This window comes from Salvia miltiorrhiza, chromosome 1 (assembly GCF_028751815.1).
Source record: "Salvia miltiorrhiza cultivar Shanhuang (shh) chromosome 1, IMPLAD_Smil_shh, whole genome shotgun sequence".
NCBI classification, from domain to species: Eukaryota; Viridiplantae; Streptophyta; class Magnoliopsida; order Lamiales; family Lamiaceae; genus Salvia; species Salvia miltiorrhiza.
Genome location: NC_080387.1, coordinates 52,187,999 through 52,251,166, shown reverse-complemented (window position 1 = coordinate 52,251,166; position 63,168 = coordinate 52,187,999). Strand labels below are relative to the sequence as shown.

The window sequence follows — 63,168 nt, the reverse complement described above, 5'->3', positions numbered from 1 at the left end:
TGTTAGCCCGAATGGCATAACTACGAACTCGTAGTGGCCATACCTTGTTCGAAAAGCTGTTTTGGGTATATCTTCTTGTCTGACCTTCAGTTGATGATAGCCAGATCTCAAGTCGATTTTTGAAAATACACTCGCACCCCTAAGTTGGTCAAACAAATCCTCTATCCTTGGCAAAGGATATTTGTTCTTGAGTGTTAGCTTGTTCAGCTCTCTATAGTCAATGCACATTCTCAAGGTGCCATCTTTCTTTTGACAAACAAAACTGGTGCTCCCCATGGGGATACACTAGGTCTGATGAAACCTAGGTCCAGTAGTTCCTGCAATTGAATTTTTAGTTCCTTCAATTCTTTTGGAGCCATTCTATACGGTGCCTTTGATACTGGCGCCGCTCCCGGTTCTAAGTCTATGGTAAATTCCACTTGCCTATTAGGTGGCAATCCTGGCAAGTCTTCTGGAAACACATCACGGAATTCTCGTACGATATCCACATCTTCAATTGCTCTTTTTGTCTCAGCTTTCCCGTTTAGGTACACGAGGAATGCCTGAGAGTCTTTCTTATTCATCATCTTTCTTGCTTGTAGGGTGGATATAATTGGTATTCTCCTACCCATTCTTGTCCCGTGAAATTCCCAAGCATTTTTTTCTGGAAATTTGAAAGAGATCTTCCGCTCCTTGCATAAGATTGTAGCGTAGTTTTCAGCTAGCCAATCCATTCCTAGGATTATATCAACGTCCGACATCGGTATAACATATACGTTGTTTGCTATGACCTCTAGTGATCCTATGTTCAATTCTAAGTTCGAGCAAACATGCGTTACTGTCATTGTTCCTCCTATTGGTGAAGAGATACTCATGTCCTGATTAGATCTTTCTATTTTGAGTCCTAGGGTGTCCACACATGCACTTGCAATGAAAGAATGTGAAGCACCCGTATCAAACAGAAGTACAACAGGTGTGTTGAGTAGCATGCCCATACCTGCCAGGTTTCCCTGGTTTTTCTCGGGCTGGTTCTGTTTGATAGCATAGGCTCTTGCGTGATACGGTTGCATCTTTTGTTGCTGCTGACGTGGCTGTGGTTGTGGCAGCTGTGGTTGATGTGATTGTTGAGGCTGCGGCAATTGCAGATGACGTGGCTGGGGTAGCGCTTGGATAGCTCTCAGATGTGGGGCTTGGAATGGTGGGTTTGGCCTTAAGCTCATCCCGTGTTGCTTATTTGGGCAACGATTTGCATAATGCCCCTTCTGGTTACAGATGTAACAACTATCACTGCCAGCCTTGCAGATTCCACCATGGTTTTTGTTGCACTTTGGGCAGGGTAAATTTTTCTGTTGGTTGTTCCCCGCCTGATTAGGAGCAACTTGCCTTCCAAAGCCCTGTTGCTGGGGTGGTTGTCCCTGCCATGGTTTCTTCTCAGTTTGGCCATTGTAATTGCCTTCCCATTTTCGTTTCCCTTTGTAGTTCTGGGATTGGGCTTGTGGGGGTGGTGGCATAGGTGTTGCCACTGGTCTTTCCCATGGCATTGCTGCCTCAATGTCTAGAGCTCTACTGAGGGATTCAGTATACGACAACCCTCCATGACTAGCCAAAGCCATCCTGATTTCATGCCTCAGACCGGCACAAAATTTTTCAGCCATTTTCTCGTCTGTATCAACTAGTTCTGGGGCATATCTGGACATGTCGCAAAACATCCTATCATACTGTGTAATCGTCATCCTCCCCTGTTTCAGGTTATAGAATTCCATCTCTTTCTTCTTTCGGTAACTTTTGGGTATATATTTATCATATATCCCAATCTTGAACTGCTCCCAGGTGAGGTTTTCTAGTTGATCAGCTGTCATTGTCTTCATTCTGGCTTTCCACCAGAAGTCAGCCGATCCCGTCAGTTGGAAAGATACACAGGTTAAACGTTCCTGGTCGGTGCAGCGTAGAAAGTTGAAGATGCGTTCGATTGCACGCACCCAAGTTTCAGCCTCAGCTGGATCTCCTGTACCGCTGAATACAGGTGGGTTTTGACGTAAAAACAATTCCTCTATTCTACGTTCTGGCCGTATTGGTTGTGGAGCTATTTCTGGTTCTGGCCCTGGTTCTGGACCTCTTTCATCATTTTGTGGGATTCTTCTCCCACCTCTTGGACGTCCTCTCTTTGGTGGCATTCTGATAAGTCAATATAATATGTTTATTAGTACATGGTAGATGTATTCTAACACTCGTTCATTGCTTCTTCAATTCCTTGTACTAGCTATATCGTATGCAAAACTTTTAAATCAACGAAATATAATAAGTACTTAACACACGAATTTACTGAAGGCGTGAATTTATATATAAGTACTTAAAGATTCTGCCTCCTAGAGGCCTCTTCGAATAATATGGAGTTATAGAACGGTCCATAGGTAGTTACCGTTCCTGTAGTAACAACTTCCTAGATAGATGAATATTACAACCCACGAGTTCGAGATACATCATACAAGCAAATACAACTGCCCTAGACTATCGATCCATGGGAGCTAGCAGACTTGCTCTTCTCCGGATCCTCTTCTGGGTCTTCCTCCGGATCCTCTTTTGGGTCTTCCTCCGGATCCTCTTCGGAGTCGATATCCAGGTAGTAGTCCTCTGTTTCCTCACCCTCTGCCCCGAGCTGAACACGACCACCGAGAAGTCGGATTTTCACCACATCCTTGCAGGGCGTTCCTGCATCGGAGGTCGTAGTACCCTTCTTAAGGGAAAGAGGCTGAGCAGGTAGTGGCTTCCAACTCGTCTTGCCTGGAGTTTTCTTCCTACTTCCCCCAGTGTCATCATGGGCTGGAGTTTTCCCTTTTTCAGCAGTCTTGAGTGCCTGGCGCAAGATCTCACCGTCATCGTTGTCAGTGCCTGCCAGGGCTTTGCCCTTATCAATAAGTTCGCGTGCTTGACGCAAGACTTCTTCTAATTGTTTCATAGCCGCACTGTAAATGGGGTCCTCTTCCCCTGGTGGAGGTGGCTGTATCGGGGGTGTACCGACTGGTGATTGGGGTGGTGGCGTCTCTTTCCTTTGGGTTTTTGGACGTGATGTCCCGGCCTCGAAGTCGTTTCGGCATCGACGACCGAGAACAGACAGTTGTGGGGAAACACTCTGCACTGGGATGGGTGGATCTGCTGTTATAGGAGCCTGAGTAGGCATAAGTGGGGTCCTTTCTTCCGGACGAACTCCAACAGGAGCAAGGTCTCCTGGCCTCATATATGGTCCCCTGAATGCTCTGCCAAAGGCATCATAGGTGTAGTGAATTGCTGCGATGAACCGTGGAAAATCGCCTTCTGGATCAAACGACTCTTCTGCAGTGTGTACGTAGTCACCTGCGAGCTCTGTAGCCCATCCCTGCCAGTCTGGTGGAAGTAATAAGATCAAGCGCATGATCCCGTCATAACCAGTGGCTCCATGGGGATGTGCAGCTTTCCACAGTCGATAATAATGGGCGAGGGAACTCTCCTAGGTCATCTCTCCAACAACGTGTGTAGGTTCGGTATTCCCTGAGGATACTTTCAGGACTTGGTCGCCTCGTCATTTGCTTTCTAGCGGTGCGTCGTGTTCTTGCCATCTTTGAAAGAATGACGTTCTATAATTAAACTCATAATAAGTTATTATAGCAGTAGGTTTCTAATTACTCTCATGTATTAACAACACAAGTCGTGATCATATCATAAGTAATATTGGTCTTAATCTCTGACTTATGCATAATTAATAATTCACAAGTCCTAGATCGTGCAGTCATAATCCCAATACTTACATATGTATTGAAATTTTAAGGGTTGAAAGAGATTCAACTCATTGCACAAATAGTAAATCATTCAATGCACTTTTGTCACTACGAGCTATATAATAAATAATTTTATTGGGTAAGGCAATAGTTGATATGTTTGAACAATTCGAACTATGCCCGTATCATCATGAGTGACACGCTCCGTCATGTCTCTATCTTTATACATCCTCGAGTGACGCCTGATTTTCTTTCTTCTATTGTGTTTTTCATTTCAACTGTAATGAATGATAACTAAACTCATGTATATGTTTTGCTTCTATGTTCTTTGTAAGAGTGATCAAACATTTCTAACGCATCTAAGTTCATCAAGGAATCTACTCAATCATATAGCATGAGATTTAAGCACTTGTACAAACATTTGAAAATACAACTTTCTCAACATTTAATAAATATTTACCTCTGTTTCTCTGTTGAGCAGGATGTTGTGATGAGGTGCTGAGCTTTTGTCAACTGACCTTTCTAACACTAGTATTCAGTAAAGAATAAATTTTGGGATAACTCTTGGGTTCAGAGCAACCGAACTGCTCTGATACCATTCTGTCACGACCGGACTTAACTAAGGATAGGTAAGCCGGGAAACCGTGACTAGGGAAGGGAAATTATGAGAGGGGACAGAAAAGGGGTGATAAATAATAAAGGAATTGAACTAAGATTGAGACATCATATGAGAAAAAAAACACACATAAATAGATAAGAGCGAGTAATCGGTCAAGAGTATCCGATTTAAGTGTTTATACAATAACTTGATTTGACAATCCAACATAATAGGATAATATGCATCATAACTGAGTGTTCGCAGCGGAAATAGAACGTGATACATGTATGAAGACATGTATCGCCAAGAGTTTATTTAGTAAATATGACAAAGCTCCGCACGACACCCCATCATCACTCATCACTGCTCAACCTGCACATTTAGAAATACATGCAGGGCTGAGTACAAAGTACTCAGTAGACATATGCCGAAAATCATATACATACATAATAAATGTAAATTGTCATGCCATTTCAATAGTATAACCAAGGGTTTTTACTTAAAAAGGCCCTAAGCATACTAAATTCATTTGTGATTCTAAAGTTCGTCTGATCAGACTAAGTTCTTTTGTAATCTATCATATCTGAATCTGTATGCCGGAGAGGTGGCCACCTCTCACGGTCACTTGACCGGCCAACCCGCTAGATGACTCACGGTCACTGGTGTACACTAGCCAAGGCAGGATAGCTATCAACTGCTCAAGACCCGAATTCGATTACATGATAACTGGCAAAGCCATATCAGATAGATATCATACTGAAATTAAAACATTTTATGGCAAGACAATACTTGAAATAACTTAAACTCAAAGATTTTGTCATGAAATAACTTGCTTGAATGTAACATTTTAAGCTCATTTGATATATACGAAAGTAATGCCTACCTGATTGCAGTGTTTTGCTACTTAAGACAATGATTCTCTTTCCTTAGCGCGATAGGTTACTCAGGCGCTTTTGTTTATTTGAACCTTTGATAACACGAAACATGTGTTCGAGTGAATAATAGAAAAGATAACAACAAATGCAGTGAATCACTATTCACTCATTTCTCTAACTACCCATATTTCCTTAAACGACTGTATCTAACTCATATACAATCGTTCTTCTTTTATCGAAATACTTCATGTACCTTTGAGGATGTAGGAAAGCCCATTTTATATTATTCCTTTATTTATCCATTATAAATAAAGAATAATTTATAAAATATTTTCCTTTTCCCCATTTAATAATGCCAATCAATATATATATATTGCTACTATTAAAAGAACTAATAAGTCATTAATAAATTCTAAACATTAATTCCTGATGAAAATTTCATTGTGAGATTTTAGGAACATTTGTAAAAATATTTTAAAATAATAAAAGGAGTTAACTATAAAAAGAAATTTTCGAGAGGATCTAATAATTTTAATATTTTAACCATTTAATTAATAAATCTTTAATATTTCATTTATCAACTATTCCATCTAATATAATTTTACCAACAAGTTCTCATGAAATCTTTCTCCAAAATATTTATATATCTCAATAGCTCATTTATAAACTAAAAGTGATATTTTATCAACAATAAAACTTTAAAATCCTTAATAGGAATTATTTAGAATCATTTCAATCTCAACAAAACTGTATAGATTCAACTTCAACTAATAAACTGCTTTTACTCCGAACTCGTATGGAGTCGAATTTTATATCAATAGAAACCTCTTTGAGTCTAGTTTAATTGAAAAAAAAGTATGTTGAAAAACTCCAAGTAGTTTAAGAGATATAGCGATTTTCCCATCGCCTACCAGATTCGGCAGTTTCTGCCAACTGAAAGTCCAGATTTTTGAAAAATATCAAAAGTTACTGGAATGACCTCAAATTTTATATGCAGATAGCTAACACATATATCTTCATACAATAAAACTTTGAGAGCTAAATATCAACATATGGTTACTGAAATAATTAACCTAATCATCTGCCTCATGACAGTTTCAGCAGATACTGGCAGTAGACTTCTTGAATTTTAAAAGGGTAGTAAACGAAGTTCAAATGATATGAAACTTTGTACGAATATTTATCACACTCCCATCTATACCCCAGAAATTTCTCATAATATAATAGAAACGGGAAGGCATCGAAATAAGGGCGTCAACTTACCCTTGTCCAAGTGAGCACTAATGGAAGTTGTTCGCCGGGGTTTTTTTTCTGGTCGTCGTTCCGCGATGGGGTTTAGCCGCGAAGGTCTACGACTTAGTTTTCCTCGTGCGAGATAGATCAGGCTACACAACGGTGGTTTCTCGATCCTTTTCCGTCGTAAGGATAGTGAGAAACGAAGGCCGTAAGTTGGCCGGTGGCTAAGTCGGGAATTCGACGTTGGCCTCCGAAGGATATTGTGGCCTTTGGTCGGGAAAATATAGAGAAGGTTTCGGCCTTTCGATTGTTGGGTTTGGTAGCCTAAAGATGGAGGAACGAGTACACGTTCTCGGTTCAGAGCCTAGTGGCCGGTTGACGAAGAAATGGTCCGGCGAATGGAGCTCACTTGAGCTCTTGCAAGTAAAAAAAACAAATCTCCTAAACTCTCTCTTGCCTCACACCTCTCGCTGCATTCTTCCTTCTGCAGAACTCTCCTCAATTTATAGAGGAGTTTCTGCAGACAACAGAATCAAAATGGTGGAAATTTTGGTACCTGGAGTTGCAACTTTTGAAGATTTGATCGTTGAAATTTACATCCTTTGACAATTGTGATCTTACCGTGAAATTTCTTTCTCGGCGTGCTGAAGCTTTTGAAAATTGTGGATATTGGCATGATTTTCTTCTCCTACAGGAGACTTTGGGGTGTGATGGAGTTCAGATATGCTACAGAAAGAAATCTGCAATCTTTACAATCTCCTTCTGCAGTAATGGTGTATTGGAGGGGAAGGTGAATAGTATAGGGAATAGTGTAGGGAATAGTGTAGGAAATAGTGTAGGAATTGATGTGTTGGATGAAAAATCGAGACATACGTGTAGTGCCGTGATCTAGTTTCTCCTAGTTCCTGTAATAATTCTCCAATTCTCGTTTAATAAATACTCGTCGTATTTATATAAATTAAATCCTCAATCTTGAGATTTAATACGTGAAAGTCGGAATTAATTCGCGACTTAATACCTTAACTCATATAATGCGAAATAATAAAATTATTATGCATATGATCTCAAGTTATAATTCTAGCAATTTGATTTAAATAACACGATTTATAAAATCGGTTATAAATCTAAATTTTCTAATAATATTGATTAAATCAATAAACTGGTAAAACAAAGTCTCAAACGTATAGTTAAACCAATAAATTTAATTATTGGTTTCATTAATGACTGAATATTAAATCGCAGCTCTGTATCTCTTATACAGACTTTTGCTGAAATAATATTATCTGAACAAAATAATCACCATAAATAATTAAAAGAATTTTATAACTAATGCACATATTTAATCTAATATGTATTTAAAAGAGCGGGGCATCACACTGCTCAACCTCTCACTAGGTTGCTTCATCAAGATGTGTCTTTTGTATTCGATGACAAGTGCAAGGAGGCCTTTGATTTGTTGAAGAGTAGACTCACTTCTGCCCCCATCATTCAGCCACCAATTTGGGGAGAGCCTTTTGAAATCATGTGCGATGCAAGTGACTTTGCCGTTGGAGCAGTGCTAGGGCAGAAAGTTGGGAAAGAGAGCCATGTGATTTACTATGCTTCCAAAACTCTCAACCCGGCTCAATGCAATTACACAACCACGGAGAAGGAGCTTTTAGCCATAGTTTTTGCTTGTGAAAAATTTAGATCTTATTTGATTGACTCTAAAGTTGTTGTTTATTCTGACCATGCAGCTCTTAAGTATTTGCTCTCTAAAAAAGAATCTAAGCCTCGCTTGATCCGTTGGATTATGCTTTTGCAGGAATTTGACTTGGAGATTAAAGATAAAAAGGGAGCCGAGAACTTGGTAGCTGACCATTTGAGCAGACTGCAGACTGTGTCGGACGGTATGCCCATACCAGACGACTTTCCAGACGAACAGCTGCTGCACATCGACGGTAACATTCCTTGGTATGCTGATTTGGTTAATTTTCTAACTGCTGGAGTTTTTCCTAAGGGAATGGAGACAGCCCGTAAGAATAAGTTGAGGAGCCAAGCAAAATACTTCATATGGGATGATCCTTATTTGTGGAAGACTTGTGCGGATCAAGTGATACGACGTTGCATCCCTGATGAGGAGATTCATTCCATTTTGAATTTTTGCCATGCTCATGCTTGTGGAGGTCACTTTGGTCCCAAAAGAACGGCACGTAAGATTCTTGATTGTGGTTTTTATTGGGAAACTATTTTTAAGGATTCTTACAATTTCTGCAAAAATTGTGACAAATGCCAAAGAACAGGTAATATCTCTTCTCGCAATGAAATGCCTCAAGTCCCTATTTTGGTTTGTGAAATCTTTGACGTTTGGGGAATGGATTTTATGGGGCCGTTTCCTAGTTCTTTTGGAAATTCTTACATTCTTTTGGCTGTTGATTATGTTTCGAAGTGGGTGGAAGTGAAGGCCACCCGCACTAATGACTCTAAAGTTGTTGCAGGATTCCTTAAAGCTAATATTTTTAACAGATTTGGAGTGCCCCGTGCCATCATTAGCGATCAAGGAACTCATTTTTGCAACCGCACTTTGGAAGCACTTTTCAAGAAATATGGAGTCCATCATCGAGTTGCCACGGCATATCATCCATAATCCAACGGTCAGGCTGAAGTTTCTAACCGAGAAATCAAGAGCATCCTTGAGAAAACAGTCAACCCGAGACGAAAGGATTGGAGTTTGAGACTGGACGATGCGGTATGGGCATACCGCACTGCATTCAAGTCACCGATTGGTATGTCTCCGTACAGGCTGATTTTTGGGAAGCAATGTCATCTACCTGTTGAGATGGAGCATAAAGCTTTTTGGGCCGTGAAGGAATTCTGTTTAGATGAGAAAGTTGTTGGCAAAGAGCGGAAATTTCAACTGCAAGAATTAGAGGAGACTCGATTGGAGGCGTATGATCATGCAAGTCGTTACAAGGAACGAACTAAATTTCTACATGACAAATACATTCGAAGGAAATCCTTTGAAGTTGGGCAGAAGGTTCTCTTGTTTAACGCACGCTTAAGGATTATGCCAGGAAAATTGAAATCTCGTTGGTTGGGCCCGTTTGAAGTTATTAGTGTGAGTCCTCATGGAGCTGTGGAAATCCAAAGCCTCGAAACACGAAAGTGTTTTAAGGTTAATGGACAATTACTCAAGCCATACTATGCTGGAGTCGAGATGGAGTCGTTCAATGCGCTCAGCCTGACGTCTCCAACCATTGTCTAAGGATTTTGAACTTCTTTTCTGTCCAGCCAAGGACGTTAAATAAAGGCGCTCATCGGGAGGCAACCCGATTTTTCTTGCCCTTGTTTTGTTTATTTTTTTTTTCTCTTAAAAAAAAAATTTTAAAAATAATAATAATAAAAAAAAATAAAAAAAAGAAGAAAAATGTTGTTTTGTTTATTTTCATTTTTTTTTTCTCTCTCTTAAAAAAAAAAAAATATTCCCCCAAAATTCCCTCAATTTGGTTTCCCCCAACGCCACCCCCTCCATTCCGCCGCTGCTCCGTCCGTCCACCCCTGCCCCGACCACCAGCGAACCGCCCAACCACCATTCCTCATCGCCGGAAGCTTCAGCCCCTCATCCACCTACATGATTCCAGTTCAGGGAAGTTTCTTTCTTTTTGCTTTTCGTTTTTGAAGCTTTTGATTTCTTTTAGTTGACTGCTGTTGTTTCTGTTTTGGTCTGTCATACTCTCACACAATGAGGACATTGTGTTGTCCAAGTGTGAGGGGGTGTCTTTGTTCTTTGTTTTGTTTGTTTTTGCCTTTTTGCTCTGTTGGTCTGTTGGTTTGGTCTTCGAGTCAGTTTCGAGTCCTTTGGCAATGTTATGATGGATGATGTGAAGAGTTGAGATTAGGATATTGGATTTGGTATGATAGGCTGTTGCTCTTGTGATGGAATTATTCATATGTTTGTAGGTGTTCTTGTATGAGAAAAACGTGCAAAATTTGATCAAAATTACTTGAAGCCTACTAAATTGTGAGGATTGAGCCTTAATGAGCACACATGACTAGCTCTTATTGTTTCTTTGATGAGTGATTGATTCGAATTTCTATGCTGAATTTCTGGTTTGCCCTGTTGCCATAGTCAAGACTGAGTTTGAGAATTTAATGCATGAAAATGATTAAGGCATTTAGGAATAACCATTATTTTGGCCTGAACATATTATCCGAACCTTCACTATTCCCTTAGTGAGCCGTTTGTGCCTAATTTGCTCCTGTTTTGTTTGATTAAAAGTCACATATATTGAGCCTTAGCCTATTTTAGCCTGCTTTTGTCCCTTGAAAATATGTGAATGCACTAGGTTATGACGAGATGAGAAATGAGTATTCCTATCATTTTAGTGTGTTGAGTGATGATTCATTAAGTTATTGGGGATATATATGTTGTTGAAAAAAAAAAAAAGTGCAAAGAAAACAAAAGGGCTTATTGTGTATACATTCATTCATGCTTATGCTCTATATGTATATGTTAGAGTTGATGCATACTTTTTGAGGATTGTGGATATTTTGAGGAGCTACTCTAGAGTTTTATTGATGGAAGGTCTGGTGTGTTGCATGTTTTCAGTCATATATTGAGCCTTTTTTTTTATCCCTTTTCCTTGTTTATCCCACCTATACGTACCCAAGCCCCATTACAACCAAAATGCAAGACCTTTTGATTTGTGCATTGGTTCCATATTTTGGTGGAGATAGTGACATAAGGGCAAGCTGTGTTTGAAGGCATGAAGTTGTGAATTGTGTGAATTCTTTCTGTCCATAATTGTCTTTTGAGAGAAATTGAGTGAACTTGGTGAGGCAGGATTGAATTTGCACAATTTTGACTTGAATGAGGAACATGGTATAATTTTCTGAGCAAGAGCATAGTTAGTGGTTTGTGGATGACTGTATCTTGATCAAGACTTTGAGTATTATTTATCATATTGTTGCCAAAGCTTTGTTTTTGCTGTTTTGAGTCTTCTTTTGTTCCTTCCCTGTCGTTTTGTTCTTTTTGGTGCTCGAGGGCGAGCTTTGTTTAAGTGTGGGAGGATTTGATTGGGCGTATTTATACGCATTTATTTGGGGGATTTTTCTATGTTTTCTGTGTTTAATTTGTATTAAATATCATCTTTAGGATATGATTATGATCTTATATGTATTTTGATGGTATTTGATAGGTTTTGGAGAAAAATATTTGATTTTGAGAAGAATTTTGAAGCTTGAGGCTGTGGAGAATAGAACCTGAATTGCTGTTTGAATTGCAACTATTGAAGACAAAATTTGTCGAGAAGAGGGGATGAATTGCAACTGTTTGAATTGCAACTATTGAGGCTGTGGGCCTGTGCGCCACTTTAATTTGACTAGATTAGTTTTATTGTTAGCTAGGGCCTTATTCACGCCACTTTAATTTGACTAGAATTAGGTTTAGACTTTTTTTAACTTATATATATATATTAGTATTAGTTGGAACATCAACAAGTGAGATATCATAATTCACATCATAATTCACGCCACTTTGGGAGAGCAGCTACTGGACACGATTTTGGAGTTCTTCCAATCAAGTTTTATTTCTTTCATCATTATTTGCAATTTATTCTTTTTATTTATTTGTTTTGCTTAATGATTATGTTTTCTAGCTAAATTAGTTTATTCCGGCATTGATTAGGGAAGCACTAGCGAAATTATTCTGTGAGATCTAATTGTTCTTATACTTTATTTTTATGCTTGCATCTGCGATTCTCCATGTTTAATGATATTAATTATTTTGATCCATTAGATAGTTGCAAATATTTATCGGGTTAGAATTAATTATATAGCCAATTGAACCGGCCATCCGTAATTGTGGTTTAGGTTTGATTAGTGGTAAATTGACACATCAGGGTCAAGGGAAAAACAGTCTTAATTTAATAATCCTGTGTCAGAGTTTATTGGTTTTGAATCGGGTTTTTCTAGATATTAATGCTATCGGCTCATTAAACCTATAGAGCGTCTCTTACGGTTGTCAGTCGATTAGGGTAGTAATTAGTGAAGCGTCTTCCTGGTTACCGAATAATTAAGGAGAAATAAGATCACGTCAGAAGCGTCTTCGGTGGTTATAACTGGTTTGTTTGCATGATTTAAAGTTATTTTTGCATCGATGATCGAAATAATTGAGCTAGGGTGGACTTAATTGATTGCTGGAATTCTTTTATTAATTGTTGGAATTTTTATTCATCTTTTAGTTAATTGGAAAAATTGGTTTATTCGGATTTTATTTATTTAATTTTAAGTTTAGTATTTTCTATATTTTCTTCTCAAAATTTCGTGATTACTTTGCAGACTTTAATTGGAGAAATTCTCGCCAGTCCCTTGGGAGACGATTTTGCTTACTGCTGTCTGCGCAGTGTGGGCATACCGGCTGACTGCCGGATATTTTTGGTGTAAAACGACGCACCACTCTACTTCAAAAATAATATTCTAAATTAAAGAACTTTGAAATGAGCTAATATAATATAAAATTATTTTTAAAAAAGAATAATAAAACAACCGAAAAAAAGAAGAAGAAGAATGGACATAGGAGATAGGAGAGAGGAGAGAGGAGAGAGAAGAAAGGAAAGAGAAAAAAAATAATTCTATGATTTCAAACTACAATAACTTTTTCGAGTTAATTTTATTTTATGTAATTTTTACATCAAATTAAAGATCTTGTCATGATCTTTAATTTAACATCCATATTAAATATTTTTCATGAAGAGAATTTGATGATTTTTAAAAAGAATAAAAAAAGAAAGTGAGAAAAAATTGGTGGATATCAAAAAATATTATAGATTGTGATTTGTGAGAAGTGAGATAAGTGATAGACGTGTGGTGTGAGTTGGTTAGGTAGGAGAGAGAAAGTGTGATAAAATAAGTGATATAAGGAGAGAGAAAAATTGGCGGGTAAAATTATCCATTGAAAACTGGTGTTTCATATATATATAGATAGTGCAAATTCTTATCCAAAAGTAGGGATGTCAATCTAGCCCGAAACCCGTGGGCTGGCCCGATTAACCCGCCACCCGAGAGGGTTAGGGTTAAATATTTTCAACCCGATAAAAATTACAACCCTATTAGCCCGTAACTGAATAGCCCAGCACCCGATAGGGCCGGGCCGACTAACCCGATGGGCTAGCCCGAAATCCGAATACTTAATATTAAATATTTAGATATAAAAATAAAAAAATGATAAAATATTATAAAGTCTCATCATTTCACTTTTTTGTATTTTTGAGATGCTTTGCTTCTATGAATTCAAACTATTGTTGGATATTTTATTATTTTTTCGTTAACAAAGTTGAACATTTTATTGTTACCAACTTATTTTATATGTTATGCAATCTTGATGTTTTTTTCAATATCTTATATTTTTGCATTTCATGCTTGCTGTATAATTTATATATTTGATTTCTATGTATATTTTATACATTAGATCATTAAAAATAACAAAATACAAATGATTATTTTATTTTACGCATTTAAGCCGACTAGCCCGATGGGCTAGCCCGAAACCCGAACGTTTAGGATTAGGGTTGAAAATTTATAACCCGACAAAATCCTCAGCCTGATTAGTCCGCACCCGATTAACCTGAAACTCGATAGAGCTGGCCTAAAATCCGATGGGCTGGCCCGATTGACATCTCTATCCAAAAGGGTCGAAAGGGCAAAAACACTCTTCAAGGTTCAACGAAGATCAAATAAATATATTTGGTACAATTTTAATGCATACAAATAAATTTTCACACAGAAAACGGTGATTAGAGATACGTATGCAAAGTCTTTCGCCTTATAAAATGAATAAGTAACTACGTCAAAATGCATAAAAACTAATACACATCCGAGCAATATTTTTTGAAAGGATATATTCAACATATTTAATAAGTTAGATGGTCCGATCTTTGATTATTTTATAATTATTTATTATAAAAATAAAATATTAATATAATAAAAATCTTAGAAAATTAAAATCTTAAAAAATTAACCTTTTTCGAAACTTTGAAATAATTGGGAAATTAGTATAAAGAAATAGTTATCATAAGATTAAAGAAAAGAATTATTTAAAACTTTAAAAAATTGAAAGTGATCATTAATATGCTTACTAGTACGACCATCCGTGTGATGCACGGCGAAATCGAAATTATATATATATATATATATATATATATATATATATATAAAACAAACTATAAATATTAAGCATAAAAAATATAATAAATGCAAAATATGATTTAAAAATAAAATACTAATTACTCAATAAAATTCTGAATTTAAAAACGTAATTTTTAATTATGTATAAAGTGTAATGATAATTATAGGTATTAAATTATTTTAAAGTATTCGATAATGAAAATTAATATTACACATAATAATAATAATAATAATAATAATAATAATAATAATAATAATAATAATAAATAAATAAATAAATAAATAAATAAATAAATATTTTCATACACAAACATAAATAATTTTTCTAAAAATTTTAATAAAGAGAAAGAAAATAAAATATTTTAAAATTTTAATTACATATTCATTTTAAAGATCTTCTGACGAACTTAAACTTAAGATGCACATTGATTTTTATTTATAAATTAAAATTTGATAATGTTTAGAAAAGAATTAAAATTATAAAAAGAAAAAAAAATAGTAAAAAAATTAATGGGAGAAGAGAAAAAAATGGAGAGAGAAGACTCCTATATATAATATATAGATTTTAGTTTATTAAGTGATTTTTTAGAGTGACAAAACGAAAATAACTCGAGTAATTTAACTAGAGAAAAAAAAAATAAGAAATGAAAAAAAATGGTTGTCCAATTGGGCCGACATATCTGGCTTTAATGGGCTTGGAACGCACCGACCCGTTATCCTTCCACTGCCGAGAGCGGGAGGTTGTCGCTGCTCTGTGAAACCAGCCTGACGCGGTGCCCTCCACTCTACGGGTCAAGAAGCCTCCGCACAGGACCCGTGGCCCAACTCCCAGCTTGGAACGGGCGGGCCAGAGATTGCGCCACAAAGCCCAGTCAGTTAGTTCGGGCCAACATCCAACCATTTTAAGGCCCCCACTTGGGTTACAAGCTCACGTTACAAAGCTCGGCGATGCTTAGTATTGGATGTTATGTTTATATACATGATTATTAAGAGTCCAAAATCGATGTGGGATGATAGGTGTTGAAATTTGAAGCCACACCTCAACAATATTACACTCATTCTGCTATCTATTTTATGAATGAAACTCGCATTGAAAACAAGATAGCACTCAGTGGTTACGTGTTGCAATCTAGTACACTCATTTAGGACATATGTTGATGTAAAAAATATCTTTATATTCATGTAAGAAAAGCACAGAAACAACTGTGTGAATAAAGGTGTGTATGAGAAGCATTAGCACCTGGCACCTGCAATGAATGATATCAAGTACTTCCTCTTCGGTTTTGACATCCATCTCTTACGTCGAAGTTGTTGGTGTCTCCGTGTCTGTTAAAACACTCACAACACATTTGAATAACAAAAATCCAACGATGAAATCGCAACATTCATCCTCAATCTGCTATACATGCTGCAGAACTAAATAGCATATATACATACTTCGTTATATAGCATAGCATGGCAGCATGAACTATGAAGAAGAGTTTGATCATGGCATCCTGGCTGCTTTTCCATCTGATGCAGCTCGAGCTACTAAGAAGACCAGTAACCTTCTTACAAAAACCCTATTTACATTTGTCTATACTTTTGTTAAATTCATCGACTAATTAATTCGTGTCTGTTGTGTGTAAATTTTCATTTTGAGGAAGGCTCGTACGTATTGTTAGACATTGAACTAATCAAGGAAGAATAAGTTATTGGCAGAGCTGTGGGTCTTTAATGGATTTATTATCTATCCCACATCGAAAAGAAATGAACAAAGTAACGCATATTTAAAGGCAAAGTTCAGTTGTCATGGATACGACCTTACTTGAACAGGATCTGTTCTATAGGCTCGTACCTCTGTATCCTTGATTTCTAAGGAGACAGGAAACCAAGTCTGGTGGATGAGCCATGGCTGCTCGACCAGAGCGTGATTAACTGCACCCAGTGGTTCGGTTTCTGGGCCGCTGGTGTAGTAGAGGATCGTTCTTGGCTCACTTCGTTGGGCTGGGGTGGTCTTGCAGCTGTCTGACAGACTCCTAACTTTTTTTTGTTTTATTCAAATTTCTTTAAGCCATTAATATACGACGAAGTAGAAGCCTGCCTCCCTGCAGGATTTCATGATTCGTAAGTAATTCTAGGAGTATTACTACGAGATGTAAGAGCTACATGTTAGTTTACATCTATTATTTCGCGTGTTATTTTTGTTCTAAATTAAATGATATTGACTTGGAATTTTAGGGCATTTTTGCAAACTAATTAATGGAATATATATGACAACTTGCAATGTATTCCAAAATTAATTTCCAGGCATCTACCAACTTATAATCAATATAGGAATGCAATTTATCTTCTTGTACAGAACGAGGGGCAGTGTTGAAGTTAATAGCATGTCCTCGATCTTTTCTTCGTTGAATCACCTTTGGAATTTGCAGACATTGATTGTTTCTGGTCCGCATAAGTGTAGTGCGCCTACTGAGATTTGGAAAATGCATGCCTCAGCTGAGGCATATTGAGATGGCTGAGCAAGTTTGCGTCTCCCTGCAAATAATTTCAAGTGTGATGAAGAGAATTCCCAAGATCGAGAAGCTGAGAATAAAGTATTCTGGGAGATCCAGAGGGAATCAACCATGCATGATGATTATTATTGTTTAAGCAATAGTATATATAAAATGTATATATGTGTACATTGGAATCTCTGTACGTCTCCTATGTGTATGATTTTAGAGGGAATGATTCTCTGCATAAACTAGAGTCGGACTCTTATGATGAAAGGTGGCTTTGAATGGGAAGGAAGATCATATATAGGTGTATTGCCCCTTCTCGAGAAGTTTAAATTGTGGTGTGCATTGGAAGGCTTTGGAACACCCAATGTGAAGGCCAATATATTCCCTTGCCTCAAATACTTGGCATTGTAGTCTGGAGCATTGGACTGCAAGAGAAGCTTTATCTTTTTCATTTAGAAGAGCTGAAGGAGATCCCATCTCAAACTGCAAGAAATATATATTGTTGTTCAACTGCAGCAAATGATCAGCGACGATGTGTGTGAAAGAGATTGAGGAATCACAAGGGGAAGATCTTCCATTTCATGTTCAAGTTTGTCTCTTGGATAAGAACGAAGCAGTGGAGAGCTTGTCAGCTCCCAACTTTGAAGTTATATACTTTTAATAGCTACTCCACCACCATCTCTAGCTCTTGTTTGTCTTTAATTAAGTTCAATAAAATTAATTATAGCCTAGTTAATTGCTACCTTCACTGATTCTCTTATATCATGAATGAACAAGAAATGACTATTTACGGAACATAAATTTATTCATCAAACAACAAACCAAATCAAGTTTATTACATCCTCATACTAATCATAATTAATGAAGCAGAAAAATCTGGTCTCAAACTATAGCTTTTCACGGCGGCACGGGGCAGGCGCAGAGGCAGCACAGCGGATTATTCGGTTGGCAACAGAAACACGGGCCACATTTTTCTAACTTAGCGCCAAATTCTGCATAGTTTTGGAGATAAGAAAGAATAAAATTGATGAAATGAAACATAAAGATTAGTTGTATGATATACGTAATTAATGAGATTACTAATATTAATATTGTACCTTGATAACTCAGTCGAGATGCATCGCACATCGAAGCAAGAGACAATACGAAGATGATGGCCAAAAGAGTTGCTATGATCAGATTCTTGTTAGCCATTTTATCAATTAAAACTGATTTTTGGGATCACATATTTATTTAGGTGGGGTGACGAGTTATTCTTGAGCAAAATGAACTAATTACGAGTTGCAAGAAAATTATAATAATGAAAAAAGTTTGAATTCTTCTACTAGTTTGAATCTGTGATTATGTTGATTTTGCAAAGTATGACGTTGAATATGATCATCTCCAAGTTTAAATTTAATTATGGGATTTGGATGAGGATAATCTCATAAAAAAACATTAGAAGATGAAAGTAAACTTACACAAATTCAAGTCAAAGTAACAACGTGGGTGTAATTTTTTTCCAAGATGCTTACGTATTGGTGGGCCCCAATGCTTCACTTACTACTATTATTATTATTATTATTGTCGTCGTCGTCATCCAAGCGGATTGGTTTTAGAAAAATAAAAATAAAAAAGTTAACGATTTTAATTTACTAGTAATATAATGACAGAGAATATCAAAAAATAAATTATCTTTTGTGTGAGTTATATAGTGCCAAGGATCAAACACCTTGAATACAAATTCATCCTAATTCGCGTATGACATCCTCTGTCTCACAATTTAGTGTATTTTATATAATTAATTGTTATAAAATAAAAAATATTATTATATAATAAACTCTAATTAATATTTATCACTAAAACTAGAAAATTTTAAAAGTTAGGAGTATATCCTAACATTAAATTAATTAACCTAAATAATTCATTATTAATTCAAATAAATATAAAAAATAATTATAAATCCTGATTGGATGAGTGAATCTTGTTAATTGTCTTTTTATTATATTAAAACATAACAAATTAAAATTAAAAAAATAATTAAAAATTGTAATAAATTAATAATAGAACACAACGAGAGACACTAAATTATGAGACATTAAGATCCCATCTTTCCTAATATGGCCTTAAATTTTTGTTATCCGATAAAAAAAAGTCATCTTTTCCACCCTAGTTTTTCAAGAAGTTATAATTAATGGACGTGGAATGTTGAATAAGAATATAAGATTTTTTACTTCTTTTTTTTTTTTTTTCTTTTTTTTATTTATAAATTTGTGCTTTATTTTTCGTAATTACCTAAAAAAGAAATAGATAAAATTAAAGGTGGTCATGGGTACAATCAGGTGTATCATACAATCAGATTGATCCACACCCAAACCTTGACCTGCATCTTGATTCGAACCCACATTCCGACCTAAATCGTATAAATGACACTATTCGGTTATATAAATGACATTGTCTTTAATTGACACTATTCTGTTATATAAATGACACTATAACATTGTAAATGACATTATGTATAATTGCCACTATACGATTATAAATGACACTATAATATTTCAAATAATAGTATAAGATTGAAAATGACACTATAATATTTTAAAATGTTACAATGTCATTTATATAACCGAATAATGTCAATTATAGACAATGTCATTTGTATAACCGAATAGTATTTTACACGATTTGGGCTAGCATGTGAGTTCAGATTAGGATGCAGGTCAAGGTCTGGATACAGGTCAATCCAATTTTACGGTACACTCGATTGTACCCAAATTTTTGTGAAAGAATTAAATAGAACAACCCAAAAAGAATATAGACCAAGTCAAATGGGAGAAATAAAGTTTTTTTTTCTTCTATAAATAATAATAATTATTTTTGTAAGAGTAATATATATATTCATGAACGTAAAAATTACCAAACTTCATAAACTAATATTTACATTTCCATAGTTTCAAAAAGAAAAAGATATTTAAATTTCCATTAAAAGTAGAATTCATGATCTGAACCACAAGTGAGATTCTACAACTCATATTCTCAACGATATCTGCTACAACTCTTATTTCAAAACCAACACAAATGCCCCCAAAATTAAAATTGATTGCTAATGAGGGGCAACACACGAACTTGAAGAGCATCATTTCCCAAATCGAGTTGTTCCTCAAGAATCTCCCTCGCCGAATCTGCTGCGGAGGGCGTGCAGTGATCCACCTCCATCATTTGAAGCGTCGCTATTTCTCCGATACCACAAGGCACGCTCTCGAGCCTCGAGCAATGCCTGATCACGAGGCGCTCGAGCCTCGGGAAGTGCGTGGCCTCGGCCACCCAACGCCGCAGATCAAGCCTCTCCATGAGCAAGAATCTCAGCACGGGGAAGCCTCCCTCCACTGCCTCCCACTCTTCACCCACACCACTCAAACACTTGAGCTTCAACACTTCCAGATTCGGCAAACACCCAATCCCAGCCGTCACGTCTTCCCAAGGAATCTCGCAGCCTCTAAGAGTCAGTTTCTTAACCCCGAGCGGCACTCCGAACCTGACCGCAGCCGTTGGCACGAAGCAGAGATTCAACGTCTCGAGTTTGTGCAGATAAATGAGATTGCCAAGTTGATATAACGATGATCTACCCGTGTACATACCTTTGAGTCTCTTCAAATTCGGAATCCTCTCAATGGCCTCTCTAGTGAAGCTGAAGTTTCTCACCCTCGAAAGCGTTTGCAAGTTTTCTAGGACCGGAGAGAGGAACGAAGCAGGGGACAAGGTTATGTTGAGAAACACAAGATGCCGAAGCTGTGGCATCTCCCAAATTGGTAAGGGTACAACTAACCTATACTCATGTGAACTAAACTTAACCGATGAACCCACAATCAAGCTCTGCAGATTCTCGAGTTTAGGCAGTGAGGGAGGGAGCGTGGAGTAGCGAATGAAGCCACTCGCAAAGGCCAGGAACTTGAGATGGAGGAATTGCAATATGTGAATAGGGAAGTACTCAAAGTTCACTTCAAGAATGTGCAGTATCTTGAGGTGGCTGAAGCCGATGAGCACCTCGTCGTTGTAAGAGCAGCAGAAGACAGAGCGAGCAGGGGAGGAGCACGCGTTCCTGAAGTGGAACCACTCCACGCATTTGGAGAACCAGAGGCGGCGCTTCTGCTTCATGCTCTCCTGAATCCCATTCATGGGGTGGAGGAATCTTTCGAATCGACCTCTCTTAATGCACAGATCCCTCAACAGATCATGTATGCTGCAGAATCTAGGCTTCCCGTTAGACCTATTCATCGTGACCAAAACTAGACTTCTCTTGACAAGATCCTCCAAATACGCCTCAGCCACTAGTTCCAAGCTTTTCGACCTAATTGGTCTGAGAAATCCTTCTGCAACCCACATGGCTATGAGCTCGAACACGGGGATTTGGTAGTCTTCTGGGAAGCCGCCCATGGAGAGGAAGCACGGCTTCAGATGATGAGGCAAGTGGTTATAACTCAACGACAATATCTCCGTTGGGAGGTGCTCTTCCTCGTCGCGTGATGCAGTCACAGCTAAACTCACATCCCTACCAATATTCTCCCATTGATGCTTCCTCCTATCTACCTTGAGCAGCCCTGCAACCACAATGATCGAGAGTGGAAGCCCACGACAGTTTCTCGCAATCCATCTTCCAGTTTCCTCCAGTTCACGAGGGCAACGACGTTCCTCCCCAAACACCTTGCCCCGGAGAAGCTCCCAGCTCTGCTCCTCGTTCAAGAATCGCATCTGATGGAAAGGGGCAGAGGAGTTGGCGTAGACAGCCACGTCTACTAATCTGGTGGTTACTAGGATCCGACTGCCATTATGATCGTCGGGGAAGATCATCTTTACGTCATCCCACGCCTCCGTGCTCCACATATCATCCAACACGACGAGGTACCTTCTCCCCTTCAAACTCTTGTACACAAGCTCATCCACTTGTTCTGATCCCGGGCTCGAATTCTCAGCCATTGAATGGAGGAGGCCTCGGAGAATATTTGACCTTCTGTGATCTTGTGTCACGGCTGTCCAAGCACGGACATGGAAGTGATACTCAACACACGGATCGCAGAAAACATTAGTGGCTAAAGTCGTCTTACCAATCCCCGCCATCCCAACCAAGGAAACGACCTTAACATTAGTTGATCCTCCACACAACTGATTCTTGATTTCCATCAGTTCGTCGTCAAATCCAACCATAGCCGTTTTCCCAATAGGTGCATCACCATAGGTATGATCACTCAACTGCAAAGCTTTGATCTCTTTTCGACTTTCCTTGATCACCACCACTTGTTGCACAATGGAAACAACTTCATCCACAACATTTTGAAAGTCTTGATATATAGACCTTCTGACAGTAACAGGGACAAGCGGATTTTGGACATGGAAGTCTACGATGTCTTCAGCTTGATACGCAGCTTCTCTGATGCGTCCTTCCAGAGAATCAGTAGCTATTCCGCCTGCCGGCGGATCATTTTCGAGGAAATCTTGCAAGAAACACAACTTTTCATCAAGAATTGTGATTTGATGTTTGATTGTGGACAAATTGTACAAGTGATCTTGCTGCGTTGCCTTCCTCAGCGCTTGCAAAGCCGAGAGAAGCGCAGCATACGCCATATCTACCCTTCCTAAACACAGAAACAGAGGAAAACAGTATACTTTATGAATGAATCCAACACTTGCAACATAAACAAATACTCTGCACTTTCTAAGAAAAAATAAGTAGCAAAAGAGAGAGAATTTGGACTTAGTAAATTCTCTATCTCTCATTGACTTGTGTTAGTTTTATTTTTTCAAGAGAAAGAGACATACAACAAAGTCACACACATATTAACTGCTCTAGTGATTTGAACCCCAAACTTATTAATTAGAAGGGAAGCATCCTAGCAATTAACCTTTGTTTCGTAGTAGACTTTAATTAGAGGAGAAAAATAAATCATATCCTACATGCCGTCAAATAATCACTCTATTTCAATTTTCTTCAATTCTCGTTCATTCTTTTATTTTTCCATATCTCTAATCAATCCCCACCTCTATTTAAACTTCACCCATTAAAAAATCTATAAAAATCAATAACATACAAATGTATAAAAATCAATAACATGCATTAATATGCTATCAAACTCCACGTATACAAGCTATATAAATAGTTATAATTTCGTACGTGATTCTCCACGCAGAAGATTTCACGAGTCAACATATATATACAATTTAATTTTTTAATTGTTATTTAATTGTTTCATTTTATCATGAGTATAAATATATTTTATTAATAATAACCAACATTTTGACTCAAATATAGATAAATCTCGTCGAAAGAATAATTCTTTGTGAAATCAACTATTCTTATATTTCATTTATAAAAAAGGTGTAAGATTAATTTTATTTCTTTCACATATTTCCTGATCTTCTTCGTTTTTTTATTTAGATTATACGTTCGTGGAACAATCTTCGGCTACAAAAAGTATCAACAAGTTAAAACTATACAATGTGTATAGTATAACATACTGATTTGCCATAATTTTCTAATCTCATACTATACGGCTCAGTTTCTCTATGCATTTATTTTGTGACCTTCTCCTATAACAAAATAAAAATAATTTTGCCTAATTCGCTGAGATGTGTTGATTTTGACAAGCAAAGCATTTTTTTTTTTTTTTTGCATTTGTACGAATATATTGAAGTGTCCCACATTGGATTGGAGATAATGACATAAGCCACTTTATATGGTGAGGCAACCCTCTGCCTTATAAGGCTTTTTAAAGGAGGAATGAGCTCAATATATATTTCTAACATGGTATCAGAGCCAACCCAATCCAATGATGCCCCCGCGTGCGGGGGTGTATGGCATGAGCCACTTTATATAGAGGGTTTCGTTGTCAACAGATGACGTTTGGAATAGTCCACGCTGCGCGCGGGGGTTGTATGGCATGAGCCACTTTATATGGTGAGACAACCCTCTCCCTTATAAGGCTGGTGAGACAACCCTCTCCCTTATAAGGCTTTTTAAGGGAGGAATGCGCCCAATATCTATTTCTAACAAAATAAGTTAAAACTATACAATATGTATAGTATAACATTTATTACGTTGATTTACCATAATTTTCTAGATCTCATATTGTACGACTCAGTTTCTCTACAAATTTATTTTAGTGTTCTAAATTTTTTAACCTTTCCTTATAACAAAACAGAAATAATTTTGCCTAATTCACTGAGACGTGCTGATTTTAACAAGCAAAGTAATTTCTTTTGCATATGTATTTTAGAGCAATTTTACTTTCTTTATGACAACAATCCTCACAAGAAACTTTTTAGTTTTGTGGCTACTGTTAGTCTATATGGGCTAATAACAAACTTTAATCGTCTCAAAAATTGAGTAGTTGAATATAGTTGAATTAATTGAATTATCTCATATTTTTTTAATATTCTTAATTCATGTTACCAGAATTGTAGTCCAAACTTTTTCTTTTGTAGAAGAATTGGGTGTGACTGAAATAATTGGGAATGGTTATAACAAACTCATTGTTTAATGATCAAACATTAAGTTAGTTTTATTTTGGTTGCCTTAGTGTTCTTTATGATTGATCAAAATAGATGTAAAGCAGATTGAGGAATTGATTTTTTTTTTTTGAAACGAGCTAGATTGAGGAATTGACTTTAAAATGTTGGTTATATATACTTATTCTAAATATTAGAAATATCGACGAATAATGAAGCTATCCGTTTGAATGCCATTAACCCATAAATAAAGAATAAAAATATGGTTGTCAGAATTTTGCGATTATGAGTTCAAAGAGATAAGTTAGACAATGAAGCATTGGAAATAATTGTGATTGATGGATAGGTAAGTCTTAGCACAATTTTATCAAATAAATAGTTAATTTTTCCAATTATACAACCCATAAATATGAAAACTTTTTATAAAATTTCATATGAAAACTAATGGGTATTTTTATGATCTCAATAAAATTAATAATTTAATTGCTAAAAGTTGTTGAGATTAATATAATTTAAAATGTATTACTAATTTATTTTAATTAATTATATAAATAATTTACATAAAAAATTATTTTATATAATTATCATAAGAATAACATAAAATATATAAATTACATAAAATATGTACCCGTCGAATTTCGACGGGTAATACACTAGTATTTTTTTTATACAGGTCAACAAAATTCGAGCATCTGTTTAAATAGGGTTCAAGAAAAAGTTTAATAAATTTCTTAAAGAGGGACAACTAATAGTTATTAAAAACTTCCAAGTACTGGAAAACAAGCCTAACTTTTCAGCATAAAAAAATTAATCATGAGTGGAAGATCAGTTTTAGCCTTAAAACCACTCTCTTTATTTCCTTAAAAAAACTGCTGCCCAAGTCATGGAAGAAATGAAAAATAGGCTTTTTTTTAATTCGAAAAATAGGCTATCGATTTTATATCTAATTTTATTTTAACGTCTTAAATGAAAATATTACATTAACTTTATCTAAATACTACTCCCTCCGTCCACGAAAAAGAGTCTCGTTTGAGGGTGGACACCAATTTTAATAAAATTGTTAAAGTTGTTGTAAGTAGAATAAAATTATACTAATTTGTAGGGTAGTGTTAGTACAAAAAAGTAGAATAAAGATACACAATTAATTAGTTAAAAAGTGGAATAAAAGTACAATTTATAGTTAAATGTAGGAGAAAAAGTATGATGTGATGATTTAAAAAGTGAAACAAGACTCTTTTCCGTATAAAAAAATAGTAAGTAAGATATTTTTCGTGGACGGAAGGAGTAATATTTACAATTTTTTGTAATTGGACTAATGGTAGGAATGTCACGCCTGAATTACTGGTGGACGTCGTATCCCACCAAAATAATTCCTGCAGAATTATCAAAACAAATTAGTATGATGATAAGCATGGTCGATCCCACAGAGAGCAGGTAAATTCATTCAATTCTCTAAAACCTATAATTTTGGTGTAGCCACCACGCCTTAATTTTGAGAAAATATTAATTAACTAAGAAAGAAAATTAAATCAAATAAAATAACTCTTTGAAATAAATCAATAAAAAGGTAACTCGGCTCGAATAAATTCACACTAATTCAAAGCTCTGATCATCGACGCAAAGATTAATTAATCTCTATCAACCAACCAGTTATAGGATACCGTGAAACGCAACGGACGTACCCCAATTCCTACTTACTGTGTCGATAAACAGCTGGAGACGCCAGATCTGCTTATTTCTCTTATTAAAATATAACCTAGCTGGAGACGCCAGACCTAGATTTAATATTCTAATAGCATTAAGATGAAGGAACCCAATTTATATCAATTATCCTAGAGACGCTAGTAATAATTAATATACCAATTAATTCCTACTACGAACATGGTAGTTGTATCACTAATCAGCCCTATTCCAACAATTACGGATTTGCAGGAACTAATTGACTATAATCCAATTAAACTTAAGTTGGCCAGACTTAAATAAAATCAGAATTATCATTGAACCTAGGAATTAATCGGAATCAATAGGAATCAATTTTAAACCAATTAAATCTCATAGATCATTAAATTAGAGTTTCATTATTCTCGCCGAATTAAAGGTTTTAGCTACTCATGCTTAAATTAAGAACAATCAAATAAAATAAAAATAAACATAAATAAAATAAACGAAACAAGCTATGAAATAAATTGCAACAATTAAATCAACCACTTGAATCAACCCAAATACTCGTCTGCCTTCGATCCTATTCCAGCCGCAATTCCAAAAACAAATGCAAGAATTAATTGTAAAAGTAAAAGTAAACAAGGAGATTAAAGAGCATCCGCATTGGGACCTCCTTGATAGCCTCCTTGATAGTGTTTGTGTTATTGAGTAGGTAGTGCTGCATTGGGGTTCCTTGATAGCCTCCTTGATAATATTAGTTTTGATTTTTATGTTTTTTATTTAAATTTAATTGCTCAAATTTAAATAACACAATTTATTTCAAATTTAAATTGCATTAATTATAAAATCCTAAATATTACATAAAACTTTAATAAAAAAAAAAAACAAAAGAAAACATTAGTTTGGAAATTAAAATATATATATATATATTTTTTTTATTTGAGGCTCGAGTACTACTCAAACATTCGAGTAGTACTCGAGGAAATAGGTGCTGCAACGCCATCCTCGAGGAGCTGTGCATGATCGAGTAATGCTTCGAGTACCCGCGTTGCGGGTGCTCTAAGGAACGTGTGTATCAATTAAATTGCATGAAAACAAAGAAGTCAACTCCTATATCTAATCAACAATTGCGGCTGTAGTAGTAAAAGTGTGTACCAAAAGAAAATTAAAACCTAACTAATACTCCATGCATGCGGACCTAGGCCGCCTAAACCAAAAATCATGGGCTTCGGCCCTTTCACCAAATTAATTCCAAAACTAAAAATAAAACAAGAGTTTTGAGCTTTATAAAAAATTAACAAGTGTTTAAAAGTCCAATCTCTAACTATCTCCAACTTCACGTCAATTCTCTATGGAAAGCTCGTCTTTCACCAATTCTTTCCATCAACAGCTCCATCTCCAATTCTTCTCATTCCTGCGCCAAAACATTGCAAACTATGCAAAATCACATGAAATCACGGCGAAACGCACACTAAACTAGGTAACTAAAATACACACATCAATTACTTAGCACCATGTTGGAAAGAAAATGTATCTTTAAAGTTGAGGTAGCTATGAAGTTTGTGAGTGTCACTATACATTTAAAGATGTTATGTACGACATTGATATTGTGACCAAGTTTTCTTCGATCTACAATGTTGCTATAAGTTTAATTTACTCATGTGTTAATATATTATTTAAAAGAATTATGAATAATAAATCATTAAAAATCCTTACTGATGCATCTCCTTAGATAATATTTTGAATTTCAAATGGTTGCTGATCAATTTCATGTGATAGCTCCATCGATGTAAAAATTTCAGCTAATAGGAAATAGATCAAAGGATGACAGAAAATACAACATGCCAACCGCATCAAAGGTCGTCACTTTTATTGTTGGAGATTTTGAGTCGATGCCCTATAAGAGAGGCATAGTTGTTCAGAAGAGTACTGGTGAACTTATACGATTGAATGAATTTAATCCTTTCTACCTTTCGATGCACTATCCACTAATATTATTTTTGGAGATGATAGATACTATCTAGATATTATGCATGCTGCATCTCACATGAGCAAAAGAAATAAGTTAACACTGAAAGAGTTCTTAGCATTCATGATATAAATAAAAAAAAGGACAATTACTACTTCTTGCTAAACGATTGCTTCAAAAATTTATGGTGTACGGATACACCATGATGGAAACATAAAGGCTACGAATCTGTTACAATCAGGCAATCTTTAGGTCAGAAAAATATGATAATCTAAATGATTTGAAAAGCAAGGGAAAGGTACTGACACAACATATGCAAACCGTATTTGATAAATTCAAATAAATGTTATAGTTTCCCTAAAAAAAATGTTATAGTTTCCCTTTTAAAATTTTATTGGTCGATACTCTGTTTAAATATATAGTTCATAATACATCTAATTTAGACCAATTTCAAATAAATGTTATAATGTTTATTTTAAAATTACTTCATTCAGTATTCTATTTTAGTGAAATGGAATTTATGAATCAAAAATAGCATTAGAAAAATCCACAAATTTTTATAATAATAATGTCGAATTTCAATGGACTCCTTACAAGTGAAACCCGAATCAAGAAGCGTTGTGAAATATAATTATTAACAGTCCTTGTTCACTCCATCTAATCTATTTTTTTTAAATTACAAAATATATCTATTATATAACTAAATAAGCAACTCGCATAAACAGGACCTCTACATCACATAAGGGAGGGAAAACTATATGCACGCAGGTGGAATCACTATCCACACAAAAATGAAAAAATTATCCAAGCGAAACTAACCTCAAAATCTCCCACAATTATTACACTACAAAAAATATTTTTTTACCGACGGATTTACCGAGGGAATCCAAATTATCGGTAATTATGGAGAGTTTAGCAAGGAATTACCGAGAAAAATAAATTTTCAAAAACAACGAGAGATTTACCGAGGGATTTCCGAGGGAAGATTACCGACTGATATCTTCCCTCGGTAAAATGAAATTTAAACTTTACTTTGGTTAAATTAAGACTATGCGGTTCTTCTTTCTTAGAACTCTCTCCCTCTTCGCCATTCACAATTCTGATTCTCATTCTGCAGCGCCAGCCGCCGTCTTCGCTGTCTCCGTCCCCGCCGCTGGCGTCGTTCCTGGTAAATCATATGCTCTCTCTCTCGTTGTCATGATAATCCTGGTAAGTTTTGCATCTATTTCTCTCTTCCTCTCTTCCATTCTCTACATTAATTTTGCTTAGATTTGCGAGCATGTTCAGATCGCTGCCGATACATCTATCCTCCTCCGGCGAAGCTCCACCATCATCTGGTATCTCTCTCGCTCTCTTTGTGTGTGTGTGTGTGTGTGTGTATCATTTCCTTGTATATTGTCTTCTCTGTTTTGAAATGCAGCCACTGCTGCTCTCCGACGTCGCAACATCATCGCCATTTCCGATTACCTCTCACTTCTTCACCAGACTCGTCTCTCTCTCATTGCCGAAGGTTAGTAATTTTCTTTGAAATTAATTTATTTGGAGCTATTATTTAGCCAGTGTGTGCAAGCCTTATAAAATGTGGATATATTTATGCAAATTACTTCCCCTGTTTGAAGTATTGTTTGTAAGTAAAGGCTCGGTTTCCATGTAATTACTTGATGGAATTATTACACTTTAAGAATAATATCTGGCAATTCATCAGCACCTGACTTATTGAACTTCATACATGATTTTAATTGTTTCTTTGTTTTTAAGATTTCTAGTCTGTAAGTTGGGGTGATACTATAAAGGCATGATTTTTCTAGTTGTCGTCTATTCAAATTTATGTATCAATTCTTGTATATCACTAGATGATAAGGTGATGATGCATTTGTATTTAAGAATAATATCTGGAACATGTGGAGTTGTTGTTGCCTAGTGATGTTTTGTTAGCTAATCTTTATTTAACAAGCATGCCAAACTAGGGATGTTGCAATTCAGTGTAAGATAAACTACATCGCAATATGATTTACCTAATAGAGTTGAATTCATTAATTTCATTGTGTTGATATTCAACATCTTGTCCCAAAATAACATGATTATCTTGCATGTGTGGACCTTATTTAGCAATTGGTGGCATATGCTGTGCTCTTGATTTGATTTTGATGAGATGATTCTGCTACTTGTGTTGTGGTTGATGCAATGTTATGTTATGGTTTATGATGTGCATTATATATTTGAGTTGTGTGTATCAGTAAGTATATTTTGTGGAAAGAACAATAACGATATTATTGAGCTAATTATGTGTGTAACTTGTACAGAAAATCATCATATAATGCAGTTGAGAACTTTTGCTTAACTTGATGGAATTGACTATGAAATAATTCAGTAAGACCATTGAGTTGCGAGAGCATCACAATTGACCATCTATTTTCTTCTAATTTTGCAGGTATCTTGATGCTGTATTATTTATGATGACATGACTTATGCTGCCATATGGAGATATAATTGTAGTTTCTTTTTAGAACCATTTTTTTTCTTTTTGTTCCTTGAGGTTATTCATCTCTGAATGTAAATTGCTGTCTGACGAACTTTAGGAGAATAATTGAAAATTATGGTTGGAGTATAATATAATAATTTCATATTTTTAGTTTGTGAGTTCACAATTGCTTATTAGTTTTTCGTTCATAAATGCTTATTAGTTTTTCTACTTCTATATGAGCCTTGAGCCAAGTGGATTAGGAGGTGCAACATACTATTAAAAAAAAAGGACTTTTACCGAGGGATAAATCCCTTGGTAAAAATTCGCCAAATTCATCATGTTTACCGAGGGAATTATTCCTCGGTAATCCCTCGGTAAAATTTACCAACAGTCGAATTCTCTCGGTAATTTTTTACCGACATTGAAATTACTGACATCTATTTTACTTCGGTAATCTCTCGGTAATCATAATTACCGACGGTTTTTTCAAATTTACCAAGAGAAAATTTCGTCGGTAAAAAAAATATTTTTTGTAGTGTAATTACTACTACTCTTATAGATTTATAATGAACTTATTATTATAAAATTGGTTCTGCCTCAATTAAATTAATTATAACGAGAGAGATCACAGCTATATATGCAACTTACTTTAGGTTGACTTTGCATACGTGGGCACATGTAATGAGTTTAAAATTATTTAAGTTCATTATCTTAGGACGATTTGTAAAAGTAGGTCAATATTTTTCGGACTTGTAAAAATAGACCAATAATTTTAAATTTCGACATTCTTGAGCCATATTTGAATCCAATTAGATTTTTTGGGCCACATTTTGACCAAAAAATATGGCCTATAAATGCCGAATTGGGCCGAAATGTGGCCCAAAAATACAAAAAAATAAAATAATTGGCCTATTTTTACAAATCCGAAATATATTGGCCTATTTTTACAAACCGTCCTAAGATAGTGGACTTAAATAATTTTAAACTCCACATGTAATCAATAAGTTTGAAATTGTCCATTATATAGATCGAGACAGTGTTTTGATCATTTCCACCACCAATCAAGAGAAGAAAAGAACAAAAAAAGAAAAAAGCATCTCCAAAACACACAGTGAGGAAAATGTGAGAAGATAATTCTTATTGTTGTTAATTTTGTAGAATGCAAACATTTCCTTACGTTTTATAGGTGAAAAAATTGGGGCCTTATCATTCAAACTAAACGTCTTCTTTTTGTCTAGGGATGGCAATGAATCCTGGACCCGGTCCAGATTCGCGGATCCAGATCCTTTTTAGAGGATCTGGGCCTTGTAAAAAATGGACCCGATGGATCTGGACCGGATCTGGATCACTCCTAAGATTTGCGGATCTGGATCTGGATCTGGAGCAAAAGTTTTAAGACCCAGATCCGGTCCAGATCCGGCCCGCGGATCCAGTAATATATAAAAAATATATAATTTTATTTTATTATTATTGAACTCTAGTCTAAAATCTATTACCAATCTATACATCTCTTTTCCTCAATAATATATAGTTCTATTAAAGTTAATATTTTACTTATATCTTAATTTAAATTTTAGTTATTATTATTATTATTATTATTATTATTATTATTATTATTATTATTATTATTATTATTATTATTATTATTATTATTATTATTATTATTATTATATTTTTTTTCAATGTCAAAATAGAATACACATTGTTCCACTGTTACTAAATATTGTGCTGAAGATAGAGATGAAATTGATTTTAATGATGTTATAATTAATTTTCACCATTTTTTACATACACAGTTACAATAAGTGTATATCTCATTATAATACTAATATATTATTTAGTACTTGATTATTATATTCTTACTTATTATGAATTTTTATAGTAATTTTTTTACATAGATTATGATTTAGTTATTTATTTTTTAATAATTGTTGAAAGTCTAGATCAAATTCGATTTTAATTTGAGTTTATTTAAAATTTATAAATATTTTAAAAAGAAAAAAAATATGGATCTGGGTCTGGACCCGAGACCCTGTGGATCTTATGGATTTGGACCTGGATCTTATTTTTTTAGATCCAACGGATCTGGACCGGATCCGGACCTAAGTAAGAAAATGCGGATCTGGATCTGGACCATGTAGGATCCGGTCCAGATCCGGCCCATTGCCATCCCTATTTGTGTCATAGAAATGCAAATGTATGTGTTCTTGTTCGTTCCAAATGTTGTTTTCTAAATTTCCTAGAATATTCTGTAGGCCTTTTAAATTCCTTTCTTATGTTTACAATACATAAATAGAAAATGAATAGAGTCACCATTTTTGCCTCCAATACTACTGTTGTCTTTTGTCTTTCATTATTTAAAGCTCATCACCTTCATTTTGGTTTCAATCTTGAACTAGTGAATAAACTTCAGTATGTATTACTCCAGTAACTACATGCACGACGTGTATTATAAAAACAGTTAATTGCGAAAACAAAAACACAAATTTTGATCCATTTTTCCCGCAAATTAAAATTCTCCGTATAGTGTGTTGTTACGTGCTGGTAAAAACTCTATGATGGTATAAGTAATTGGAATTCTACTCACTTGACTATTACGCACCTAACATTATAGAGGTTAAGTCAACCGGAAAATTAATTGGATCTGCACATGATAATCTTGTCAGACGTAGAAAAATGAAGAAGGCATGTGCTGCAATTTTCGGAATCAGCATATATATGGATCTGTTCAACTTCTACCACAATGTCTAAGCACTTTGCTCTTAAAATATAACCACTATCTGTCATTAATTTAATTAATTACTACATGTTTGTTGCTAAACTAATTTCTGGTGATTGATGTTGAGCTTCACGAGCATCGAAGAACGCTCCCCTATATATATAGGGGTGCACTCCAATGAGATCCCCTATTTTTATCGTGAGACATTAAGTATATTGACTAAGACATATATACTGATGAATAATTTAATTTTAAAAATTGTTAATGAATAAGACATATATACTAATGAACAATGCAGTATATACTAATGAATAACGAAATTTAAAATATTTCGCTTCCTCCAAAATTCGAACCCTAAGAAAAAAATTCGCCCTTTAGGTACAATATCAGCCATAGAATTAATAAAATAAACGCACGAGATCGTATCTAAGGTCTCATTAAAAATAGGGGGTCTCATTAAAGAGCGCTCCCCAATATACATACATGATTATATTGATCGATGATTTAATTAGTTTATGTTGATGAGGTTGCACGCTCTGTCATATAGAAGTTTCCGAGTAGGTGCGAAAACTTATGATTTTTCTTGTATACAAGACATAATGGGGTATTATTTTAAATTTATAAATAGAACGCAATTATAGCAGCAGAAAATAAAGAGCAAGGCCAATAACTCTATTAGCTAAGTCCAGAACCACCATGACCACCGTGCTTGAAACCTGCGGCATCGCTCCTCCGCCAGGCGCCGCCGCCGAGCTGACGGTGCCGCTTTGCTTCTTCGACATCGTTTGGCTCCATTTCCACCCGATCGACCAGCTCATCTTCTACGACCACCCATGCTCAGAGGAAGAGTTCTCCAAAACCGTCGTTCCAAACCTCAAACACTCTCTCTCTCTAACCCTCAAACACTATCTCCCCGTCGCCGCGAATCTCCTCTACCCTCACCACATAGATAAATCTCAGCCCGTAATCCGCTACGTCTCCGGAGACACAGTACCGCTCACCGTCGCCATCTCCGGCCGCAACTTTGACGACCTCGTCGGAAGCCACGCCAGAGAATCCGATCAGTTCTACGATTTCCTGCCGCCGATGCCGCCGTTGACGGAGCAGGAAAATTACAAAATTGCCCCTCTCGTAGCCCTGCAGGTATGAACGTAAACGAATCCAATCAAACCGAGTACCCATTCCAGTTCGTGAAACCTATCGAGCATTCGATTTTATTTTCGAATAGTGAATTCGATTCGCATTCGATTCATCCTATTCGACATAGCATATTATAAACAACAGTATTGAGATGCGTTTGCTTTAGGATATATCTTTTGTTTTGATGTAATACATAAATTTAAAAATAAATGCATTAATTTTATAGAAGTGAATCGATTTCAAGTTTTCACAAAAAATATACTTATCACAAGTTCCACACTCTCTATATACTCCTTCCGTCCATGAAAGAACTTCCTAGGAGGGAGTGGCATGAGTTTTAAGAAAAAATATTATTGAGTGTATTGAGAGTGGATAAAAGGTAGTTGAGTGTATTGGGAGTGGTAAAAAAGTGTTATAATTAATATTGAGAGTTGTGAAAAGTGAAAAGTGAGAGGATTATAAGTGGTGGGTATAGTCCAAAAATAGCTAGGAAGTTCTTTTGTGGACGTCCCAAAAAGGAAAGATAGGAAGTTCTTTCGTGGACAGAGGGAGTATTTGATTTGTATACAATCTTATCTACAGGTAACGCTTTTCTCCGACCGTGGATTTTGTATCGGTTTGAGCAATAATCACTGCCTCGGAGATGCGAGGTCAGTCGTCGGATTCATGTCTACGTGGGCTGAAATCAATAAATGCGGCGGCGACAAGAACTTTATGTTGAGAAATGCCGAGTCTCTGCCGTTAATTTTCGACAGATCAGTTTTTGGAGATATCAGTGGCATTACTGATAAGTGCTGGAACATGATGAGGAATATTCCATTAGCGCCGTCATCTCCTCTGTTACCGACGAACAGGGTTAGGGCGGCATTCACCCTTCATCAGTCCGACATTAAAAAGCTCAAGAATATAGCCCTGTCCAAGAATCCCGACATAGTTTGCATCTCTTCTTTCGTCGTCACGGCGGCGTATACCTGGAGCTGCATGGTGAAATCTGCCGCCGCCGCCGATGAAAACGACCCCGAGGTGCCAATTTATTCGGACGACGGCAGGGGACGGTCGAACGCGCTAGTCGAGCCGCCGGTGCCAATTAATTACTTTGGGAATTGCTTGGGGGGCGGGCCGGTGAAGCTGGAGCGTAACAAGGTGGCGGCGGACAGCGGATTTGTGGAGGCGGCGGAGGCCATTGCTGATCATATCATGAATAACGTAAACAATAAAGAGAATTTTTTAAAAAATTTGGACAATTGGTTGTCGAAATCGTCGAAATTGGTGGTGATGAGTGCATTAAGAGTTTCTGGTTCGCCGAAATTCGATTTGTCGGATGCCGATTTTGGGTGGGGTAAGGGGAGGAGATTGGAGGTTTTGTCGATGGATAAAGAGAAGTATTCGATGTCGTTGTGTAAATCGTCGGATTCCGACGGCGGATTGGTGGTCGGAATGTCGCTGCCGAGAGAGAGAATGGAGGTTTTCACAGCTCTCTTTGAAGATGGCCTTAAATTAATTGAGTGAGGCTTTGTTGTATGAATTTTCGAATATTTTTTATTTTTAAGGTGTTTTTGCCTTTAGGGATAAGTAAGAGGTAAGTTCCATTTACCAACCTTATACTTCATTTATTTTGACGTACTAAAAAAATTGTACATGTGGTATAAAATTTCGGGCAACATGTTTTCCTTTGAATAAGATATAAATTTATACCTAAGTGAGGATATTATAAATTTATGCCACCTTATAAGTAGTAGATAAATATATTATCATTCAAAACAAATAAGATATAAACAAATACGAGAGGCCACCGTCGTCCGGTGAGAAATACCGGCGGCATGTTGCCGCCGCTAATCACCAACGGCGGCTGCCGTCAGTGACGTCCGGCAACAACGCCACCGCCGTCCATTCAACATTACCGGCGGCGGTAGCGCCGGCGCTAATCACCGACGGCCCCAGCTACCGGTAAATCTCCGGCAATAGACCGCCGATCTCTGACAACCGTTTTTTGTAGTGTCAATCAACAAATCTGTATAGAATTCAACAATGACATGGATGAAAATGTGTTCTCATTCCAACTTATGTCTCCTGTAACTTTATTTCTTGTTGTCCAGCTTCCAAATGTTACTAGCTTTTTAAATTTCCCAAAATGATTGTCTCCTGTAAAACTATATGCATGCTTGGGTGGTGAAAATATTGACATAACCAATTAATTCCAACACTCAATAAGATGGGCTAATTGACAATACCATACACAGCCAAAAGAGACATAACTTCATTGAGATAATTAAGGGGGTACGTATTTTAGATATTTATATATATCATGCATATATAATGATAACCATGTGTAAACCCTATATTTAATTTAATTTTTAATTCTATAAATACAATCTTTAGTCCTGGCAATAATATGCTCCTCTATATCTCTTATTATATTATTCTCTTTAATTTCTCTCTGAATTATAAAAACAATTAATTGCGAAAACAATAACACAAATTTTGATCCATTTTTTTTTTATTTTTCCCACAAAATTGTCCGTATAGTGTGGTGTTACGTCAGATGGGATCCTCTGTCCCACAATATTGTGTGTACCACGTGTACCACTCTTCATTTTTTTATTTTATAAATTGTTTTTTATAAAAATAAAAATTATTATATTATTATAAACTCTAATTAGTATTTATCATTGAAAAATTAAAATTTAAAAAATTATATACCCTAACTTTGAATTAATGAACCCAAATAATCTATTATTAATTCAAATAAATATAAAAAATAATTATAAATCCTAAATGGATGAATGAACCCTTGTTAATTATCTTTATAATATATAAAAGCATAATAAATTAAAATGAAATAAAAAATAATTTATAAATACAAAAAAATGAAGAATGGTACACGTGGTACACACTATATTTTGGGACAGATGATACCATTTGGGTGTCACGTACCAGTAGACACGCTATGATCGGATGGTACAAGTAATTGGAATATTTCTACTCACTTGACTATTATGCACCTAACAGTATAGAGGTCAAGTTAAGTGGAAAATTAATTGGATCTGCACATGATAATGAAACTCTTGTCAGAAAATGAAGAAGCCAATTTCCGGAATCAGCACTGTATATGGATCTGGTTCAACTTGTACCACAATGCCTAAGCACTTCGCTCTTAAAATAGGGTTAAGTACCAATTTCCCCCTATCGATGGCGTTCATATCGCATATAGCACCCTATAGTCAGGGTAAGTGCTGCTTACTACCTCAACGTGGCAAAATCGAAGCAAATTCCCCCTGCTAGTTAACGGACGTTAACGCCGTTAGAAATTATTATTTTTTTATTTATGGTGGGGCCCATCTCTCTCTCTCTCTCTCAAAATCCGTCCGTCCCCTCCTCTAAATCTACCGTCACGGCCTTCCTCCGGTGTAGGATCGTCGACCGCCGTCGATAACTTCTCCTCCAACACCCCCTTCTCCTCCCGCCGCCCTTTCTCTGCCTTCGCCGCAATCAAAGCCCTCTTCTCTTCCAGCTCCAAACCCAGTAGATTCCCCCTTCATCTCCCGCCCCGAAACCCTCCAAATTCGCCACCTCCTTCCTCCCTCAAACACACATGCTACAGTTGAGTTTGGCCGGAAAATTTTCACCACCAAGATGAGAGAATGATGAGACATTATTCGCTCCGTTTTACGGGCCTCTGATTGGCAAATTAATTGGATTTGAAGCGGTAGAATGAGGCGGTCGGTGGAGAACAGGTGCGAAACCGCAGATGGACCGCGCGGTGGTTCGTGGTTGTGAATAAGGGCTGCAAGTGTCGGCTCAGAGAGGGAGAGAACGCGTGGCAGCGACGGATGGTTTTTGTTGCTGCTCTCCGGCTGAAGCAGACGATGGAGGCTACGCTGGAGCATCCACGGGAGGTGCAAAACTGAGAAGGAGATCTGATTTTTTTTTATTTTTTTTGCTATGATTTCACAAATACTGAGAACATAGGTGAGCTTGCGAGGATGTGTGTGTCGGTGTGATTAAATTGAGGCGGCGGTGAAGAGGTGGAGGGCGGAGGGAGATCTGGCCGAAAACTACATGCTGCAATTGAGTTTGGGTTCAATTCCGGCGTCACAGAGAGATTTGGCCGGAATTGAGAGAGAGAGAGAGAAGAAAAAATATTTTTTTCTAACGGCGTTAACGTCCGTTAAGTAGCGGGGAGAAATTTGCTTCGATTTTGCCACGTTGAGGTAGTAAGCAGCACTTACCCTAACTATAGGGTGCTATATGCGATAGGGACGCCATCGATAGGGGGAAATTGGTACTTAACCCCTTAAAATATAACCACTGTCATTGATTTAATTAATTACTACATGTTTGTTGATAAACTAATTGATGTTGACTTTCACGAGCATCGAATGTTGATGATGAGGTTGTACGTGCAGTTTCCGAGTAGGTGCGAAAACTTGCGATTAATATTTTTCCTTTAAATTTATAAATAGAACGCATGCGATCCTACATATATTATAACAAAATAAATCTTATCCTACGTACGTGGCATTAGGGATGTCAGTGGGTGGGTATTACCCGGACCAGAACCAGAACCGTTCATTACCCGTTGAGCTATAAAGCAACGGTTCTGGTTCTAGACCCGACCCATTTAGACCCAAAACCTGACGGATCAGATCCGACCCGACCCGTTTGTTATGGGTCCGGTCCGACCCGACCTGTTTTGCCGCCACCCCCACCCACCCCCCACCCCTCCAACCCCCACCCCCCGCCACCCAAAAAAAAAATTAATTTTTTTTTAAAATTTTTCCTCCCCAATCCCACCCTAGCCCCGCCACCCCCACCCCCCACCATTTTTTTTAAAAAAATTTTCCTCCCCAATCCCGCCCCAGCCCCGCCACCTCCACCCACCCCCACCCCCCACCAATTTTTTTTTTTTTTTTTAATTTTTCCTCCCCAATCCCACCCCAGCCCCGCCACTCCCACCCACCCCCCACCCCATTTTTTTTTAAAATAATTTTCTCCGCAATCCCACCTCTTCCACCGCCCACCCCCACCCAAAAAAAAAAATTAATTTTTTCCCCATCCCCACCCATCCACCAACCCCCTCCCCTTCCCTCCCTTTTTTAAAATTTTTCTCCCCACCCCTTTATAGGTCAAGAATTTGATTGAACAATGAAAACGGCGTGTATTATTTTGTAATTTTTTGTTATCGTTTATTAAATAGTTCGATCTATTACATTAGAAATTATGTAACAAAAGTGCGAGTGTTGATCGAAAGCTATAGAGCCAAACGACATAAATATAATTTTCAAAAATGGGGGAGGGGTTGCGATCGGTGGGGGTGGGGGTGGGGTTGGGCTGGGTAGAAAATTTTAAAAAAATAAAAAAATAATTTTTTTGGAAAAGGGGATGGGGAGAAAATTTAAAAAAAAAATAAAATTTTGGGGGGTGGGAGTGGGGTGGGTAGGGGTGAGGGCGGTGGAGTGGGGCCTGGGGGTGGGGAGAAAAATTTCAAAAAACAAAATTGGGGGTGGGGGCTTAGGGGGGTGGGGTGGGTGGGGGTGGAATTGGGGAGTAAAAATTTTAAAAAAAATTAAAAAAATAAAAAAAATTTGGGGGGGGGGGGGGGGGGGGGGGGGGGGGGTGGCGGGGTTGGGGTTGGATTGGTGAGGAAATTTTTTAAAAAAAATTTAAAAAAAAATTTTTTGGGGTGGGGAGGGTGGGGGTTGGGGGGTGGGTGGGGGTGGCGGGGCTGGGGTGGGATTGGGGAGGAAAATTTTTAAAAAAAAAATTAAAAAAAATTTTTTTTTTTGGGGGGGGGGGGGATGGGTGGGGGTGGCGGGGCTATGGTGGGATTGGGGAGGAAAAATTTTAAAAAAAAATTAAAAAAAAAATTGGGGGGGTGGGTGGGGTGGGTGGGGGTGGCGGGGCTGGGGTGGGATTGGGGAGGAAAATTAAAAAAAAAAATTAAAAAAAAAATTTTTTTTGGGGGGGAGGTGGGGGTTGGGGGGTGGGTGGGGTGGGTGGGGGTGGCGGGGTTGGGGAGGAAAAAAAATTTGGGACTTGGTGTATGGGTTACTGGGTATTATTGGGTCCATGGGTAATTAACCTACCCGGACCATTTGAGTTTATCACTCAATGGTCCGGATCCAATAATTAACGGATGGTTCCAAATTCAGAACCAGAATAATTTTAATGGTTCTGGTTCGGGTAATACCCACCCACTGACATCCCTACGTGGCATCGTATAAACACTCCATTCTAATTTTTCTCAATTCTCATTCATTCTTATTTATTTATATATTTCTAATTAATTTTTACATTATCGCAAAATAAATCATATCATACGTGGCATCGTATAATCACTTCATTCTAATTTTCCTCAATTCTCATTCATTCTTATTTATTTATACATTTCTAATCAATTTTTATATTTAAAAACTATTAAATAATCATATAAATTTATAGATAAATTGTATGGGTCTATAGTGAGTAAAATAGGGGCTGTGAATAGAATTACCCTTTCCACTAATAGAATTCTAATTTGATTCGTGGCCCAATTTGAGCCCAGCAGTACAAGCCTTATTCACTAGTTTATTATATTTTTACTTTTTTCATGCTAATCTCATTTTCTATTTTCATAGATACATTCTTTCCTATTACTTTTCGACCACGATATTTTACAAAATATATTAAAATAGTATTTGTACTTAGTTTTTTTTTTTTTTTGAGGGAAATTTCTACTTAGTTATTGGATATAATATCGCTTCGTGTTTTTGCTTGTATGCATGTACCCTCTTTTATGCATTAACCCATATTCCACCATGCATGCCTATGGATATTTTTGTTTCTATTCGTTTTCCTAGTTTATTAATTCTCAATTCGAATATATTAATCACAATTAAAATTTAATGAAGACATCGAACTATCGTGTTCCATATTAATCACAATTAAAATTTAATGAAGACATACAAACTATAGTGTTCCTCTATGAAAATCATTTTACATAATCATTTAGGATATGTAGTTCCATATTTGGCTCCTAATCTATGATATTTTTTCATGAAAGACTTGATGCGACGTCCAGAATGGAAAAATTCACCATCAGTAGTCCCTTTTGTAATGGAACGCAGGCCACCACGATCACAACAAATGTTTTGGTTACGGAAGTTATTCTGCCGGCAAAGCATATAAGCAGTGTTCCCTTGAACTATACACAGTGGTGGAGCTTGAAAATTTCGTTAGGGGGCTGAACTTGTATGGGAGCTGAACTTCGAGCCAAAATTTTTGGTTAGCCCATATAATTATTAAATATATATATATATATATATATATATATATATATATATATAAGTAATATAAACAAACAATATTTTCACACATTAAATAGATCTAGTACACTATAAATAACTTAAGAGTAAATACTTGAAAGATTAATTGTTTCTGTTTGAGAAACTAATGACGTTTAATTTCGATATGTACTGTTTGATTGAAAATATTGCAAAATCTTTTCATTATCAATTGTTGAGAAAATATACTCTCAATGTGCATGATTAAATAGGTTATGTTATGGTTTCAAAAAAAAAAGGTAATGTTATGTTCTTCTTTCTTCTCTTAATTAAAAATAAAATAAAAATGAAAATGAAAATTCGGGGGGTGGGCTTTAGCCCCTCCTAGCCTCCATATGGCTCCGCCACTCTACACTCAGTCCAACAAGAGCTCTGCCCCTGGCGGCGCAACCTCTGAGAGTAATCAGATTGTTGGTATTTATACTGCCGTCAATTGTTTCCACTTCAACTTTAACATCATAAATTTAATTTGAGGGTATTTAAACTAGCTAGTCTAGGTGAGGGTTTTCTTCATCAATTCCAATTTGGTTTTTTAATTCCGTCGTAATAATAAATATCTTTGTTGGGTCGTCTATTAATAAAAGATTTGTTAAGTACGTACTCTCTTTTAATTATGCTTTCATACTCCTAGCATAATATATATAATTCATATATATCGTGCAACTTACATCACCTAGAAATCTAAACAATGATCAAACCTCGTGACAACTTCATCAAAACATTATATCTAGTTGGCCTTTGAATTTTTTTCACCATATAGTTAATCGCATCGTCTATATTCATAGATCCATTGTTTCTTATTTCTTTCCAGCCACGACATTCCAAATAACATTAAATTATATTTCTACTTTCGAATGATTTTTCTTGGAAACGATAAATTATTGAAACATTAATGAAACAATTAATCAACACAATATACATAACAAGACAAACAAACAACATTGTCTCATTAGATTTTGATCAAATAATGATGATATACAAACTCCTCTCATAACAAAGATTCAAAATCAGTTGAACTAAAATCAAAATATAACTTGTCCAAGTCTATGCCGTCCAAGTTGAAATCGTCCATAATCGCTGCCTCTAGAAACCCCTCACCACTGCATTTAGGTCTCTTGCAACCTTCTTGCTCTATGTCTCCGCCACCTCTCTTCCCCGTCGTTGTCGGAGTTCCACTGTCGATCAACGGGAAACAAAACGGCGCCGGAACTTCAGACGCCTTCTTGATAGTCTTGGTGATCTTGCACAACACCAAATCGGTGCTCGTTAGCCCAGTCGCCGTCAATCCGGCGTCGGTAAGAGCGTACTCGTGCATGTTCCAATGTCCTGAATCCTTGTCCGCCGCCTTGGAACATTTAAACGTCAGCATTCTCATGCATCCGATGATCTCGCCGGTGTCGGAATGCGTGATGTCTTTGGGGCCGGTTTGGCCGCTCCACGTGCCGCAACCGGCTATTCTGGAATTCCGGGTGGACTTGGACGTCGCCTTGGTGAGTTTGGTGAAGACGTAGATAGTTTTCTTGGTGGCGCCGCCTTCTTTCTTGGTGTGCCAGTAGGCGTCGTCCGCGTCGGAGAATACGTTCCACGGCTCCGCACCGTCGCCGTAGACGTCTCTGTCGAGGATTCCGTCCCAAGGTAACTCAAAACCCATTATCTTTGCATACAAGAAACTTCCAACCAGCTCTTCTTCCGTCGGTTCGAAACGGAACCCTATCGGAATAGTATTCATTATCTCTCTCGTTTCTCAAAAGCTAAAAGAATTCTCTCTCTCGTATCTCAAAACGTAAAAGAATTGGAATGTAATCAATTTTCAGGTGAAAATACAAGTATATATCTATATATAGTTTTGGTAGCCGACTTTCATAAATTGTTGGATTAGGTTTTAATTGTTGTGAATTTGTGATGCAATACAATTGGTCAATAATTTGTGAATTAATAGTTTTGGTAATATATACGGATATTAATAGTTATGAGTTTGTGATACAATACAATTGGTAAATCATTAGCTAGATACATACTGTTATATCTATAAATACGAGCCGAGATATTGTTCAAGTAAGGTGGTATTCAATATTTGTCACAGCCCAGCCTAAGCTAGTGTATAGTTTGGCCGGGGAAAGGTGTGACTGGGAAAGGGAGTAAGAAAATGCAAAAGAAAAGAGCTTTCAATAATAATAACGAACCTGCTTTAACGATGAATTACTTTAATATTGGATAATCATAAGCAATCACTTTTAAAACTCATTAGTAGACAACTTACAATACACAACGACAAGTTGTCTAACTTTCAAGTGACATAATTCTCGAAGCTATTGATTTTAAATATGTACAACACATCAATAAAGTAGAATAGACTAAGTGTTGCAGCGGAATAATTCATGTGGATTACATGTATGAAGACATATATGGAATCCTGAGCCTGGTTTAATACATATACATCAAAGAATTTGTTCTGCTCGCTTCCATCTGCACCACAGCTTAACCTGCATATTTAGAAACATACGCAGGACTGAGTACCGAAAAGCACTCAGTGGTCATGCCGAAATAACTTTAAAGCTTGCTCTTAGAGCTATATATTGAACTTGCCATCTCAAGCATCACACAAGAGTTTTATTTAAATAACCTGTGCATGCAAAACTGTAAAACTTCTCGATAATCATCATAACATCATATACGTTTGCAGACAATGAACATGTATGTACCATATCTACGCATCATATAACTCTGAGTGTTGAGAAGTAGGCCTCCTTCTCAAACACGATGACAAGCTAACACAAAGGTTAACTGTCAACTCTGTGTACACAAATCCTGACTCGCTCAGGACCCGAATTCGTTCTTCTATGTAGATGGCATCATACAAATCTCAAACATTGACAAGTCAATAATTGGAAAATAAATGCATACACTCAATCTTTATATAATAAAGTATGCATCTTCACTTCTTGAGTTAGTAAGCCCACCTGATACGCTTAATGAAATAGAAGTCTTTGCTTGTTCATTCTACACTGCCACTCGAACCTTCATTATAATGAGGTTCCCACGTAAGATTGGATAATAAGTAAGTAAATAGAAAGTAAATCTTGAATGAAACTTCTATCACTTGAAAGTTGCATCCTCTAATCTGAGTATTCTACTTATATGGACTTAACTAACTAAAAGCAAACAATAACATCATATCTCTTGGGATATCTCAAGTTGAAAAAGTATAAGAGTAAACTAATCCATTCTATATAGATTAGCTTACAATTAATAACTAAAACATCAATTCAAGAATTGACCAATGACTTAAGCATAGTTTTACACAACTATCCCAAGTAAGTAACTTCAAATATGTAATCATTTATGAATCTCAACTTTGAAATATCATATAAAATCAACCTCTTTAAAGAAAAATACAAGCTTTACATTTTTAGAAATCTCTCAAAGTCTATTTTTATTAGAAAGTTACAAAAATATAATACATCAAGTGTATGAGAAGTTATATCACAAAAGGCAGAATCTGCCACTGAACTACGCTGCTTCGTGCAGTACATTTCAGAAAATAATTTAGCATATCTTATGGTCTCGGATTTAGCTGAAATTTTGCAGAGAACGACTACACATGATGAAGTTATTACAGTAAAATTTTCAAGTTATTTGGACTACGAACACATCATCAAAAGTACCCCCAAAACATACTGTTCTGTCCAACCCGAAAACTGACAGCAATGCTCATTGACATATCACTCATATTTTTCTCAAATAAAAGCTATAGGAACTCAAATACATCATCTTAATACACATTAGTATGCTTTAGCTTAAACTTAATTCATGTTCAACACATCAACACATAGTAGCATGCTTGATATCCCCCAATTACTATCATATAATCTCATTTTACAATCTCAAGAATACAATTATACAAGCTTCAAACATATATAGCTATCTTACATCAAGAATTCTCAAATCCACTTAAACTAACATAGTCAATCTCACAAACTATGTGGTGTAAACTCATAATTTATTCATATATGGCATAATTCCTGTCTAAAAACACATATATGAACTCAATTATTTAAGAACATAATCAAAACTCTCAAACTAAAACCTAGGGTTCAAACTAACTTGAGCAAAATCAAAATCAAGTAAGGATTAATACAATTAACCACCATAATCATGCTTAGGAACATAAAAAACGTAATATATCTCAGTATTAAAAACATACTTCAATTCCAGTATGAAATCCCCAAGTTTTCGAAAAAAAGAAGATGAATATGGTAGCGAAATTCTCAATTTCGATTATAAAGGTTGCTTGGTAATAAAGACTCATACCTCAATATGTGTTCTTGAATAAATTCTTGTGTGATCGAAGTGATTCTTTAGCTTGAGAGGCGAAAATGGAGGTTACGAAAAGATGGAAAGATCGAGATACGGTACCTTGGGGTAGAAGTAAAGAAGAAATGGGTTGTCTTCCCATATTGTAAGCTTAATCTCATAAAAATCCACTAATATTTAATAATATAATATTATCTATTAGTGAGACCTATAAAATTGCTTTTAGGCAAATAGCACTTTCACATATAGTGTAATACTCAACTTATAACAATTTCATAATAGAATTAAGTTGATAGAATTTAAATCTATCAACTCAAACGTAAACTGTGATAAAACTCAAATAAATTCACTTGTAATAAAATGAGATTTTCATTGCTAAATTAGAAAATGAACCGGTTAACATAAAATTCTTGCTATTTAAGATATAATCTCAATAATTAAGAAATACTATTAAATCTCAGATTCATGGTTTAAAAATAAATCATAACTATTAATATAAAATGCTCATAGATAAATAATTAAATAACATCAGTCACTTCAATTAGTCGATCGATAAATCGACTAATAATATCTCGTATTTATCACCATTCTCATATCTGAAATAATAAAATAATCCCTTTAACTAGGAATTATAAGCTTGCTTCCAAGAATAAAATTAATAAAGGATACAAGAATACTTAATTATTCAAATTATGCAATCACTGAATTAAAAGCTCAGGGTATTGTAATAATATCTCATCTCATCTCAGTGATTCTACTTCTCTTTCTTCTTTTAAATAATAGAAAATAGAAAATAATATTAATAATATAACTGTAGTGAAAATGCTGGGTGTTACAATATTTCTGCTCTCTATTTATAAATACGAGCAGTGGGATAGATACACGACCGGGCCTTGCGTAAAAGTTTGTGTGGTTAGAGTATAGCGTAGCAAAAATTTATCTTTTAATAAAAAATGCCTAAATTGTACAAGATGCCAAAAAAAGAATTCAGGGCCAGAACTAAATTTCTGGTTCCGCCACTGGTCAGCAGAGAGAGAGCCACTGGTCAGCAGAGAGAGAGAGCTGACATCATTTTGAAATACTGTTATTTTATATTTTACATATATTAAACTCAATTATTTATATATTTTATTCCGAAAGATTTTTTTTTTTTTGGAGGGTGGGAGTGGAAAAACATAATCCGGAGAAGCTTGATATGGCTGAGAAGGATAATTTAATCTGTTTTAGGAGAGAGATAATGCGGAAGTCTGGAGCCCATATATCAGCAACTTTGTTTCGTCAATTTGTATTTTCCAATGAAGACGAATTTCTTGTCATCACAAGATTCACAACAGGAAAGAGCATAAAAAAAAAGAATCTCACCAAAAAAAAAATTTATTACTAAATATAATTTCTAAATTTGGGTTGTAGAAATTCTACAATGTGCTCTTATAGCTTAAAACCAAATGAGGAAAGAGCTCTACATCTGCCTTCTCCAATACCAATAGCCATATGTCACTCTCTAATATATTCTCCCACTCTTAAATCAGAGTTTATTTAATTAATTAAATTTCAAATATTAGATGTTATATATATATATATATATATATATATATATAAAGACATTTTTCTTATTGAATATATGAACACACATGAAAAGATAAAAATTTGTAGGAATGAGCTTACTCCACCAGTAAAACTTGAAGACTGTTGAGACAAATATATTATATATATTAACAGCTGGTCTTGGGTGCGACCGTCGCACAGTGTGCAACGGGTCCGCCCCGACCCGGCCCGCATTCCAGACCCGAAATCCTAAATCCTAAATTATTACATTTGTTTATAATAATTATTACTTTTAATAAGCATGAAATATACATTTGTTCGCACAAATGTATACTTATATAAATATAGGTATTTTCCTTCCTTTAATATACGGTATTATATTATCTAAACCCTAAATTCTATAAACTAAACCCTAAACCCTGTAAACTAAACCCTAAGCGTGAACACTAAACCCTAATAGGTGTAAATTAAACCATATGCCTGAACACTAAACCCTAATAAGAGTATTTACTTTTAATAAGCATAAAATATACATTTGGTCGCACAAATGTATACTTATATTAATATAACATGGTGCGACCGTCGCACAGTGTGCGACGGGTCCGCCCCGACCCGGCCCGCATTCCAGACCCGAAATCCTAAATCCTAAATTATTACATTTGTTTATAATAATTATTACTTTTAATAAGCATGAAATATACATTTGTTCGCACAAATGTATACTTATATAAATATAGGTATTTTCCTTCCTTTAATATACAGTATTATATTTTTTAAACCCTAAATTCTATAAACTAAACCATAAACCCTGTAAACTAAACCCTAAGCCTGAACACTAAACCCTAATTAATAGGAGTATTTACTTTTAATAAGCATAAGATATACATTTGGTCGCACAAATGTATACTTATATTAATATAAATATTTACCTTCATTCAATATAAAACATTATACATATCAATATACATTTATATGAACAAATGTATATTTATGTTTATTAAAAGTAACAATTATTATAAACAAATGTAATAATTAGGAGTATGGGTCAAACCCACGCGGGTCAGGGTTCCGGGTCAGGAGGGCGGGTTTGGAGCCGGGTCGACCCGTCGCACACCTGTGCGACGGTCGCACCCAATAATTTGCGATATATTAATCATGCACTGAAGCTTTTTCAAAGACACTGCCAATGATTCCTCGTCTACATCAAACTACAAACTTATTCATCCACATGAAAGTTGGGAGTTGCCATTGCCAAGCTCCGCACTTGTTGGCTCCCCATGTAAATTAAACCCTCTTGCTCATCTTATCTACCATCTTTTTCAAAGACACTGCCAATGATTCACTGCAATTATTTCTCCAATTTCTACGGGATGAAGTTCCTCAAGGCAACATCCACCATTCCATATCAGTAGAATGACAAGAATTTGAGGCCTTCAACTATTTCACACCTGCGTCTTGCAAACTGTCCATCTCTCACTTTGAGCTTTCCTCCAAATCATGGAAGATGAGAGACAACTTGTTGAGTGCTGGTGGTGGAGTAAAACCTAGCTATACCCCATTACATTAACTTCAAAGTTGGGACCTGCCAAGCTCTGCACTGCTTCCTTCTTATGCAAGAGCCAAACTTGAACATGAAATGGAAGATCTTCCCCTTGTAATTCCACTTGTTCTTCTACAATCTCTTTCACACACATCGCCACTGATTCGCTGCAGTCCATCAACCATATCTTTTGCAGTGTCGGTATATCTCCAATTTCAGACGGGATCTTCTCCAACTCAGTTAAATAATAAAGATAAAGCTTCTCAAGGCGTGGAAAGACGACGAAGCTCGCTTCTACGGTCCAATGCTCCAAACTAGAACAAGAAATCAATTCCAAGTATTTGAGGCAAGGGAATTGGCCTTCAACCATTTCCCACTTGCCTGTTTCAAAGTATCCTTTCCACAATTTGAGCTTCTCGAGAAGAGGCAATGCACCTATCTTTTCCAACATTCCTTGCCATTCAAAGTCAACATTCATTTCAAGAGTCAGACTCTTGAGGGTTTGAGGGAAGGTCAACTTATGCAAAGAAGCAAATCATACTCGCGGAAGATGTATATGGATTCTAATTTACACAGAGATTTAATATTGCTCAGACAATAATAATCATCATGGTTGATTCCCTCTCTCCCTAAATAATTTATTCCCAACTTCTCGACATTGGGAATTCTCTTAACCATGTCTTCATCGAACATGAAGTTATGTGCTCCCTTAAGTACCACTAGATTCTCCATGGCGACAGCATTGTCATTCGAAGGATCTGGGAGACACAATTTTCCTTCACTAATCTCAAAATGCCTCAGTTGATGCATTTTCCAAATCTCAGTAGGCGCAGTAAAGTTATGCGGACAAGAAACGATCAATGTTTGCAAATTCCAAAGGTGATTGAACAAGGAAAAGACCGAGGACATGCTTCCAACTTTAACAGCGAGGTAGCGCAAGTTAGCATCAGACACAAGGAAATTCACATAGCTTTCATCTTCAAGATAAGTACGAGATTTAAATGCATGTATTATCCTCAACAATCCATAATTCGGACATTGCGGAACTTTCCCATATTCACGAATAATGGAACGCGCATGTGACATAGATTGCAACTCCTCCAGTACTTTCTTCTCCCAAGTGTTCCTCGGGATAACAATACAACGTTGTTTATTTATGCCTTGAGGACTAGATTGCCCTATCACATGATCTTTTGCCTAGGTTCAAGCATAAATCCCTCAGCAAATCATGAATTTTGACAAATTTTATGTTTCCAGTACACCCCAACTCATCAACTATAATGAGATTTCTATCAACCAACTCCTTTAAGAACTCTTTGGCAATAGTTTGGCAATAGTTTTCAAATTTTTGCCATTCGTTGGTTTTACAAACCCTTCTGAAACCCATAGCTTCACCAGTGTTGAGACTCTAACTGAATGGTCCTCCTCAAACACTCCCATGTACAAAAAACATGGTTTTAGATAAATTGGCAAATGATTATAGCTCATTTTCAACAATTTCAAGCAATGCTTATCATTCTCCAAATTCACTACTGAACTTAAGTTCTTCCTCAGTGATTCCCAACATCCTTGAGTGTGTTCCATATTTTTCAAAATACCTCCCACTACAACAATTGATAAAGGAAGTCCTCGACAATTCTTAACCACTTTCGCCAATTAAATGTTGGTTGTGATAATAGAAATATATTTTTATATAAATATTTATTTGATGAAGTTTATAAAAAGTTGATGTGTTGCATCTGTTGTTAATCGTATATCGATAATATTTACTCTCTCCATCTTTCAAACATTTTTTTTCTATTTTGATTCGTCCCCAAAACATCTTCCTAACCTATTTTTGGAAACAATTTCACTAATTATTATTCTTACAATTTCACTTTTTGTGGGACTCGTTCTCCATTTTCACTAACTATCACTCTTATAATTTCACTTTTTGTTTTTTTTTTGGGAAAAAAAGCGGATGTCTTCTCCTCCAAGTTTTCGACTAAACCCTAGCGCCGCCATCTTATGACTTCGCCGGCGCACACCCAGCCGGCGGCCACGCCACCAACCGCCGATAATTCTAGACTGAATCTCCCTTTGATTTCCAACAACTTCTCGCGCTCGAAGGCTCCTATTGAATCTAGGGCGTCTGATGATAATTCGACTAGGGTTTTGGAGGCTGCTACCAAGATTGCTCATACGGAAGCTGACTCCTCGACAGTCCGCGAAAGTCTCTCGCCGAAGAACAGGTCTGAAGTTGAGGGTGATCGTCATGCCATGAAGGAACATAATAATCCTCAGAGGATTTCCTATGCGAACGTGATTAAACCAGTAGCTACTAGAAAGCCGGATGTCCTGGTGCACCGCTGCGCTGTTGTTCAGCCGGTTGTCAATAACGGAGTGATTTCCATAAAGATCCCGGAGACAATGTATCAAGAGCGTATCAAACAATTCCAACATGCGCTGATTGGGAGAGTGCTCCTACGCAAAGGAGAAAAACCTAGGTTGACTTCGGACTTGAAGAAAGAGCTACAGGTGTTATGGCAGCCAAAGTCGGATTGGAAACTTATTCCAATGAGCAAAGGTTTTTATACGTTGAAATTCACAACGGCAGAGGACAAACTTAATTCTAAGCGCAAGAACTCTTGGAGCCTAGCCTCGGGCACGCTCAGGATACGAGACTGGGTGAGAAATTTTGATCCGTATAAAGAAATCTCCTCGATTTGTCAAGTGTGGATGCGTATTTACTATTTACCTGTGGAATATTGGACTAAAGAGATCATATCGAGCATTGGCAACTCGGTGGGTGTCCCTATCAAAGTGGATGGAGCTACAGCGGACGGGGATGTTGGGCATTTTGCTAGGGTGCTTGTGGAGGTGGATTTGGCTCTCCCTCTACCGGACTCTGTTCACGTTGACTGCCCGGATCAATCTTTCTATGTGGAGATTGGATTTGAGCAACTGCCACACTTTTGTACCAAATGCAAAATCACGGGTCACTCCTTGGATAATTGCTTTAAAAAGAATGTGGAAAAAGGGGGGAAGCAGTCGAAGAAACCCATGGAAGGGGATGTGGGTGACACCAACAAAGAGAAAAGTAAGAGCAACGAGGATTTACAGTTTAGGAAGCCGAGGACAGTCTGGCATACTAAAACTGATAAGGAAACCGAGAAGCCTTCGGAAAACAGATTCAATGTGTTGAACTCTCAGCATGTTTCCGAGCCGGTGGAAGTTGGCACTATACCTGCTAGAGAGAAAGAAGCTCAGCGGATTGAGCAGGAACTTATCGCCGCGGATCTGACTTCAGATGAAGAAGAGATGGAGACTATTGAGATGGAGCAGAATCCGAATAACTTAAGGGATGCTCAGCAGACTAATCAGCCTGACACAGACATGGAAAGAGATTTGGAGCCCACGGTTGAAGAAACGAACACTGCTGATACTTTGGACAAAGGCCAGACCGATTCAGTCTTGAGTGAGACTAAGGCTCGGAATCGGGATGAAGCGGACATTACGGTGAATCAAACTGCTAACTTGGAGCAAATCAAGAATGCGGAGGGAGCTGACAAGAATAAGGAGACTTTGAAAACTGCAAAGAAGAGAGGCAGGCCACCCGGACAAACTCGTGCCGAACGTAAGCCGGATCTGTCCACTGATAACATAAAAGGTCGACTCCGACGACCACCCCACATGAGAGCTGAACCTAATGAGGAATCAATGGAGCTTATCAAGAATCAACTCTATAAGGCTTGGGAAGCTGGAGGAACACCCCGTGAATTTGTGATTACCAATGAGGGATCGTCAAGTGCCAAAGTGATGACAAAGGTGGCAGCAAAAACCTGGGCTGAAGAAGTGGAGAGGGAGGAATCCCTAGCCACAACAAACTAATCGGTTTTTATGAATATGCTGGTTTGGAACATCCGCGGCATCACGGATGAGTCTAAACTTGTTCTCAGGGAGCACTGCCGCTCCTTTTCTCCTCTTTTGTTGGGTATCATCGAACCCAAAGCTGCTTTCCACAGAACTCCTAGCAGTTTCTGGAAGTCTCTCAATTTGGTTACTTGTTTTCAGAATTCTCGTATTAACATGTGTTCTAACATATGGATTTTTACTCAACCTGACGTTCGTACGAACGTGATTTTCACTTCTGACCAAGTGGTTATTGTTGACTGTGATTGGCAGAGCATGAACTTTCGCGTGGCTATTGCTCATGGTGCTTCTACTTACTTGTTAAGGCGTGAGCTTTGGATTGATATTCTGAGTCACGTGGTGAACAATTATGTCGTTTTGGGTGATTTTAATGCTGTCAAGGGTGCACATGAAAGGAGTAGCAACTGTAGGCCCAATATCACTTCTTGTGCGGATTTTGGTGACTTTATTAATGCTTTGGACTGCATTGAGTCACCTGCTATTGGTCTGAAATACACGTGGTCAGGGAGGCGTTTCATGCCTTCACACGTCGAATCCAAATTGGATAGAGCTTTCTATTCGGCCAGCTTCGCTAACTCTTGGAATACGATCTTTTCTCAGATTCTTCCAAGGAATACCTCGGATCATTCTCCTCTGGTTCTGAGATGTCAGTCAGCTCTTCCTTTCAGCAGGAAGTTTTTCCGGTTTTTGAATATGTGGACCTTGCACCCGGACTTCTTGGATTTGGTTAAAGTCTCCTGGTCGAACACGGTAGATAACTCTTGCCCCATCTATACGGTTATGATCAAGCTTAAGAGATTAAGAACGGAAATCCGTAGCTGGAATAAAAGCACGTTTGGCAATGTGGATTCGATGATTATGGAAAAACAGCAAGATCTGTCTGAGATTCAAGAGAAAATCGCTATTGAGGGCTACACTGAAGAACTGTTTGATAAAGAGATTGTGGCGCAAGCTAGCATTAATGATACGCTTTCCAGGAAAAACTCTCTGTTGCAGCAGAAAAGCCGCGCAGCTTGGCTGCAAGATGGGGATCGGAATTCGAATTTCTTCCACAACATGCTCAGGTACAAGAAAAAACCTCACTTCATTCCTCACCTGACCATTGATGGGAATACGTGTGTTGATCAGAATAGAATTGGGAACCACATTGTGGATTTTTTCACTAATCTTTTCACTGAGATATCTCATGTTCAAGCCAACATTGTGGATGTTGAGGCGATTTTGGATCAGGTTATCTCTGATCAGCAAAATGATATGTTATCTGCCATTCCTAATGAAGAAGAGATTACTGCTGCTGTCTTCCAAATGGACTCCAACAGTTCGCCGGGTCCGGATGGCTTCTCTGGGAAGTTTTTCCATCATTGCTGGGACATCATCAAGAAAGATATCTGCCGCGCGGTCATTACTTTTTTTTCCAAATCTTATTTGCCGCTTGGATGTAATGCCAACACTCTCATTTTGATTCCTAAAAAGGATTCGGTTGTCTCTGTGGCCGACCTTCGCCCTATTGTTCTTTCAAATTTCTTTTTCAAGATTATTTCGAAAGTTTTGGCGGTGCGTTTGAGTGTTGTCGCTGCTCAGCTTGTGTCGAGTAATCAATTCGGCTTCATTAGTGGGCGATCGATACACGACTGTATCATGCTTGGTTCGAAGGGAATCAACTGTTTGAGACGTTCTAGCGGGGGACAAAACATGGCGTGCAAGGTCGATATTTCCAAGGCGTTTGACACTCTGCGGTGGGATTTTCTTCTTAATGTGCTCAAAGTTTGTGGTTATAACTGCCGTTTTATTAGGTGGATTGAGGTTATTCTTTCTTCGGCCCGACTCTCGATTCTGTACAATGGTGAGCTCCGCGGTTTTTTTGGGTGTTCGAGAGGTGTGAGACAAGGCGATCCTTTGTCTCCCATACTGTTTGGAATCGCTGAAGATGCTCTCAGTGCTCTCTTACACAATTGTGTTCGCTCAGGTCATCTCGATCCCATGCAATTCTGTAGAGGCGTGCTTTTCCCGACGCATCTTCTCTACGCCGATGACATTATGATCTTCTGCAAGGCCTCTAAAACTAATGCTAGAACTCTGCTGAAAATTCTGAACTTCTATGCTGATATGTCTGGCCAGGTTTACAGCCCTTCCAAATCTCAGATCATCTTCTCTGACCGCATCACCGTGAGAACTAAGAGACATGTAACGCGGATTCTGGCGCTTCCTACTGGTGATCTGCCCTTCACCTATCTGGGAGTTCCAATGTTTCGTGGCAAGCCCAAAACCTCTCATCTTCAGGCAATTCATGACCGTATTGTGAATAAATTTGCTCGATGGAAGGGTCTTCAACTTTCCATGGCGGGAAGATTGTGCTTAATTAACTCGGTGATTAGTAGTTCTCTCACCCACTCAATGATGGTGTTCAGATGGCCCCGTTCTCTTCTGAAAAGTTTGGATGCCAAATGTAGGAATTTCCTTTGGAATGGGGATACTAGTAAGCAACCTTCTTGCTCGGTTAGTTGGAATAGAGTTTGTGCGATAAAAGCTGAAGGTGGTCTTGGAGTTCGGTCGTTTCTGACTATGAACAAGAGTTTTCTTATGAAAATGGCTTGGAGGGTAATTGATGGGAATAGTTTTGGCTACGACATCATTAAGCGCAGGTATCTCACCTCTTACTGCAAAGTAAAAAATGTTGCGCCTTCTTCGGTTTGGAGCGGGTTGCGTGATGAAATCGGAGACCTTATCTGGGATTCGTTCAGCTATATTGGAAAAGGCGACTCTACTCTCTTCTGGTTAGATGACTGGCTTGGGTATCGTCTCGCGGATAAATGTGGTGTCCCTTTCTATATGGAAAACTCTCTCAATCAGACAGTGGCAGATTACTTTTTTGATGGCGTTTGGCACTTCACGCAGGAATTTGTGAATTCTTATCCGCTGGTGGTTTGTGACATTCTTTTGTTGCCTATTGGAAACTCGGATACGCGGGTTTGGAAGCCTTCTTTGCAAGGAAAAGTGTCTGCTGCCCTTGCCTTTTCGCATCATGCTCATAAATTCCCTAAGGTCTCTTGGGGAACTTGGATTTGGGAGACCTTCATCCCAATCCGCCGTTCCTTGGTTTGTTGGAGGTTGCTCCATGGTAGAATGCCGACGTACGACCGGCTGATTAAACAAGGCTTGGTTATGCCGAACCGGTGCTCTTTTTGTCATAGAGACGCTGAAACGCCGGAGCACCTCTTCTGGAACTGTGATTCGGTGAGACCTAGTTGGAATACTTTCTGCATTTGGTTTGGCTTCCCGGAAGCTCTGAGTTCGGCTGACATTCACAGTTTTTTGGTTCTTGCTTGGGTAAGAAAGCTGAGCACTCAAATAAGCAAGTACTGGAAAGCTGGAATAATCACTATGATTTGGGCTATTTGGAATCAACGTAATAAGTGCATTTTTGACAATTACAAGTTTTGTCAGAGGAGACTTCTTCACGTGGTGAGAGTGGCTTTCATGGAAATGGAGATGAACTTTAAGAAGCTTGGTCACATGGACAATAGCTGGGCGGACTACATTGTTCTTCGAAATATTGGGATTCAAGGCCGGGCCGCGCCTCCACCGACTTATATTTCCGTGAGTTGGTGGCCTCCTGTGGCACCCTGGATTAAAGTTAATACAGACGGGTCGGCTTTGGGCGCCCCGGGGGCTTTAAGTTATGGAGGAGTTTTTCGGGACCATTGGGGATGGGTTCGAGGATGTTTCCACTACAAACATAGCGTGGGATATGCTTTCGAGGCAGAGTTGCTGGCGGTTATTACTGCAATTCGAATTGCACGTGCTAGAAACTGGACCAACCTTTGGATTGAATCGGATTCCACCTATGTTGTTGGCTTGCTTCGTAAGAGGACGGCTGATGTGCCTTGGAGATTTAAAGTTTCTTGGGATGAAATACTGAGCTCGCTGGCTTCGTTTCGTCTGCAAATTACACATATTTATAGGGAAGGAAATCAGGTTGCGGACTTAATGGCGAATCCTTCCCGAGAAGAGGGATGGTGGCCTCATGAGATTGAAGAAATCAAGCATGCTGCAAGATAGGATATGGCAGTACACTCCTTCGTTCGTATCTCTCGTTGATGCCGGGTTGGCCTGCTGGGTCTGGACGTTTGCGCAGGGTGTCTTCTCGGCTTGCATGGGTCTGGAGGACCGATTTTGGCTGAGTATTTTCATCGAACATTTGGCGGACTTTTCGAATTGGTTTGTTTTTTCGAGCTTCGGGGTTTTTCTGGCTGCTTTTTATTGCAGCGCTCAGACCAGCAGTTGGTGGGATGGTGATACTGAGGCCTGGTTCGTGGACTTGCCGGAGTTTTTCGGCGCCGTTTTCTGGTCTAGTAGGGCTGCTACTTACGGGGAGGTTGACGCTGCTGATGCTCTTCTTGGCAGCATAGTTTCTGGCGACGGTGTCATTCCGGTCGAAACTATCAGCCTCTTGTCTTCGGTTTGGGTTTGGGTGGTACGCTCGGCGACGGCGTATAACCGGCCGTTTGTCTACCACCTGGGCCCGGGGCTTGTTTTGTTTGAGCTTACGGTGACGGAGTCTTGCCGGCTGTATAGCTCGCTTCTCTGGGCTTTTTGGCGACGGCATATAACCGGCCATCTTGCCCCCTTTCGGAGGAGGTTCTTCTGGCGACACATGCTGCAAGGGAGGTGTAACGAAGGTGCGGGGCTGCTCAGGCCTTCTATCGAACAGTTGGCTCACAAGATTCTGTTGGTTCGAACGTTTCTTCGAGCACTTGGCGATCGGGCTCCTTTCTGGTTTTGGTTTTTTCAGCGGTCGAAGGCTTCTTCTGTCTTTGGAAGGCTTCGGTTTCTTGAGGTACTACCGGCGACGGCGTATAACCGGCTGTGTAGTTCTCTTTTTTATGTGGCTTTGGGTGTTGGGTGTTGTGGAGAACTTACGGCGACGGCGTATAACCGGCCGTATAGTTTTCTTTTTTATGTTTGGGTTTGTTTGGGCTTACGGCGACGACGTCTAACCGGCCGTGTAGCTTGTTTTTGTTGGGTGAGAGCCGGGATAGTTTGGGGACGATGGTTAGGCCGGAGTTCCGGAAACTCTCCTTTCCGCTCTTCCCCTTCTCCTTTTTTGTTTTTAGACGAGTGCTCTTTTTCCTTTCCACGGTTTTTCCCACTGGGTTTTCCGTGAAAAGGTTTTAATGAGGCTCGGCCCTTAGTCTGCTTTTCCTGTGCTTTCAAGGGTTCTTTTTTAGGTTTTTCTTTTCTTTTTCTAATAAAATCGCATTTTAATAATAATTTCACTTTTTGTGGGACACATTCTCTATTTATCAAATAAATAACTAACTTTTATTAAAACTCGTGTCATCCTCTATTAGGAAGATGTTTGGGGAAGGAGGAAATATTAAGTTTGTTCAAATTCTTTAAATTTGACGGATAAGAAATAATTTAACTAAACATATCATCTCATATGAACCTAATAAGACCAGATAATCATATGAAGCTCTAAAGACCACATATGACATTTGAACGTCAAAATTTTGAAAATCATATTCTTTGGAGTTTGAAATACCACATCTGAATTTTGAGCATCATCTTGTATGGAGTTTGAAGATTATAATTTACTTGTGAGTATTATTTTGTCTAGAATTTGTGAAACTATAATTAAGTTATGAGAATAATCTCGTCTCAAACTTTAAACAACATCGTCAAATTTGAAATCATATTCAATCATATATATTGTTAATTATTTAAGTAAAGACATCTACATATAAACGTAATATATATATATATATATATATATATATAAAAATTTGTGAGTATGGTGTGATAAACTTAAACTAATATTATATAATAAAATAAAATACTAATATAAATCTTTTTTAGGTATGGAAATGAAGGAATATTAAATTGAATTAACGTTCCACTTTGCCCGATGATCGTTTCTTGGTTATTATTAATTTATCATACAACGATTAAATCCTAACATGCTCCTATGAATTTAACAGCTGCACACAGGTGTTAGGAAAAACTTACTTGAGAATCGGATGCACAAACTGTTGATGATCGTGTCGAAAGATTCTGACTCCAGCTCTGATCTTCTCGACTGTATCCCGCTCAATTCCCAACGTTGGATGGACAACGAGCTATGGAAATTCCCAAGACAGAAAAGCCTCACACGTTTCTGCGCCTCCCTCTGCTCTCAAAAACCTAATTTTTATCAGTGTGTTTTCTGAGAGCTGACAGCTGTATTTAATAATACAGAAAAGGGGAGGAGGCGCTACTTTCTTAGTGAGGGCCGAAAATTCTGTCTTCTTGGGCTAGGAGACATTGGGCCAGCCCAGAGACCAGATACAAGGAATAAAGATGGGCCTCAAATAAATTAATTTATCCATGGTCAGCCCAGACCATAATTAATTTATAAATATCAGTTCATTCCACTAGAGAACCGATACTGACTTACCCCTTTATTGCCGGTGATGAGTCGGGGCTTGTATTTAGACTTATTAAATCTCCGTATTTAAAATATCCGACATCCATTAATTAATTAGAGCTCTGACAGCTTAAATTAATTAATCTCTTAATAATTCCTTAAGCAGTACCACTCAAACTTTATTATTACGCCTGAACTTAATCAACCTGCAGGGTTTAGCGTAATAAACCTTATTGAGCTCCTTAAGGGGATGTCATTATCCTATACCGGATACGGGTACTAATACAGATAATCAAATATCATATATTAACCGCTATCACCCAAGATACAGAGTACTCGAGTTAGTATATAACTTTCACCCATAGTAAGTCAAAGTGATATACGAGTTAACATATATATCTGAATACTTATTAGTATTAAGATTTATGAGTCACCGAGATCTTGATTCTTCACTTAAGTCAGATAGAAGAATACATCTCAAACTGTGGTCCATCAATACGTAATGACGTACCAGTATAGACAAGTAGCCAAGACAAACTACTTCCATCTATACTGCAGCCTAAACCAATAACTTGTCCTAGAGTTATTTCGGCTGTGATCATATTATATCTCTTAAGGTTATTCCAATTATATGGTCTTCTGTGATCTACAACACACCATATAATCTACTTATACAGAGATAAAGAACATACATATGCAATCATGAACACAATCAGATAGGAGATAAGAATAGTGAAAACAGGAATCATTGTATACAAGCATAAAGTTCTTGCTTTCAGTATACAAATCCAACAGGAAATTGATTAAAAATTTAGAAAAAAATAAGAACGAATGAAAATTGAAGAAAATTAAAATAGAGTGATTATACGGCGCCACGTAGGATATATATGATTTATTTTGTTATTATATACTCCCTCCGTCCCACGAATCTTGACACGTATTAATTTTTGGGTCGTCCCACGAATCTTTACACATTTCCAAATAAGATAATAATTATTGTCTTCTCTCTCCTACTTTATCACTTTTATTACCTTCTCTCTCCAACGTTATCACTCTTATTACCTTATCTCTCCTACTTTATCACTTTTATACTTTATTAACTACACACTTAAAATATTAATCTATAACTCCTTAATTTCTGTGCCGAAATCAAACGTGTCAAGATTCGTGGAACGGGGGGAGTATATATAGATAGATTGGGCATATGCATGTATTTTATTTATTTATAACAATTTGTTGAAGAATATCTTTTCTAAAAAATGAATTGACATTTGAATTGATTGCTTTTCGTGGCTTAATTTATTGGTATACTTTATTTAAGTTTTAGTGACACTTGGAACAATCTCAATTAAGTGGGTATAAGGATTCCTATTCTGGATGCCATCATTTTATTAAGTTAAATTTTTTGGGTGAAAAAAAGGTGGATTGTGAGGCATGATTAGTTCTTGTTGGTCATTGAGTTTATATATATAAGAAAAGTTGGTATGAATTCAGGCGTTTGAAAATAGACGAATGGACCCTCTCGAAGTGCTAATGTGTTTTAATTTGGTTGGGTTCCGATAATCAAATAGATATGTAGGATTTATAATTAAATGGATATGTTGGATTTATTTTATACAATTATTTAATAGTACAGACTTTATCTAATAGTTTTATACGATTATTAATAGTATAGAATTTATCTATAAATTTTATATGATTTTTTAATAGTTTTTAAATGTAAAAATTGATTAGAAATGTATAAATAAATAAGAATGAATGAGAATTGAGGAAAATTAGAATGAAGTGATTATACGATGCCACGTAGGATATGATTTATTTTGCTATAATGTAAAAATTGATGATTTGTCTCAACAGTCTTCAAGTTTTACTGGTGGAGTAAGCTCATTCCTACAAATTTTTATCTTTTCATGTCTTCATATATTCAATAAGAAAAATGTTTATATATATATATATATATATATATATATATATGTTATAAACTAGAGAGAAGCGAGAGAATAGAGAAGAAAATATGTATTGAGCGTATTCAATATGAGGGCCAAAGGCCTCTATTTATACAAGTAGGAAGCTAGGGTTTTAGGGAGATTTCTTGGTCAACACACATAAGATATATCTAAAAGATATATTTACAACACTTCCCCTTGATTGACCAATCCCTAAAACAAAAATGTTGCCTCATTAAAACCTTGCTAGGAAAACCCAATGGGACAAAACCTAGTCGAAGGAAAAAGAGTACAACTGCTTCCCCTGAACTTGAGATCATAGAAGATCTTTGAGTCGACGTATGCCGATCTCATGTACCGACTTTCTGAATGTCGATGTTGGTAATGCATTGGTGAATAAGTCCGCCAGATTATCACTTGAGCGAATTTGTTGAACGTCGATATCGCCATTCTTTTGAAGGTCGTGTGTGTAGAAGAGCTTGGGAGAAATATGCTTCGTCCGATCGCCTTTGATGTATCATTCCTTGAGTTGCGCGATGCAAACAATATTGTCTTCATATAAAATGATTGGTTTGGCCTTTGATGAAGCTAACCCGCACGACTCTTGGATATGACTCGTCACATTTCTCAACCATACACATTTCTCGACTTGTTTCGTGGATTGCAATGATTTCAGAATGATTTGAGGATGTTGCAGTCAAGGTTTGCTTCACAGATTTTCATGATGTAGCAGTTCCACCACATGTGAAACATATCTAGTTTGTAACTTAGCTTCATGTGGATCGGATAAAAATCCTGCATCCGAGTACCCCACTAGAGTATTATCAAATTTTTCTTGATAATATAATTCAAGGTCAATGGTACCCCTTTAGAATGTGCTTAACACCATTCCAATGTCTCAAAGTGGGTACATCGCTAAATCTTGCTAGAAGATTGACAGAAAAAGCTATATCTGGTCTAGTATTATTAGCCAGATAAGTCAACGCTCCAATTGCACTTAGATATGGTACTTTAGGACCATGTATTGTTTCACCCTCTTCAATTGGTCGAAATGGATATTTCTTAGTATCAAGAGATCTAACGACCATTGGTGATGCTAATGAATGTGCATTATCCATGTAAAAGCGTTTTAACACTTTTTCTGTATATGTGGATTGATGGATAAACGTTCCTCCACGGATACGTTTCATTTGCAAACCAAGACAAAACTTTGTCTTTTTCAAATCTTTTATCTCAAATTCTTTCTTCAAATATTAGCAGCTTTATTGAGCTCTTCAGGAGTCCCAATTTAAATTTAAATAATCAACATAAACTGCTATGATTGCAAATCCACTTTTGGTTTTCTTAATGAAAACACAAGGGCATATATCATTATTCTTGTATCCTTCTTTTAAGAGATACTCGCTCAGTCTATTGTACCACATACGCCCAGACTGTTTCAACATATACAACGACTTTTGCATTTTAATTGAATTCATGCTTTTGGGTTTTGACTGCAATCCTTTAGGCATTTTAAATCCTTCGGGAATTTTCATTTATATGTCATTTTCTAATGACACATATAGATAAGCAGTTACTACATCCATAAGGCGCATATCAAGCCTTTATGACACAGCCAGACTAATCAAAAATCTGAAAGTAATAGCATCCATTACTGGAGA

The 63,168-nt window shown here is 37.0% G+C and overlaps 6 protein-coding genes, 2 long non-coding RNA genes and 1 other non-coding gene across 12 annotated transcripts; 5 read left to right on the top strand and 4 right to left on the bottom strand.

The window, feature by feature from the left end:
* The first annotated feature begins 9,207 nt into the window (after window positions 1-9,207).
* On the top strand, window positions 9,208-9,684 carry LOC131009795 (uncharacterized). The gene has a single exon (XM_057937202.1). The coding sequence runs from the start codon at window positions 9,208-9,210 to the stop codon at window positions 9,682-9,684; it is 477 nt and encodes a 158-aa protein (XP_057793185.1).
* Window positions 9,685-16,400: 6,716 nt separating this feature from the next.
* Window positions 16,401-16,620, top strand: LOC131007432 (small nucleolar RNA U3). Its single transcript, XR_009096133.1, has one exon. It is a non-coding gene; the product is annotated as a small nucleolar RNA U3 (small nucleolar RNA).
* Window positions 16,621-17,875: 1,255 nt separating this feature from the next.
* On the bottom strand, window positions 17,876-18,461 carry LOC130993431 (uncharacterized). Its single transcript, XR_009091656.1, has 2 exons — window positions 18,187-18,461; window positions 17,876-18,081 (listed from the first exon to the last, which is right to left on the bottom strand). It is a non-coding gene; the product is annotated as an uncharacterized LOC130993431 (long non-coding RNA).
* Window positions 18,462-20,436: 1,975 nt separating this feature from the next.
* Window positions 20,437-22,837, bottom strand: LOC130992205 (putative late blight resistance protein homolog R1A-4). The gene is made up of 2 exons (XM_057916757.1): window positions 20,707-22,837; window positions 20,437-20,603 (listed from the first exon to the last, which is right to left on the bottom strand). The coding sequence occupies exons 1-2, from the start codon at window positions 22,685-22,687 to the stop codon at window positions 20,572-20,574; spliced, it is 2,013 nt and encodes a 670-aa protein (XP_057772740.1). The 5' UTR covers window positions 22,688-22,837; the 3' UTR covers window positions 20,437-20,571.
* A 6,218-nt stretch (window positions 22,838-29,055) lies between these two features.
* On the top strand, window positions 29,056-30,831 carry LOC130993325 (uncharacterized). 4 transcript variants are annotated; one of them, XM_057918192.1, is made up of 4 exons: window positions 29,235-29,408; window positions 29,487-29,536; window positions 29,620-29,709; window positions 30,631-30,831. In XM_057918192.1, exons 1-4 carry the CDS (start codon window positions 29,250-29,252, stop codon window positions 30,662-30,664), a joined length of 333 nt encoding a protein of 110 aa, XP_057774175.1. In that variant the 5' UTR covers window positions 29,235-29,249; the 3' UTR covers window positions 30,665-30,831. The 4 variants fall into 4 exon arrangements, with proteins under 4 accessions (XP_057774149.1, XP_057774175.1, XP_057774159.1 ...); XM_057918176.1 differs by having other exon boundaries at window positions 29,469-29,536; XM_057918166.1 differs by having other exon boundaries at window positions 29,056-29,408; window positions 29,469-29,536; window positions 29,620-30,831.
* A 3,187-nt stretch (window positions 30,832-34,018) lies between these two features.
* LOC130992572 (malonyl-coenzyme:anthocyanin 5-O-glucoside-6'''-O-malonyltransferase-like) lies at window positions 34,019-36,218 on the top strand. Its single transcript, XM_057917263.1, has 2 exons — window positions 34,019-34,525; window positions 35,105-36,218. Exons 1-2 carry the CDS (start codon window positions 34,079-34,081, stop codon window positions 36,029-36,031), a joined length of 1,374 nt encoding a protein of 457 aa, XP_057773246.1. The 5' UTR covers window positions 34,019-34,078; the 3' UTR covers window positions 36,032-36,218.
* A 6,614-nt stretch (window positions 36,219-42,832) lies between these two features.
* On the bottom strand, window positions 42,833-43,495 carry LOC131009790 (NAC transcription factor NAM-B2-like). Its single transcript, XM_057937198.1, has one exon. It carries the CDS (start codon window positions 43,493-43,495, stop codon window positions 42,833-42,835), a length of 663 nt encoding a protein of 220 aa, XP_057793181.1.
* Window positions 43,496-44,031: 536 nt separating this feature from the next.
* LOC130993441 (uncharacterized) lies at window positions 44,032-46,311 on the bottom strand. Its single transcript, XR_009091658.1, has 3 exons — window positions 46,156-46,311; window positions 44,805-44,862; window positions 44,032-44,327 (listed from the first exon to the last, which is right to left on the bottom strand). It is a non-coding gene; the product is annotated as an uncharacterized LOC130993441 (long non-coding RNA).
* A 4,939-nt stretch (window positions 46,312-51,250) lies between these two features.
* On the top strand, window positions 51,251-53,113 carry LOC131009784 (uncharacterized). The gene has a single exon (XM_057937192.1). The coding sequence runs from the start codon at window positions 51,251-51,253 to the stop codon at window positions 53,111-53,113; it is 1,863 nt and encodes a 620-aa protein (XP_057793175.1).
* Window positions 53,114-63,168: the final 10,055 nt, after the last annotated feature.

Coding starts and splice junctions, on each gene's coding strand:
- LOC131009795 (XM_057937202.1), top strand. CDS start 9,208: ATGTCTCCGTACAGGCTGATTTTTGGGAAGCAATGTCATCTACCTGTT.
- LOC130992205 (XM_057916757.1), bottom strand. CDS start 22,687: ATGGCGTATGCTGCGCTTCTCTCGGCTTTGCAAGCGCTGAGGAAGGCA. Junction 20,604..20,706: donor GAATTTGAAGAGACTCAAAG/GTATGTACACGG, acceptor GGCTGCGGTCAG/GTTCGGAGTGCCGCTCGGGG.
- LOC131009784 (XM_057937192.1), top strand. CDS start 51,251: ATGACTTCGCCGGCGCACACCCAGCCGGCGGCCACGCCACCAACCGCC.
- LOC130992572 (XM_057917263.1), top strand. CDS start 34,079: ATGACCACCGTGCTTGAAACCTGCGGCATCGCTCCTCCGCCAGGCGCC. Junction 34,526..35,104: donor CCCCTCTCGTAGCCCTGCAG/GTATGAACGTAA, acceptor TCTTATCTACAG/GTAACGCTTTTCTCCGACCG.
- LOC131009790 (XM_057937198.1), bottom strand. CDS start 43,495: ATGGGTTTTGAGTTACCTTGGGACGGAATCCTCGACAGAGACGTCTAC.
- LOC130993325 (XM_057918166.1), top strand. CDS start 29,250: ATGCGGTTCTTCTTTCTTAGAACTCTCTCCCTCTTCGCCATTCACAAT. Junction 29,409..29,468: donor TCGTTGTCATGATAATCCTG/GTAAGTTTTGCA, acceptor AATTTTGCTTAG/ATTTGCGAGCATGTTCAGAT. Junction 29,537..29,619: donor CGAAGCTCCACCATCATCTG/GTATCTCTCTCG, acceptor TTTGAAATGCAG/CCACTGCTGCTCTCCGACGT.